This window comes from Hippocampus zosterae, chromosome 17 (genome assembly GCF_025434085.1).
Source record: "Hippocampus zosterae strain Florida chromosome 17, ASM2543408v3, whole genome shotgun sequence".
Lineage (NCBI taxonomy): Eukaryota > Metazoa > Chordata > Actinopteri > Syngnathiformes > Syngnathidae > Hippocampus > Hippocampus zosterae.
Genome location: NC_067467.1, coordinates 5,278,595 through 5,336,675, shown reverse-complemented (window position 1 = coordinate 5,336,675; position 58,081 = coordinate 5,278,595). Strand labels below are relative to the sequence as shown.

At 45.5% G+C, this 58,081-nt stretch overlaps 4 protein-coding genes across 7 annotated transcripts; all 4 read right to left on the bottom strand.

Annotated features, from left to right (window-relative positions):
- Positions 1-9,334: 9,334 nt before the first annotated feature.
- On the bottom strand, positions 9,335-30,657 carry mrc2 (mannose receptor, C type 2). 2 transcript variants are annotated; one of them, XM_052048599.1, is made up of 28 exons: positions 29,929-30,657; positions 25,455-25,886; positions 24,272-24,445; positions 23,771-23,935; positions 23,330-23,443; positions 22,918-23,061; positions 22,650-22,841; positions 22,023-22,177; positions 21,779-21,883; positions 19,356-19,471; positions 19,133-19,281; positions 18,840-19,063; positions 18,014-18,156; positions 17,852-17,948; positions 17,641-17,770; positions 16,716-16,748; positions 16,458-16,624; positions 16,188-16,356; positions 15,814-15,956; positions 15,118-15,235; positions 14,870-15,036; positions 14,675-14,783; positions 14,238-14,476; positions 13,557-13,719; positions 13,289-13,438; positions 13,089-13,202; positions 11,975-12,154; positions 9,335-11,895 (listed from the first exon to the last, which is right to left on the bottom strand). In XM_052048599.1, exons 1-28 carry the CDS (start codon positions 30,074-30,076, stop codon positions 11,648-11,650), a joined length of 4,488 nt encoding a protein of 1,495 aa, XP_051904559.1. In that variant the 5' UTR covers positions 30,077-30,657; the 3' UTR covers positions 9,335-11,647. The 2 variants fall into 2 exon arrangements, with proteins under 2 accessions (XP_051904559.1, XP_051904560.1); XM_052048600.1 differs by having other exon boundaries at positions 15,814-15,953.
- An 895-nt stretch (positions 30,658-31,552) lies between these two features.
- Positions 31,553-42,182, bottom strand: tlk2 (tousled-like kinase 2). 2 transcript variants are annotated; one of them, XM_052048636.1, is made up of 21 exons: positions 41,504-42,182; positions 40,420-40,502; positions 39,293-39,370; positions 39,127-39,196; positions 38,554-38,597; positions 38,351-38,449; positions 37,958-38,059; positions 37,755-37,847; positions 37,541-37,651; positions 37,311-37,447; positions 36,528-36,680; positions 36,367-36,433; positions 36,184-36,281; positions 36,022-36,103; positions 34,276-34,367; positions 34,108-34,197; positions 33,833-34,002; positions 33,313-33,451; positions 33,115-33,226; positions 32,739-32,846; positions 31,553-32,647 (listed from the first exon to the last, which is right to left on the bottom strand). In XM_052048636.1, the coding sequence occupies exons 2-21, from the start codon at positions 40,498-40,500 to the stop codon at positions 32,474-32,476; spliced, it is 2,100 nt and encodes a 699-aa protein (XP_051904596.1). In that variant the 5' UTR covers positions 40,501-40,502; positions 41,504-42,182; the 3' UTR covers positions 31,553-32,473. The 2 variants fall into 2 exon arrangements, with proteins under 2 accessions (XP_051904596.1, XP_051904597.1); XM_052048637.1 differs by lacking the exon at positions 38,351-38,449 and having other exon boundaries at positions 41,504-42,180.
- Positions 42,183-42,334: 152 nt separating this feature from the next.
- On the bottom strand, positions 42,335-45,396 carry mettl2a (methyltransferase 2A, methylcytidine). 2 transcript variants are annotated; one of them, XM_052048654.1, is made up of 9 exons: positions 45,243-45,396; positions 44,976-45,064; positions 44,305-44,561; positions 44,022-44,071; positions 43,824-43,884; positions 43,619-43,758; positions 43,220-43,326; positions 42,784-42,849; positions 42,335-42,666 (listed from the first exon to the last, which is right to left on the bottom strand). In XM_052048654.1, the coding sequence occupies exons 1-9, from the start codon at positions 45,383-45,385 to the stop codon at positions 42,506-42,508; spliced, it is 1,074 nt and encodes a 357-aa protein (XP_051904614.1). In that variant the 5' UTR covers positions 45,386-45,396; the 3' UTR covers positions 42,335-42,505. The 2 variants fall into 2 exon arrangements, with proteins under 2 accessions (XP_051904614.1, XP_051904615.1); XM_052048655.1 differs by having other exon boundaries at positions 45,170-45,323.
- Positions 45,397-46,062: 666 nt separating this feature from the next.
- itgb3a (integrin beta 3a) lies at positions 46,063-54,876 on the bottom strand. Its single transcript, XM_052048634.1, has 15 exons — positions 54,555-54,876; positions 53,575-53,661; positions 53,138-53,342; positions 52,394-52,646; positions 52,148-52,310; positions 51,922-52,083; positions 51,676-51,771; positions 51,511-51,600; positions 51,310-51,444; positions 50,810-51,239; positions 47,479-47,701; positions 47,252-47,352; positions 47,055-47,174; positions 46,792-46,958; positions 46,063-46,591 (listed from the first exon to the last, which is right to left on the bottom strand). Exons 1-15 carry the CDS (start codon positions 54,606-54,608, stop codon positions 46,517-46,519), a joined length of 2,361 nt encoding a protein of 786 aa, XP_051904594.1. The 5' UTR covers positions 54,609-54,876; the 3' UTR covers positions 46,063-46,516.
- Positions 54,877-58,081: the final 3,205 nt, after the last annotated feature.

Sequence of the window (58,081 nt, the reverse complement as noted above, 5' to 3'; positions counted from 1 at the left end):
CAATTTTAAAAACACAGTGAAAGATTGCATGCAAATGTCCTGAAGTTAAACCAAGTCAACTTTTACCTTTAAGACGGAAAGACCTAGATGGAGGATGCATGTTTTTTTTTTAGTTCTCATGTAAGAAGGAACACAAGCATCAACATTGACACAACTAAACCACACTCATGCGCAGGTGTTGCCTTTAGCGGTGCGTTAAATCTAACGACCTTTCCCTCATTGACACTTCTCAGCGTTTATTGCGTTTGACTGCTTTGCCTGGCCCCATTGTATGGATTAATCAACCCACGCACTTTTGCTTAAGTGCTTCTAATTTGAATATGACAGACCGTTGATATTGCTTTTAAGTGTTTTATTTTTGTGTGGTGATGGGGGAGGGGCCTGATATTTCCGATGCTGACACTCAAACACGCAAATGCGCTTTCTCCGAAGGGGATGTCAGGTCGTGTGAAAAAGAGGGAAAATCGACGGCACGTTTTGCCAGTTCTGGCGACGCTCCGCGTTTCCAAAGTGGGGTCGTGAGAGTGACTGACAACCTGGAAGGGATTGAAACAGCTGTTTGCACGCTGGCGCGTCAAGGTTAAACTGATGCAGAACATTGCTGAGAGACACTTGCTGCGAGAAAGAGCAAACAAACCCAAAAAATGTGAATGCTCTCTAATATTATGAAAGTGCTCGTATTCACTTTTGGGGTGGTTGAGCACCAAAAAAAACCATCTATGTACATATTGGACGTCAGGCTTCACCTTTTGTGTAGTTGATGGGTAATGATCGGGTAGTCAAATTTGACGACTTGATGATGTCATAGTAGTGCGGTATTATTTTTATTGAGTAACTTTGGAGCAGACAAAGTGTGCCTGTTGACCAATTTAAATGAATGTGACTACGACGGTACAGCTAGCCTTGTTAGCCTGCTAGCAGCATGGACAGCAGCCTCACATTATTAGCATAATATTAGCATTTTTACCTTACAACAGCATTGCCTTATTTTACATTTCAATAGCTTTATGCAGAGCTTGCCCATATCTGGGTCATAGCTCGTTTTAGCTTGCTAGGGGCGTGGATATTAGCTTTGCGCTATCGTACAATGTCAACATTTTGAGCAAACAACAGCATGGGATTTTTTTACAGTTGATCTAAGCATCTATACTTGTTGACCGATTTGCGGATGGCCGTACTACTTTATTAATTTTTTTTTTTAGATGTGGTTTAACCATGACTACCTTTCAAAAGAGTGACGGCTAACTACTTGACATAACATTAGGCGTGGTAGCCCATAACAACAGTGCATAATTGCCGTAATTGGTACTTGTGTAGCCGACTAAGCCAATTATGTTGCTTTGCCACTCATCTTGATAGTGAGTGGCGCTCTATTATTGTGTATCGTGCCATTTCATGATTACGGCCTTGTTCTCCAGTCGGATGGCGGTCTCTGCGGAGGAGGAGATCATAAAAGCGTAATAAAAGTGCGCTCCGCTCTCTCTTGTGCTTTGTCAGCTTGACTAATGGGATGCAGGATTTCCCACTTGGTCTTCCTACACTCCAAGCTAACAATGCATGCCTGTTGTCTGCTCAGCGGACAAAGAAATCCAAGGAACGTATGCGGACTGTGAATGAACGCTCGCATGACGGGATGCGATTTCTCACCCCCACTTCCCATCTCAAGTCCTGAATTAGTCACTGACGTCATGGCAACAGTGGTGGCAAGGCTGTGCTTCAGAATGCTAACGAGCTCCCGGTGGTCGCTGAGACATGCTTCCACTTACCTGCCGCCACAATGAAAGAGGAGCGAGAGAGACTGAAAAAGAATTTAACTTTCGTAAGTACACAATGCAGCACAGTGGAATAGAACTTGGCACATTTATCACAGAGTTCAGAAGCGGGTGATTTGAATCTCAGCTCTGGACTTCCTGTGTGGAGGTTTGTATGTCTTCCCCCATGCTTGTTTTTCCTCCTCTCGTCTAAAATCCTGCATGCTAGCTTCATGGTTCTGCTTTAAAATGTGAGTGTGATTGGTTGTGGAATTGATTGGCTTGTTTTTTTTTTTAGATTGTTCAACTAAAAGATTCACCCAAACTAGCGGGATAATGTGCACTTATATGGGATAGAAACAAAGCAATTCATATTCTCAGAACATACCGGTTGCAGCTGGTGTCTTCTCTGCATCCAGCGCTGTCGTGTCATCCAAATAAATCCAAGCTGGCCTCGAGGCAAGCCCATGGCCATGCTCAGGCTCTGGCACCCCAAGAGAGAATCGTCTCGGTTTAGCGATGGCTCATCACAGAACTGAACACCGCAGCCAAAACAATACATGTGAAGTTGTTTTGGCTCCAAAATGGCTTCCATGTGGACAAACGGGACAACATTTCAGATTAAGAGACTGATAAACCGAGACTTAACACTTCTTCTCAGCTTATCAGTACGGCACTAACATTAGACCCGAGTATTTGTGTTTCACTGCAGGTGGCCAAAACACACACTGCTACACACTCAAAAATCAATTCGTTGGTGTTTTATCTGCAAGCTGTAAAAAAAAATGAATCATTTTACCAAAATGGGCCTTTTTGCATCCTCTGAGGCTACACATAATCACAGTGTTTCTTCTCTGATGGCTGCAGACAAGGAAGGAAATAATGGGCTGGCGCAATCATCGCAGACAAGGGCTTTAGTCTGTCCTCTGTGTAATTTCGTTGTCTTGGCCTGTGGCCCTCTGGAGCTTGGAAACAAAGTGGAACTTATCATCGCTAGAAATCTGCTAGCAAAGTTTGAGCTGTCACAAGATGAAAGGGGGGGGGGGGAATCATAGCATTTAATATACATCACTGTCCACCCACCAAGGTTATTGTAGTTAATGAAATTTAACAAAATCACTAAAAGATGAAAAAAAATCATTCACAAAACAATGAGTGCCTTTTAAAAAAAACGGTAAAAAACGCCTTACTATACATGGTTGTTTTTTTTTTCGGTAAAAAATGCCTTACTATACATTGTCATTTTATTCAGTTAAAAACGCCTTACTATACATGGTCGTTTTTTTTCGGTACAAAACGCCTTACTATACGTGGGCGGTTTTTTTCGGTAAAAACGCCTTACTATATATGGTAATTTTATTCGGTTAAAAACGCCTTACTATACATGGTCGTTTTTTTTCCGGTAAAAACGCCTTACTATACATGGTCGGGTTTTTTTCGGTTGAAAACGCTTTACTATACATGGTCGTTTTTTCGGTTAAAAACGGCTTACTATACATGGTCATTTTATTTGGTTAAAAACGCCTTACAATACATGGCCGTTTTTTTTCGGTTAAAAACGCCTTACAATAGATGGTCGTTTTTTCGGTAAAAAACGCCTTCCTATACATGGTCGTTTTTTTCGGCTAAAAACGTCCCCCCGCACCCTGACCATCGAGAGTAAGGCGTTTTGTGAATTGTTTCTTGGTGTGAAGGGGAGCGTGTATAGTTGTGCGGAGACGAGGATTCGAAAATGCATGGCCGTGCGCATTTTTAAAACCGCACAGGAAGGCTGGAATCAAACCCTGCACCTCTGCAGCCCGGGACCAACGAACTTACCATTCGACTACCACTCACGGAATGAAACCTCTCTGTTGTCCTGTCGGTGTGAATGAGAGAGCAAATAGGACCAGAAAATGGATCGCCATGCATCTTCTTAAGAACACACAGGAAGGCTGGAGCTGGAATCGAACGCTGCACCTCTGCAGTGCAACACCGACCATTCGAGGACTAGTCAGGTAACAATTCACATTGTCCGTAGATGTGAGTGTGAGCACAAATAGTTGTTGTGCGGAGTACAAGATCAGAAAATGAACGGCCACACACCTTTTTGAGAACATACAGGAAGGCCAAAGCCTGACTCGAACCCTGCACCTCTGCAGCGCAACGCAGGCGCACTAACCATTCAACTGCCAGGCAGGTCATGAACACACTTAAACTTCATAAAAATCCATCAGAAAGCGGTGAAATTATGTTCTTAATTGTGCTTCCTAGTTCCCGCTCTGCTTTTAATTAATTGTATCACACAATACTTAGTGAGCCTTTTTTTTTATTTTGCACTGCCAAGCCGTCGAAAAGCCAACACGTCGATCGGGAGTCGCGCCGCCTGGCTGCGGTCGTCGTGGCGACACGAGCCAGAAGACTTCAGAGCCTCACAGCATCCATCTGTCCGTCTGTGGCGTCCTTATGTCTGTCTGTGCTGTCATATGACTCTGTGCCAGGTACGCCTTAAGAGGATCTTGTGAGGTCCTGAGGCCAATCAGGGGCCAAGACAAATAAATTTGCATTTTTTGTAAAGGGATTGATTTCTTTTAGCTCATTCCATGACCACCCCATCAAAACAAATGCTATTTTTCAAGAGGGGATAAAAAGCACCCTGTGTTCTTCTGACTACTCATGAAAACATACAGACACCATTTACATCATGAAATAGAATGTAAACAAATAAATAAAAATAAAAAAGGTTTTTGCAAAAAAAATTTTCTGACCACCTTGGCCGCGTGACATTCCCCAACATTTAAGACGTTTCTTTGCAGAGGATCAAGAAAATGTGAGCCTTGTTACATTACACGTCTACATGTGTTGCGCCACCTTTTGTGTTCAAATATCCATTCCTGGCTAACAAACACAGATGCTGTTTGTTAGCCTGTAGAGTTTTCCATTGTGTGGTAAAAATTAACTAGCTAACATGAAGACCGTTTTACGTGGTTGCTTTGAATGTACCACGGACTTGTTTTGGGTTTTAAATTGACAGTAAAACTCAACTCCAAGTGGCCATAAACAGCTTGAGGCATCTTTTTTTCCGGAGAAATGTTCACTACCTGCCAAAGCGCTGCTGGTTCTGAAGTGAGTTAAGTTCACTGTCACCATACAGCGCTCATATCTGATGATTTTCCAATATCTAGTATTGTGCCCATCCGCTTCCTGAGGAGCCACAACAGGGCTCTCATTCATTCACACACACACACACACACTGCCTTAATCTCCGCATGCCAGGTGGGTTCAAACACATGCCCGCTGTCTTGCAAAGCGCTAGGAAGTGGCAGCGTTGCCCAGAGAGCTGCTAGGGCGATGAATGGATGCGATCAAAACAAAGGGAGAAAAAGACCACAGTGAGGAAGCAGCTGGCAAGCAGGCACACCAAAGGCATCAAGGAAAGACTTCAATGGCGGTTTTATTAGACGGCGGGGCATTCGCCACGACGACGTCCCAGGAACACTCGTCGTACTGCCAAGTGCACATCTTTAATATCGGTTTGTTTGTTTACCAATGTCGCTTACAGGCAACAAATTTACTCATAGTGATGAACTTGTTATGTTCAGAATTTAAGGGTTGTACTCAACTGGCGCTCTACCAAGCATGGAAGTAAGAACTAAAGAAAATCTGACAACATTGCTGCCGGTAGTGATTGGGACAGTGGGGGCAGTAACTCCCAAACTGGATTATTGGCTCCAGCAGATGCCAGGAACAACGTCCAACACCGCCGTATAGAAACGGCCTTTTCCCAATGCTTGCTATTGCTAAAAATAATGAGGTCATTTCATCAGGAAGTTCCACCTGCACAATCCAGTGAGAAACACTGGCGGCCTTCTATTAAGACTAAAAACAGGCACGCATTTGCAAAGAGAGTTGTTTGTTTTCAAGGCTAATCCATTAGCACCTCATTAGAATCGCTGGGGATTTGATTTTTAATTTCTTTTTGCTTTGGCTCAGGCCTACAATGCTCATTCACATGAAAGGCGCCAAAAGGACAGCGAGCTTGAATATGAGGCTGATGACGTGTTTGATGAGTACTTTGGGGGTGGAGGTGGGGGGGGGGGGTTTCACCTGCCCTGATAAGAGCACCCGATCTATGTGCCTGTGGCTCATTTTGGGAAACCGTCACTTGTGTGTGGACGTAGGCTTGCTATTGGAACCGGGCCAAAAAGAGTCTTGTTGACTGGGAGCAGACACTGTTTGCACTTTGTCTTTCACACACACACACACACACAAACACACACACACTTACACATACACATACACACAAGCTCAATTGGTGGAACGTCTGACATTGCCAATTTCCACCGCCTGGTTCCATCTATCCTTCCACTCTCTTGAGAGATCTAAGAAAGGGGGAAAGAGAGACAGGTGAAGTATTGGATGAGGAGAAATATAATAGAAGAAATCTACTTCTTTTTTATGACTTTTTTTTTAGATAGTGTCTTTAAAATACTCATTTATTCAAATACACTTTCAATGGCATCAGCTAGACAGTGGGACCCCCCGACCCCCGCCTTTGCACAGACATATTTAAACACTTAACGCCTCCGAAGGAAACATTCCCTCCATTTTGAATGACTTTGTTTCATATTTATGATATACGGCCTCTCATTGGCTAGTAACTAAATAGACTATTTATTCCGATTTAGCCTGCACTGTCCGTGTTCCAGAAAGAAAATACAAGCGCGTGTCCCTTTGCGGAAAAGCAGACGTATATGAGTACACCGGCTCAAATTGCCGCCTATGATTTGATTCATTTCTGATGCAAGCGCTTGTCCATTTCTATGTAAATGTTCTGCTCTGAGCAGGCGAGGATGCTTTCATCCTGCTGAATATAAATCATGACTTGGCTGAGAAAAGAGAAGCAATTAAGACCGATTATTTGTTTTTTTTTTTTTTACACAGCAGGTTTGCATTCTACTATTAAAACACAACAATTGCACTTTCTCGCCTGTAGGTGGCAGTTCAAATATGATTCGATTAATTTGGAAAAATACAATTGCAATCAATCCACTCCAGTTGATTTTGATGGGATGCCATCGACAAAAAAAAAATGGGGTTGAGTTTCACACTCTACATTTCACCAGCTTTCAAATGACACCAATTACGAACAATTCAATTGTCAAAAAATGTGAATGAATTTGGTTTGAATGTAAAATGGCATTGAGTTTCTCAGCTGTTTCATACTCTACACTTCACCGGTTTTCCAATGAGAGTGATTGTGAACATTCTGATTGGCAACAATTGAATTTTGTGGGAGATGTCCAGGATAGCGACTTTTAATGCAGAGGTGACCCTCACTTTGGGTGAGGTTGGTGAATTAAGGTCCTGCGCATTATACGGGTGCTCGGAAGGGCCTTTTTGTCCCCCCCGCGACGCTCGGGATCTCCGGAGCTTATGGTTCGAGGTGCGCCCTTGGGGTAGCCGGGCGCGGCGGGTCGAAGGCCGCCGCCGGTGGCTTGTCCTTGGCACAAAATTAAAATGGCGTTGAGTACTTCACGTGTTTCACAGTCTACACTACCCCAGCTTTCAAATGAAAAACCAGATTGTCAGAAATTTTTAATAAAATGACTTTGCTACATAGGCCATTCTGACTGCGGAGGCTAAACGTTATACACTTTGAACTTTAGTTATTCCTTATTCTGTATCATTTGAATCCTAGCGGATTAGCTGAGTGTGAAACAGGTTTGAAACTCAACGCCATTTTCTTTTTGTAGAAATTAGAGAACGTTCAAATCAGCTTTTTTTTCGACTGCAGTCGACGCGAAATCCCACGTCTTTACTCATTATGGAAAACACTGCCGCCTATCGGCGAAGAACCGCAATTGCGGTCTTTGAGAGCGGAACGCAAAGCCAAATGAACGCGAGCGCGCCCGAGGAGCCAACTTCGGCGTTGTCACTCGTTTCCAGAGAGAAACTCATTACGGGCGAGGATTAGATCGATCGCTTTGAGACGAAGATGCCCAGTGGAGAGTGTGCATGCTTGCCTGGCCCAGGCAATTTGTGCCAACAATGGAGCTCGTCTGTGTGTGCGTGGCAGTGCATGTGCGCGCGCGTGCGGGTACATTTGTGCGTCACGCAAGAACTTCCCTCTCTCACACACACACACACACACACATCGCGGACGCTAAAGTGGGCTTTGCTTCCTGCCGTCGCCATGGAAACCGTCGAGTAAACACACTGACACACACGCACACGCACGCACGTACACACTTCAGGGCTATCTTTATTTCCCAGCTGGGTTTATGTTGTTGAAGAGTGATGATCGTCAGCTCTTCAAGGTGTATCTGCAAGTTTGGGTTTGATGCTCGAAGCGGCGGAGGGTGGGGGTTGTTAATAAAGGATTAAGCATCAAAGCAGAGAACGCAGCAGCAGCAGTAGTCAAGCTTTCCATAAATTAACTTTTTTTTTGGTCTGCATGGCACCTCCGTATTGTTGTGTTTAAACGTGGTCAGTCCCCGCGTGTCAAATTGAGCCCCTGCTAATGACTCCTTTTATGATTTGTGATGGGATTATCTTTAGGAGCATTTGTCATTGGATGGGGTCATATTTCAGGATTAGTATTGATTTGAATTTTTTTTTGCACTTCAAAAAGTAAAAATCCATTGTTTTGCGTGCGCAGATAGCTAAAAGTCGTCATAAAATGCGTCTTGATTGACACCAACTTTTACTCGTCCAGGGTAAAAAATAGCTCAATGTCCCAATATTTTTGGCCAGAGTGATCACAACAATCGACTTTCCTCCCGTGGCGGCAGCCAACCTGTTTTGCCTCCTCTGGCCCGCATCCACTTGGATGACTGATGAGGATGAATAGCTTTTTAATTTCACTGGTTTAGCGCCACGCTTCCGCCGCCGCCGCCGCCCGCCAGACGACGACAACAAGGAGAGGACATGAATTAGATGAGGAAGCATTTGAAAGCATGAAAGTAAGGGTTTAATCCTTGGGTACGGTTTCAACTGTAAAGTGTAGGATTTGAAATAAGATTTAGGGATTCAAATTCAGGTCTCAAGCCTGAGATTTGGGTTCCAATGTGCATTATAGAGTCTGGTTTGTGTTTCACAATGCGTTTAAAGTCAGGATGAGGAGTTAAAGACAGTCTTCGGGTTTCAAACAAGGGTTGGGGGTTCAAAAGTGAGGTTTGAAACAGTCTGCTGTTTTCAATGCGGCTATTTAAGTTATTTCAACTCAAGATTTGGGTTTCGGTGTCGGTTTGTGAGTCGAGGTTTTGGGAGTTTCAAACCTTGACAGGGTCTCGAAACATGGTTCTAAACCTGAATTAGGGTTTCAATTCAGAAGGTTTGAGTTTCAAAGACAAGTGGAAGCCTGCAGTAGGGTTTCAAACAGGTTTTCAAGGTGTTTGTTTTTTTTTGTCGGGGGGCAGTGTTGGAGTTTCAAAATCGACAAGCCATAGGACAAGTGAGCTACTCCCTCTAGTGGAAATTTACAAACATTACACACTATTTCACCCAAACACAAAACAGTCATCAAAGTGACTGTTAACTGTTTCGTTTGTGGTCAATAAAGAGTCACCGAATTCCAAAAGTTATCAACAATTTAAATACAATTTCAGAATATATATATACTTTTATTCATCATTTCATTAAAAAAAGGTCCAACAAGTTGCACAAATTGGGACTTCCGGTCATATTCACAGGGCTAACACGTGGCCTGATTACAGACTAAATGGCAGGAAAAGGGACTGTCACACGCTCTCCCACGTCACACACGTCATTATTTCGTAAGACTGTGATTGACGGCTCACAAACTGTGGTACAGCGAATGGCCACCAGAGGGCAGGCGACGTCTTCCAAGTCCACCCTGGACCCCCACGTCACCTCTATTCTCTCTATCCCTTCGTCTTGATCCCTTTTTTCACATCCACTGCTTTTTTTCCCGACTTTTTTCACCCCCTCACGTCCCTGAGCCCCAGGCGCCCCCACCGTACGCCCCGAAACCACCCACTTCACTGCTTTCTCTTCTCTGATTGGTTCCAGACGTGCCACTGAGCTCTTCTTACGGACTCAACATTCCACAGCTGGAGACACACACACACGCACACACACACACACATACACACACCTTTTTCTTCCTTCCCCTTCCATCTCAGCCCCCCACAAAAAAAAAAGAATTCCTGGAGGCGGGGGGAGAAGATGGGGAAATGATCCTAAATCTGCTTTTTGGGGGGTAAAAACAACACTCTGGTATTTACATTGGTGTCGTGAGGGGGGATCTTGGTTGTTGGCAGATGTCCCAAAACAAAAACACACACACGCAAACAAAGAGAAGCTGTAAAGTCTGCAGATATTTTGAAGAAAAAAGAAAAAAGAAAACCACAAAGACAGAGAAGCAAAATCATGAGAAAGAGTCATTCGGTTTCAAAGTCGGGTTTAAATGCGGGCTTGAAGACTGAGCTAGGTTTGCAAATAAGGTTTTAAGTGTGGGTTGAAAGTAGGGGTTCTAGGTTTCAAGATAGTGTCAGGGCGGGCAAGGGTTTCTAATTCAGTTTACAGCCTAACATGGAGGTTTAGGCTGTCAAAGTCGGGTTTCAAGTATATGTTCGGGTTTCAAAGTAGGGGAGAACACAATGCATTTGGATTGTGAATTGGCGTTTGAAATTGGGATTTTCACCCCTGCCCCAGTGTGTATAAACTTTTTTTTTTGTGTGTGTGGATTTTAGGCCTTAAGATTGGGATCGACTTTCAAAGTAGAGCCTCGAGTCCAGGTTTCAAAATTGGGTATCAAACAAAGAGTTTGACTTTCAAATGAGGGTTTGATGACTGGGTTGGGCTTTCAGGCCAGTTTTAAGAATTTTAAGGAAGGAAGAAGATGAGGCAAAAACAACAACATTGGTGTCGAAGGTGGGTATCTTGGTGGGGTGGGGTTGTTCGGGGATGTGGGAGGGGGTCAGGGGGGGCGTTAGCAAATGTTACAAAAGTAATCACAAAAGAAGCAAGAGAGTCTTGAAATCTGTTGGTCTGAGCCAACAGAAAGAGAGGAGAAAAAAAAGCCGTAAAGAAGCGTGGATCTAGGGCGCTGTGCAAAAGTGTGGAAAAAACTGCTGACTCAGCTCCAGGTGGAGCCACAGGGGTGGGTGTGGGGGGGGCAAAACATACAACGCAGCAACACTTGGAAGCCAAAAAAAAAAAAAAAAAGTGCAAGAACAGAGCACGAGGTCACGTCACTCGAAATTTGGACACCTCCTCCTCTTTTGGATGCTGACGTGTCCGAAAAAGGAAGGAGGCGGGATCGGGATGATGACATCGGGATTGTGGTCGGTTTGAATTGTCTCAAAGTTTTAAATGAGCAGAAAATTTGGCAGCAGGGGCGGGGGGTATGGGGCAAGTTGCTTCTCCGCTTCTGACTGGCGACCAGTTGAGGGTGTAGTCAGTCTGCCTTACCCGCAGTAGGAAAAGGGGGCGGGGTTAGCAGTGGCTCATTTGCATGACAAAACAGTCTGGTTTCATTTGTTCTGTTAAAAAGTGTGCTGTAATTGTTAATCCTTGGTGTGTTTTGAGGAAAGCATGTCACAGACACACTTAGGAACAGTTTAAAAAAAAAAAGCATCATGCACTACTCACAAAAAGTCGCCGTGTTGTGGCTGTAATTGATGTTCAAGGGGACACGCCGAGTTTTTGAGACTTTTTTTTGTTGTTGTTGTGGTGAACTTTTGACATTTTCCATAAATTTCACCCAAAAGCCAAATATCCCAAACTTTTTTTTTTTGTGAGTCGTGTATGTCGCCTTTAAAATTGTGATGCTGCTGCGCTCTACACAGCCTTTCGCTTTTAGGGGGATTCTTTTTCTCAAGTTTATTTTTGGCTTCACAAAAAAATCACGGTTTCCGTTGCAGTCTGGCCCAGTCTGAAGTGTGGCGGGACTACTCGGGCTGCTCGTTGAGCTCCATGTCCGATACCAGGATGTTTTTCTCCACCTGCTCGCCCTGCCCCGAATGCGTGCGACTGTAGCGGGCGCCGTCGTAGGACCCCCGCACGCCCACCCCGCCGCGCCGCCGGTACAGGTAGATGACGCCCACGATTAGCGCCACAAGCACCACGCTCGTCACCAGCACCACAATTAGCGTGGGCAGATGGTCGCCACTCAGCAACTCGTTGGAGGACTCGATGACTGCCGGAAAAAAAAAGGATGTTGAATTGTGGATTGCTTGTTTATGGGGAAAAAAAGTGAATGAAACATCCGTGCTTACTTCTCGGCCGCTTGCAGATGACTCCGTGCGTTCGGTTCCGGCACGATCCGGGTTTCCACAGGCCGCTGTTGCTCTGGATCCAGAAACAGGAGTTGGGGGAGAGCACGGCGAAGGCCACCTCGTGAGACTCCCAGTTGGTGTACGACATCTGCGTTTCCTCGCCCCACACCAGACCTCGGCCTAGGTTGCAATACGCCCAACGGTATTTAAATACGCATTCGAAACGATTGGTTCCAGAAGATTACATGGAAATACATTTTTGTACCGTACTTGAAAGTTAGATTGAGATGAACAGTACTGAAAAAAAATCTACTATTGTCGCTTTGAAAAAAAAAAAAGTACTAGGGCCCAATTGATCAGGATTTTTAAAAATTTTTTGGCTGATGCCGATTCCAAAGTTTGTTTGCTTTTACAACAGAGAGAAAATTTGAAAAAAAAAAAAGAGGGGCGGAGATGTGAAAGTCTTTATTTTTGTCTCATGTTGTAATTTGCTAAAATAAAATAAAAATCTGTATGGATCGGCAAATGATCCACCGATGTAAGCTGATTTTAAATGAATTAAGATTTGCTGATTTAATCGATCGGCCGATTTATTGGTTGGGCCCTACAATATACGCATAGCTATCGGCTTTTATTGTAATATGACTCACTTGTGTTGAATGTTTGAAATGCTGTACCCACATACTTGCTTTTAATTCAGTGCTTCTTTCCCGTACCACTAGAGGGCGCCCACGTACCACTAGTGCTACCCGTACTACACTTTTGCGAATTACCGAACGAGAGTGGCTAACATCGGAGGGCAGCTCCGTTCGTGTCCTAAACTTAATACAGCCTCATGGAGTCCGCCCGGTGATGTTTAAAAAGACAACTTTCTTAGTTAGTCCCAACCAATCCTAAACGTGAAAAAAAAAATCATACTAAAATAAATCAAATCAAATATTTCTCTCCAGTAACACGTCCAAAATCGCCCCGGGTTGGAAGTCATCATTTCTTAAATTAACTCCACAGACATCTGCTTTCAGGTTATGTAATACGACTGTAACGAAAGCAGAGTGACATTGATTCTGGCGCCAGCTCGAGGAAGAAAAGAAGGGGGGAAAAAGTGATTTGTGACCTTTGACGCTGACTCCCAGCCAAGCTCCGTGGGCCTGCTCGGCCGAGCTCTGAATGTGCTCCCACACAAAGGCGTTCTCCGTCTCGTCCAAAATGGAGAGAAGCTCGGCTCCGACTAAAAAAAAAATAAAAATAAGGCAATACTTTAGGGCAAGCAAGCCTTCACACCGTACCAAAACAAAAACAAAAAGGCATCCCGACCTTTCTGGCAGGACAAGCGTGCGTCCTGCTGCAGTTTGAGTCTTTGCAGGTTAAAAGCGTAGCAGTGGTTCCTGAAGGACAGCCAGGCCCAGTCGCCCACCGAGCGGGGGCAACTTCCCGGGTAGAGCCACTGGTGAGTGTCTGGCGCATCTGTTCGATACGCGGCAGAAGTTTAGGGAGCGAGTAATTCCCCGTTACGTCATCGACTGAACTAAGCTCCTCAAGAAAGTAGGAAAGAAAGAAAGGATGTGTCCATCTTGTTACCCACCACTGATTTGACAGATGGCAGCATCCAATTTGGCGTGGCAGGGGGTCATGGTCCACAGGCCGGAGGTGGTCATGTGACCGCAGCCTGACAGCTGATTGGGCTGCCCGTCCACCCAGTTGGAATAGGGCAAGTCTTCCTCGCCCAGCCAGGTGTAGCTTCGGTCCTGACGATGTACAAATCAAGATTTCTACTCGCGGCATTTACGAGAATGTCATCAAGACTTTCCCAAAATAAAGGCCGCAATACATATACATATATATAAATATATATATATATAAATATAAATAATTGTTTTGGTTCCTTTAAGGCCACTGTACTTTTCCGTGTCATTTTCATATTTATTATTATTTTTTAAAAACGTTATTTAATTCATTCAGTGCCATTGAGGGCTGTACTTTTTAAAGAGGAGGGCTGGCGGTAGAATGTAAAAAAAAAACTATTTTAAAATTTGTTTTCATTTTAAGGGACAAAATATTTTGGTGCATCATCTAATTATGGTGTATTTGTTTTGTAAGAAATTGTCAAAAATTCCAAAGATACCAGAACAATTTTTTTTAATTTAAAAAATATTTTTTTCAGTATGTATTTTCAACTGTATAATATTACAAATAACTCACAAATGGGTGCCGGTGGTAATTTAACACGACGTTACGGCTTGCGATGGAAAGCCGGTGGACTCACCCCAAAGTTGTAAAGAGCGATCCACGCCGGCAGCCGCAAGCTGTTGATGAGCAAGGTCAGGTACGCCTGCTGGACGGCATCTTTGGGCGCCGCCAAGGTCCCGTTCAAGGAGTTGCACAGGTGCAGGGCACCGGTCCAGTCCAGTCGCTTCTGCACCACCTGGTACGTGATGCCACCCAGCTCCAAGCGCTTGGACAGGGTAGCGGGAATCAGAGTCGGCGCCGCGGGCATACCTGGATCTGAACCAAAGGCCGATGTCGCGTCATTAGAATCGAGTCGCACACATGTTGCGTGTCGTGGCACCGAGACTCATTTGGAAATTGTATTCAACCCTTTCATGCACCCTGTAACCTGATAACAGGAGAAGCTGTCCACTGCAGTAACCGCTGTTCACATTTGTGTTCGTTAAGCTAGCACGCCATTTTGGAAACGCCCACCTTGTTGCCTCTGACAGAGGTAGCCGAGGCTTTCCGTCTCGCAGGCCCGTGAGGCCCACATGCCCTTGTGCTTCTGCGGGTTGCCGTGAATCGCGGAGACACAGTTTCCCTAGTAGGACACATCAAGACCATTGAAATCGGAGCCCGGGGGGGGTGAACGAGGGGGAGAACAAGTCTATCCAGTGTCACCCATACCGGGTTCTTGTCGTGATGCGGCCCGTTGTTGTCGACCGGCTGTCCTGGAGCCCAGTTGGTGTAGCTGAGTAGACCCGGCTGCGCCCACTGGAAGTGACCTTTGGCGTCAGAGCTGAGGCCGAGCCACAGGTCGACGGTGACGTTAGACAGCAAGGTGGTGACGAAGGCTGCGAGCAAGGGGGAGCGGATGACGGGATTTCATGTTTTGCACGCTGTCAAAAGAAAAGAAGAGCCCAAAACTGTCTCACCTTGCTCCAAATGATTGGACACCACGGCCAGGACGCCTCCTTGCAGCTCACATTTGATTTTGGCTGCAGACCAAGTGGCCCTCTGGGACGGCAGCTCCCTTTGAAACACTTTGAAACACTAACAAGGACGCACAAACGACATTTATTTGTATGTTATCACTAATTAAGTGCAGGATTATATTTTGTTAATTCCAGCAAAATTTTAAGAAAAAGAAATTTCAATTTGATTTAATTTGATTCAATTCAAATGCAGGCATGTATTCAACTAATTACAGTGTAGGAATTGATTCAAAGGGAAAAACAGGACCATTAAATTAAACCAACCCTGCAAGCCTCACAAGAACTTCCTTAATTTTATTTTAGGGGAAGATCTTTCAATATCCCCCCCCCAAATATTTATGAATTCTAAAAAAAAAATACAAAGTGCACGAGAGTCGCGAGAAGGCGACTGGCCTGTAAATCAAGAAAATTTGTGAAGAACTGCACACCATGATAATTGAAAAAAAAAATATATATATATATATATATATATTTTTTTTTTTTTAAACCCAAGAATTATTGAGTAAGCAGAGATGGTGTGTTTTCCACAATTCTTTTTTTTTTTTTTTTTTTTAAAATGGGGGTTGGCTCCTCCCGCCCACAAAAACATTAAAATAAATCCGTGAATGCTGGTAAATAAGTGCAAACTCATCTTACCTTGCGCCGATACGAGGACCAACCTTCGGGGCAGCCCGATGGCAGGTGCGGGGACGATGGCGTCGGAGGGGCGGTGCCGGTGACGTTGACCCTCTTGCAGATGTACGGGAGGTCAGAGTGGCACTTCTGCTCAGCCCACTCTGCTGTTGAGCAACCACAAAGACAACTTTATTAAACCCACGCCAATTTGCAAATCATCATCATCACGCTAACTTGAATTTAGCCAAGGAAATTTCAAGCCCTAAAACCGGCAACATGTGTCCGACTCAAGTAAAGTCATGCGGTTCGAGTCCCACACCTCTGGGCTTCGCCGTACACAACAACACAAGCCCTCGACAGCCCTCGACAGCCCTCGACAGCGCGGCTCGTCTCACCTTTGCTAGCAATCAAGTGCACGCATCTGCGGTCGCGACTGAGGGGGCGGGGCCTGTTGGCAGCCCAGGACACGTAATTGAGCACAGAGTGATCGGACCAGCGGAAGCGTCCGTCGTTGTCGAAAGTATGAAGTCCCAACCACCAGTTATCGCCCTCCACCTTGACCATCTAGAATACGTACAAAAAAAAAAAAACAAAAGCAAGAAGGAAAACATCATTTTGTGATGTTATGACACTCTCCATGAAAATGTTGGGCGTGTTTTCTTTGCCTGGTTGACTGTGCTGGACAGGAATTTCTCTTCCTGCGCCGAATGAACAGAGGCCAGCGATGAATCGAACCATGAGCAAATTCTCTGGGCCTGGTCCCACGTGGTGCGGTGGTCAAAAAATTTGTATTCGGCTTCCTGAAAGCCGATCCATTCGGGCGAAGTGGTGCCTATCAAGAAAATAAGCCCGCGTTATAAGATTGGACTGGATGACTTTCACATGCTGCGAGGTCACATAAAAGCTAATATCAAAACACCGACCTTCAGCGGCCTCTGGTTCCTTCTCAACACTGCCTAAAAGCATTGAAAAAACAAAAGGTTTGAATTTGCCACCAAGCAGTGCACATCAGTTCAGCTTGGTCTGCTATGACCATTTGCTCTATAATCTAGAACTAAAAAGTCCTAAAAATTAGCTAAAAAAAATCCGAGAAATGATGACAGGATGAGATGTGCAGTTCTACACCAGCCCTGTAGGTGGAGGTAATGCAAAATTGAAAACAGGCGCCACACACTTGGTCCCAATGCAAGTGGACTGTCATTATATTCTTTGATTTGTGTAAAAAAAAAAAAAATACCACAAACTCATGATGTGATCGTCCTGTCAGTAGCAATAACACAGACAACAAATGTGGAGGCCACACAATGAGATTTTTTTTCACAAAAGCTCAGCCATGTGCTGGATCTGCTGAGTTCTTGCACACATTGGCCCACGTTGGCAGTATCATAACTACGGAACATGAAAATTAACTCCTTGATCTCAGCCAAAATCGACAAGAAATGCTGCTGTTCACCTCCAGTCCTGTAGGTGGAGGTAATAAGCATGAACTTGAATAAGAGAAGATAACGGTATGAATTAAGCGACTTTGTCCTGTCGCTTTTGTTTCACGGAACATCAGGGAGAATAGTTAGCTAATTTTTTTTGCTTTTTTTTTTTGGGTGGGGAGGGTTGTATGGCTTTGTCTTATGTTGTAATGTGAATCAGAAAAGAAAAATAAAGTCCCAAAAATTTTTACAAAGCTAATATCGGCTGATTATTATCGGTTGTGCCCGAATTTAAAGCATTTTAATTAATTTCAATGGACAACATTGATTTGAAGTTAAATCGATTACCCCCCCCCCCACCCCCCCCACACTTAATCTTGTCAGTCAAGATACCACAGTACGAAAACATGCAATGTCGTTTTACCTCGAGGGATTTTGCAAATCCAGTCCAGTTGAGAGTCACAATGCATGGCCAGCCAGGTCATGGAGCCTAAGTCTGCAGCGGCGCACTGCCGGACGTTGTAGTAGTAGCGCCCGAAGTTTTGGTACGTGAACTATTCAGCAGGTTTCGGCGTGATCAACTCATCCTTATAATGCTTCTTCTTTTAAAATTTTTTATAAGTGTCAGCACTCACAGCCAGCCCGTCACTCCACTTCCAGCTGCCGTTATCCATCGGGTTCCTGCGGTTCAGACCGATCCAAAACCAGTGCTGGTCGTGGTCCTCAGATTCCCTGCGGGCCAGATCCCAACGTCATCGACATCACCGCCATCATCATCATCATGAAGTTTCACGAACCCAAAGGTCTCATGCAGGACTTGGAGAACAAAGTGCTCCTCGTCGGGGCTTCCGATGCTCAACAGGTCGGCGCCATGTTTGCGGCAGAACAAGTGAGCCTGCAGCCAGCTCAGTTTCTGATCCATTTGCGACCAGTGAAACACCTGCACACACGACAGCATCATTTATTACAGAGTGGAGAGTGGGCTGTCCTGTTGTGGGGGGGGGGGGGGGGGGGTGGGGGGGGTGGTCATTGATCCACGTTGAGAGGCTGATATTGAATATTTTGAGGGCGCTGGTCGTTTTGAGGCATGGACTGGGTTGGGGAGTTGATGGGGTTTGGGTGTTGTGCAAATGCAGATGAAAAACAAAAACGGGCTTTGGTAGCAGTAAATCACAGATGTCAATCAATCACTTAAAGCAGGGGTGTCAAGTTCATTTTTGTCGCGAGCCACATTGAAGTGACCGTTTTCCTTGGAGGGCCGTTATGGTCCTCCATTTCCTTGGAGTGCCGCCATTTCAAGAAGTCAAGAATAATGGTTGTGTCAACGATTGTTTAAATTCATTCAGTACCCGCCAATTCTAGACCAAGTCTGAAAAGACATTTAAAAACGTCTTTGGGAATGAATGAGTAATTACTGTAATGACGGATTTGGTAACAAGAAAATGCTTCCAATATCTCTCTTATTTATTCCATATGAGGAGTTGAAATTTTGGTTCAGATATTAGCAATCATGGTAGAAGTTGACATGTCTGATATGCTTTGCGGGCCACATAAAATGATGCGGTGGGCCAGATGTGGCCCCCGGGCCTTGAGTTTGACACCTGTGACTTAAAGGGCCGTCACCTTGTAGCAGTGGCGCAGGTTGCTTTTGCTCTTCCAGCCGTTGGGACAGGAACCACTGAGGCTGGGTGTGGGCGGAGGGGCGGGCAAGGAGGGCTCGGGGCTCAGGGTGGCATCCTGGTTCTGCCGGCAGATGTATTTGGCCTTCCACGACGCGCACTCTCTCACCTCCCACAGGCCGGTTGCCAAGCCGGTCGCCATGGAAACACAGCCTCCTTGCACGCTGACTGGAAGGATGGGAAGTCAACTGTGAGAGGGTGTTTTTCCGAGGCCTCCGTCACCCACGCGTGACCCACCTGGCTGGTCTCGGTTCCAGTATGTGTAGGATACTGGGTCCCCGCTCTGCCAGTGGAATGAGCCGGGGCTGCCCTGGTCGTGGAGGCCGATCCAGAAGGAATCATCGAAGCGACCAAACACCAGACTGTTGGCGAAGGCCTGCTCAAACCTTGCGAGGGGGATTTCAAAACACGTTAGGGGGGACATCCAAGCGGAATTGCCCGATGATTTTGCGGCCGCTACCTGTTGGTGATTGTGAGGAGCGAGGCTTTATTCTCCTCGCACGACTTCCTGGCCTCATTGAACGTCAACAGATCCTCCGACACCCAGTAGCAGGATGGACTGTGCCACTTCCAGCCCTTGGAGGGCAAACACAAACAAACCCAAAAAAAAAAGATAAGGGGGTGGGGAGGAACAAAGAATGCATATTCATGTAAATCAACTGTGCCTTAAAACAAACAGTACAAGAAGAGCACATGTGGATGTGCAGCAATGACGAGTGTTGCTGGCGTGGATGCAGACAGGAGGTCATCGGGGGTGAGACAGACGAGTCTTCATCGGGTTAGTGTGAAAAAGCCGAAACGCAAAAACCACTCTCTCATTTTAGCATCTGCATGCAACCCTCCCCCGCCCCCTAAATAAGTATGCTTCTTTTTTTTTTAAGTATGCTTCACTTTTTGCTTCAGTTCTAAGGACACCGGGCTGCTCCTTGATTACCTGGGGGCCGTTGAATAATGACATTGAGGTACACAAAGTTTTCCAAATTTGCTTCAAATTCCAAATGCAACTTGCAGATGACACAGATCACGTTCACGCCGCATGAGGGATGCGTCTTGAAAAGTCGTCAACTCTTTCACTTCTCCTCATACACCCAAAATAAAAAAATCTCCCATTTCCATGTGATACTTTTCTTTTTTTTTTACATGAGGAAGTGTTGTCAAGGAAATGTAATCACAGCGCCACCTTCTGGCAACTAAATGCATTGTGAGGAAAAAAAAACCCCTCCAGAATTCAATCCAGCCGATTGGGGAATTAAATGACAACATTTAAAAAGTAAATTTCTGGGGGGGGGGGGGGGGGGGGGATTATAAAGTAATTTCAAGTCATTTTTACTTGATATTTATCAAATTGGAAGCATTTCTATACTCCATTTGTGTCGTGTTTCTTCAGCGGGCTGTGCCGACCAGCGACAAACATCGAAGTCAGCTTTGTTAGCTTAACCACCACGTGGCGTTTTCGCTTGTTGTTTCACATGTTGAGCTCAGCTAGAGGCAAACGAGGCCGCGAAGTGAACTCCTGTCACATGATCACCCGTGACGGCCACCCCGCCTCCATCAAACAAATGCTTCAAACGCATCCTTGGAAATTGAAATGTTTGAATCGCTCAAGAGATATGGAAGGAGGAGGTCGCAAACTTGCAAATCACACCGTAACACGTTAGACTATTTCGGGCCCGTCGAGTCACCGACGGGAGCGTTATGTTTGGGGCCCCGCATGCGGACGTGATTAGGGGGATGAGAAATCAAAGGCAGATGTCCCTGTGAATTCCTCGCACGTGGGATTTGATACACACACGCTGTATTCATGCTGTCCTCAATGACTGCATATAAGGTTCACGAGTATAAGTTAGACGGGTAGGTAGGGGGGCGGGGGTCAAAGCTGCACAAACAGCTGGAAGACATACTGTATAACAATAATCAGGCTCCCAACAGGCCTGCAGACTGTCAGTAGCTGCAGACGGCAATAAACGACTCAATTTGGAATTTATAGACCGAGTGTGTATATACATTGAAAACATTGTACCAAGAAGGCATTTTCCCCCAAAAGTGGCGCTTCATTGTCACTCCCAGTTGAAGTTTACCGTCAAACTAAACATCATCCGATCATCCAGCAGCGAAAACAACCGCATAATTTCGCCTTCCACGCGATGCAACATGCCTTAAAAAGATGAACAAATAGCATCAATAGTCGTGGCATTATCAGCCTTGAAATGATGCATAGTTGAACACAAATGGTGGAGTAACACATGTAGACAAACACGATGACATCTGTCACAGGCATGTTTCCCCCCCCCCAGAAAAGACAACAACAAACAATATGTCGGCGAACCGTGCGACTCACTTGTTGAATCTATTTTTTGTTTGTGTGTGTATTATACTGCCCCTTGTGGCCCAGTCACGCACACTGCAAGAAGCCACTTTATTGGGCATTAATTTAAAAATGAACATTTAATCTCTCAAAAAAAATGTCATGAAAAAGAAATGAATTTATAGGAAAAAAATGTTTCCATTTTTTTAAGGACCATACCCAATGGGAAAAAACAACAAATTAGAAAACCATAGAAAATGTTTATCAGTTCAACACAAAACATGAAACGCTGATTTCTGAAACACAGGAAGGCCAATTCTTACGCATTTTTGTAAAGCATTGTATGTAATAATATAATTTCTCCAAAAGTTTAATTTAGCGTTTTGCATTAGCTAAGCTATGTTTTCATTAGCAGGAAGCATCAAAATTATACAACAACCTTTTTTCACTTATCTGTGACTTTTACAATTGAAATGAAATGACTGATTCTAATTGATCAAGATGCGCCTCTGCTACTTGTCCAAGATTCCAAATATGTTTTTTTTTTTTTAAAGAGGAAATTGAAAAGCGTGTCATACCTGTTTGCACTCTTGATGTTGAGGTTTGCCTTCGCTCTTGGTTGCGGCCTTTTTGCAGATGGCGGGCAGAGTCATGTTACACGGGCTGTCATCCCAGCGGCCCTCCTACGTATGGAAGACATACACACACATACACACGCACACACACATAGCTGCTGAGTGTACACAAACATACACCCACGTGAGGACCGGAAGAAGCCGGGGATGATGCTAGTGGCGGCGGTTCAGTCAGAGGGTCACTCACGGCTCCCCACATGGACACGCAGTCTTCCTGAGTGTTGCGAAAGTTGTTGGGCTCGTAGGGGTGCCAGTAGGTGAAGGTGACGGGTGTGTGGTCGCTCCAGTGGAAATCCATCTGCATGGCGATGTCGTGGAGGCCGAGCCACAGCTGCACCGTGTCTGAAGACGCACACGCACACGCACACACACACACACACACACACACACACACACATCATCTTTTAGGGACACACACACACGCACATACGGAACCGGCTAGGTGGTGCTTGGCGGGAATGTTCATGAAACGCAGAGAGTTTGGACGGACGGCTACGTTTCGGGTTCAAGAGAAAGGAAACAAGGGATGCGTGGTTGCCGTGGCAACAAGAGAGAGGAATGACCAACGATCCCAAGTGACATTTAAACAATAACAGTAATGTCCCTGCTGAGTGGTAATGTATCAATTTGAGCAAAATGATTTTGCGGGCTGAGATCAATTAAAAATTTAAAACTATTTCACAGCTGTTCTGATATGTCACTCTCTCTTTAACTGTGGTACAGTTTGAACAAGAAAATAAGTTGGGCAATCTGGACTTCTGGGAAATTTCTGTGTCGAAATATGTTTTGGAAAAGTCAAGTAAAAGTGACTGACCTTTCTTGATGTTGCGCAGGATGAACTCCATCTCAGGCAGCGTGTGAATGCTGACCAGGTTGGCCTCCATCTTCTGGCACGTCTTCAGCCCCGCGTTCCAGTCGCCTTTTTCCGGCACCAGCTTGTAGCAGCCCGCCTGGAAGGCCTGCCAGCCCACTTCGCACTCGTACTTCTCATCGTCCGCCCACGAGTCTGCTGGGACAGCGGAGACGCGATGCCATTTGGGTTCCGGGGAGCTGGTTATCGTGAACCTTTCTTATGGTCTGACCGGTGGTAAAAGGATCCAGAGTGGCATTGGGCCTTTTCTTGCAAACGTAAGGAAGAGCTTCGGAACAAGCGCGGTTTTGCCAACGACCCGACGACTCGGTCCTGATCACGACGCAGTTTTCCTCGTCTTCGTGATTGGGTTGCTCTGCAGAAAGAGAGGACCGCACTTAAAGAAGGGTGGCTCGGCAGTCAGGCAATCTTCAATTATGATCCACATTTACTTGATTTATCTTTAACATGCATTTTTGTGAGGTCAGTGAAGGGAAAAAAAAAAAAAAAAGTTTTTGAGGACTTCCTCCAAACTCAAATTTTTCTCATTTTCAGTTCAGGTCACTTTTGTTACGCCACGCAGAAGCACCGCGGTACCTGTTTAGCAGTATGTTGAAAAGGTCTATGTTGGTCGAAAAGCTAACCTTGCTCCCAGTTGAGGTAATTAAGTGGCGATGAGTCGGCCCACTGCCAGCCGCCGTTGATGTCCAGGTCGTTGAGGCCGATCCACAAGGTGGCGCTGTAGCCGCTCAACAGGCCTTAAAAAAACAAACAAACAAAAAAAAACAGCAGCAAGAGGTTTAAGACCAAGGACCAGTCAGAGCCTGTCAGAAAAATCAAAATAAAATAAAATTTCAATCGTGAAGAAATTTAGAGTAAAATGACGCGCACGAAGACTGTGAGCTGCTGGAATTTCACTAGCGGTCATAAAATGTGTCATAAATGGGTGGAGGACTGGAGAGAGAGCATCATCTGAGCGGCCTCAGTGGGAGTTGGCGGGGGCAGGCGGGGGAGGCGGTTTGTCTCCCACTGGACATTTCCTTCGTGTCATTTGGACGTAAAAGAGTCAAACGTTGTCAACAAACCGTTGATGTAGGTCTGCTCGTGCAGCTTGGTGACGCTGAGCAGGTCGGCTCCTTGCATTTGGCAACTGTCGCGGGCCTCGCTCCACGTCAGCGAGGCCTGGAAGTTGAACTGGTAGCAACTGTCCGTGAGCGGGTCCGTTTCCCAGAAGGTCTCACAGCCGCCACCTAACCGGTCAATACATGCCAGTTAAGTGAAAGAAGGATACAAATGGAAGCAAAGACGGACGGTAATAGGACGGGGGAAGGCAAAAGTCGATGCTCCGGGGGCCATGATATGAATCTTAACAATTCACAGATGGGCCAGGCCATTTTTAGATAAGTGTAAAAGCCAAAAAGTATTTTATAATATATATGACTTTTCATATAAAAGGAATTTCATGATCATCAATCCAGGTTTTGGCCTGTTTTGCTGCCACTTCTCCTCTCTCCTATTGGCTGGGCTCGGCACTGATGACGATCAAAAGGGATGATGAAAGGGGTTTTTCTCTGTGCTCAACTCACTGTTGACGGGACAGAAGCCCCAGCGCTCGTCTTGGGTGTAGTTGTAGGTGGTGGCGCACCACAGGTGGCCGTCCTCGCGCCCGATGCTGGTGCAGTTGTGAAACCACTGGTCGTCGTAATAGAAAGGCAGGTAGCATGGGCGCCCGTTGGAGTTGCCCTGGATCGTGTAGATGTCTGAGGAGCACACAGTCAAAGGGGAGGCCTGTTTCAAGCTGCTAGCACGATTGGGATGATTATAAAAAAAAAAAAAGATAACAATAATTCAGAGGGTTACATTTTTATGAATGAAATAAGTCACATTTGACCAGCTTGTTGCCATGACATTAATGAATACAGTAAAACATTTTGACAGACTTTTACCGTGGACACACATTTTTCTGCGCAGTGTGAGAAAAAGGGCAGGGGAGGGAGAGTGGGGGGGGGGGCTCACTTGGAAGACCGAAAAGTAGGGCAGACACATTTAAGCGAGAGCGAGCGAGCAAGAGAGCAAAGGCTTCCCCTTGGCTCCGACACTGACTCGCATTCTCCCTCGTCTGACCTTGCTCAAGTCTGACACGTCAAAGTGCAGACGAAAACACGGACAAAAGCAGAATACGCATGATTTCTGGTTTGGTCACGCAACATCTGACAGAGAATTGGGAAAAAAATGGTGATCATTGAAGTAAAAGTAGACGCTTGTAAATATCTTATTTTTGAGGGGGAAAAATAAATACAAACTGTTTACTGTTGAGAAGGTGAAATTCCAAGACCTCAGACAATTTCATGGGCGAGTACCAATAGGCGTCATCCCGATACAGGCCTTATTTTAAGGTATCGGGCTATTGTCGAGGGTACCGATACCAGGCACCGAGACTTAAGGCAATTAAAAAAAAAAAATCTGAGTTTGAGGCAGCAGTTGGCGTTATTGCGGCATAATGAAAGCGCTAAGAATGAATGCTAACTTTTTTGTCACTTTGTTAAATGAAATGTAATATATCAAAAGTATCGGAGGTATCGGAACTTGGTATCAGTGAACACTCAGAGTGAATAAAGGCATCAGAATCGATCTGGAAAAAAACAAACCCGTCCTTAATGAAGATAACCCTGGAAGAGATTATTTCATCTGCAAAAATGTGTTTCAAAATGTGAGCCAACTAGAAGAAAGCGGTTTCCTGTTACGCCTTGGAGTTTATAGCATACGTACCGCGATACGTTTTGTCGCACAGGTCTTGTTTTTCACCATGCACGCTCCATTTGGAACTGGATGCGGAGGGCCCGGAGGGCGCGGAGGGCGCGGACGCGTTGGAGAATGAGGGCCAGGGCAGGTAATTTCGGAGGTCCTCCAGCACTTGGCCGCAGCTCCACGTCCAGCGCACCATAGGGGGTAGGCGGTCGCACGTGTACACGCTCAGGGGGCTGCGTCCCGGTCCGGAGCTGGTGGAGGCGGTGTCGTTGCCGGCGGTCACGCCCAGGCACAGCGAGGAGCCCAGGTTGAAGAGGCGACCGCCGGTCACCCACTTCCAACGCTGGCCGGCCTCCCGGCAGGACGTGGACAGCACCAGGGAGAGCTCCCGCACCCCCAGGCACCCTCGGGTGCCCTCGTGGAAGAAGGCAAAGTCATTGGCGTCCAGCGGCGCTGTGGAGGGAAGCGACGAGTCAATAGAGTGGATGAGAACATTCCATGGGAGCTGCCAGAAGGATCAATTCATCCGATAATGGACACGGGACAATCAAGTGGAGACTAGCATCCACTGAAAGATAGATTAAATTAAACGCTGATACACAGTGGTAGGAAGTAACAAAGTACAAATACCTGTCACTTCTTTCCACCACACACACACACAAAACACAGGTTCCCTTAATATAAATATACACATCCTAATGTCTCCTCCTACAGGCCGTTAGACAGAATGCACCTATTGAACTGAATGACCTTTGTTTTCTGCTGGCTCTAAAAAAAAAATAATAAAAAAAAATTAAACCCTCATGTACTTTTTTAAAGCTTTTTTTTTCTCTCTTTACAATTTTGGTTTTGGCATAGCTGAGGCCACCATGACTACACAACTGTGTGTTTGTGTGGGCAGCACAGACAAGACAGAAGGAAAAAAAAGTTTATAAAATGTTAAAATATCATCCACATATTCCAAAATATGCAGTGTGAAGGAGCCGGAGCTAAAAAAGATGACCAAAGTGTGACCCTCAGCATTCCGACCCAGCAGGCTCCTGCGAGAGGCCAGGAAATGAGGAAGCAAGGAACCGTCACCGCTGCCTTAGACGGTTACTTTGTTGCAACACATTCGCTTCTGAAGCACATCTGAAGCCCCCCCCCCCACCCACCCATTAGCCTCCTCTTGAGATAATAAAGTTGCACCGTAAAGGCAGCCTGCAATCTCTGTGGGAAACGAGCAACACACATGTTGTCATTGGCCCACTTTCCTTTCATCTTTTCTAGTTCATTTGACTTTGGTCTCGCATGGTAAATGATTTCAGGAAGTGGTCTAAACGGGATACCCGCCATTAGGTCCCGACTTGGCTTCTTTCTGGTTTTGCCGTTTTTGGGGCAGATGTGTTCATCTGTTGCGTTAAGTAGGCTGAAAATTCACATGCTTGGCAATTTCACATCATTCATGTGGCTAGTCTGGCAACGAACTTCGGATGGATTTTGCGGGGAACGAAATCTGGTTTACTTTCATATTGTCTACTATTGGGGGGGGAGGGGGGTACACATTTTATCTTACAAAATTAGCATTTTTTGTCATCAGATGAAGTTTACTCGTCGAATTAACATCAAACAAAGAGAATTATGCGTTGTGTATTTAAAACAACCCCCTCAACTTTGCCGGGACGTCCACTCGCTGTAAATGGCAAAGACATAATGTGAAACTCCACAGATGTCCTCATGAATCCAACCTTACCCTACCCGCATGAGCATAATGGTGTTAGAATGCTTTAAGAAACAAATATTTGAACACAAACAGCGAATCAGCACATTTAGCGCAAATATTTTCCAAGGTATGCTTGAAGCGTACCTGTGTTGCATTCAATGAATCCAGACATGAATGGGACAAGCAAGCGCTTGTCAAACGCTGACAAAGCAATTGGGAGTAAAAACCTCAAGAGAAAGCAACGTGGCAAGATTACGAGAAAGAAAAGAATACATAATTGCAAAACATTTCATGCTCCCGAATGCACTGCGTGTACGCTTTTCAAATTCTTTAGTGGCAGAAGTTTGGGACGCCTTCGCCGAGAGCTGGCCGACAAGCGGGGATGAGAGCAGGAAAAAAAATAAAATAAAAAAAATCGAAGGGATGATGAAATACAGAGCAACAAAAAAAAAAGAACTACACAAAGCCTTATTTTTAAAAAAAACTATTTTAAAAAGTCCAATCGCTGTTTGTGATGTTTTTTTTTAAATGAGAATTGCAATAATAACACCACCACCAATAATAAATAATAATAACAACAACAATAATGATAATAATAATGACATTTTTCAATCAATAATGAAGAGCCGACATCTCTCCAAAAAAACCCTCGTATAGATTCACAAGTTCATCATTTCAATCTGGCTCTTTCTCCGAAGTAGAACACAGACCGCATGCAAAGTATTCTTTTTGTCTTTTGTTCAGCTTTTATTGCGCTTTGAGTGCACAACAAAGCCGTGTTGTCATATTTTACAGAATGGTGTGCAGCTGGAAAAAAAAATAAACTTAGTTAGTTATTGGAGAATTACAGAAAGCAGCTGTGATGAGTCACGCCGCACATCCCGTTCATCTCGCAACATCTAAACTGTTGACATCAAAAAATTCAAAACCTCTCCAAAATCTTCCGGGAAAGTAAAGGAATGGTGACGGGGGCGAATGTTTGGCTCAAAAGTTGTCTGGGTTCGGTCCTCCCTACTTCCAGGGTGGGGATGACGGCGCCCCCCCACGGTTTCCAACATCAGCCTCACATCGCCCCGTAAGTCTAACGTGATTGTACAGCGGCCCGAAAACGTTCCCGCAGGAGCCCGAAAAGGACACGAGTCAACATTGTGAAACTAAGCATGCGATTGAGTGCGGCGCCTGGCCGCTGTGGTTTTAGCTCTCAGTGACAATTAGCATTCTGAGCCAAAGCCACAAAACACGTCGCTTCTCTTCCTGACACCGCACATTTTGTTTCACCATTGTCAAAAGTTTAGTCACTCTCTTTGGAATGACCTCCTGCTGAACGTTCGGCAAGCCCCCTGGCTAGCGATCTCTAAAACTCATCTCAGTTTTATTCTTTGGTTTATGACTCAGCATGGGATTTGATTTTTAGTTTGATTGTACCGTGGTACCCGTACTTACGAAATTAATTGGTTCTGGAAGAAATTTATGAACTAGAAAATAATTTTTGCACCATGTACAGGACTTTGTATAGAGCGGTGGTTGTTTTTAAGCGCTCTATAAATCCAGTTGAATCGAGTTGAGATCACATTGGCACATAAAGACAATTTTGGAATTTGGGGTCTATAACGTGTTAATGAAATCATTGATTTCGTGCACCAATAAAGCCGTTAATCACACATGAGCGGCCTGTTAACGTAACCAGAAGTGCAGGTCACGGCTGCCTGCCGGGGTGTGTGGGAGGGGGAGTGAGGGTTGGGAAAATGACAAGTCCCTCCACCCTGTCACACACAAATCATGCCAGAAAAACCAATAGAGCACACAATCATAGAAACGATAAAAAAAATTTCAGGTCAGTAGAAGGAACTAAGACATCAATTTGCTAGACAGAATTAGTAAATATTCTTCCAACAGGAAGCTTCAAGCTGTTTATGACAACTCCCAGTTGATGCTTACTGTCAAATTAAACATTCAACTAACAAAGAGTCGATGTGAATGTATTCTTCTTTGTTTGTGTCTGCAGCACTGTACTGTACTGTACTGCCACCCGGTGGCCAAGTTGTCACACCAGAAGAAGCCATATTGAAATGTTTTCGTTTTGATTTATTTAAAGCTAACCATTAGTGATCAGAATGAATACTAAATGCATAGAATCATTAAATAAAATACTATTTAAATAACCAAGTTTGTGGGCAACGGGGTCAATTAATGCCATCAATGTTACAAACTTAATGTACATTTCCGGATCTCATAGGTTTCATAAGATAAGATATTTGTGTAATGTAGGCAATTTTATTTTGACTGGAATCCAAATGAAACTATAAGACATTTCAGTATACAGTTTTATAATGGGCGTTAATTACGCACGGATTATCTCTATTCGCGGTCTCTATTGCCTGTAACACAATTATTAAATGTAATATAGTAATGTAAACAAAAGAGGGCTCCGTCATGCTTTATCCGCAAAATTGTCGGCATTTCATACATTTTGTCAGGGTATGAAAACTTCAGCACTGTATGAAATGCTCGGCGGATTCAAGAATGGCCGTACTTTGCACACCATCGAGCTAAAACTCTCCAACAACACACGCACACCTCCTCCTCCTTTCTTTTCTCCTCCCCCCTCTCCTTCTTTCATGCACATCTGGTTCCACTCACTCTCGGGCTTTTTGGTTCGTGGCAAATCAAAAGCAGCAAATCCACAATGAAATACCCCTAGAAAAACACCTTTTCACACAATAAGATAACTTCAACGTGCACTTATTTAAAATCGAATGACACGTGGAGCAAAATAAGAAGTAAAACGCTCACCCGTGGCGCTCCACGTCACGTCCACGCCGAGCAAAAGCAGCAGCAGCAGCAGTGAAGACAAAGTGCATCGTTGGGGTAATCGGTGCCGACCGGTCCATTTTGTTGCCGTCGTTGTTGAATCTCGGTGCCGCTCGTCGTCGACGTGCATGCTCTCAGCTGTAGTCCTCACGCACGCGCACGCACGCTCACGCACGCACGCACAAAGAAATGGTGTGAGAATGCAAACGCACACAAAAGAGTGGAAAAGTGACACAAATGTTACACTCAAATAAATTTGAACCGTCTGCTGCCCTTTCTCGAGCAGATGAATGGAGCTGCGTCAACACTGCGTATGTGTGTGTGCGTGTGTGTGTGTTTGCGCGTTTCCCAAAATAAAGCCTGGGGACCCCCAGTGGCCACTCAGAGAAGCCGCAGCTCGCACTATTTGCTGACACCCGATCATTGAACTACTCTGCTCCGTGAAAATATGAATACTCATTTTTGATATGAGATCGTTATATTCAGCAGGGTTGTCACATCGTACATCAGTATGAGAGTTGTTTTCTAATAATTTGACGTACTTGCCTCGTCCAAGATGGAAACTGGTCTCATTGTTGACGTGAACATATTACTCTGTGGATGTGATTATACCGCTTCCGGGAGGGGCAGTATAATACAGTCATAAAGATGAAGATTTTCACTACATTACATGATAAAGTAAACGACAAGTTATTTTTCATGGAGGATAAAGAATACATCCCTGTGAGTATTTAAATATCAGCCTTCCAACTGCATTCCAACATCCATTGTTTTGTGTTTTAACACCGCATAGGTAATATTCACAGCACTTTTCTCATCGCTGCCATCAAGCTAGCCAACTTAATACAGTCATGTTTTGAATATAGCGGTTCTGACAAATTGCCGCTTGTTTAGTTGTTTTGACTGTTACATACACTGATGGTATCAATTTTTTTGACTTAAGAAAAAAAACTGTTTCATGTATCAAAAACATCACTGTGATCTATCCGCATTTGTTATTACGCATCTTTCTTGAATAAATATAACTTTATTTTCTACTGTTTTCACCCAAAATACAGAATTCCTGCACAATTATTTTCTTAAAAAGGGGACTTCATTCTTAAACTCACCATCTGACTATTTTGAGCCCTCCCCATATCCCCCCAAAATGGCCACTAATTTCAAGTAAAATAAATGCCCCCGCCCCCCCCCAAAAAATATAACTACTCTTGTTAGACTATGACTGACTACTTTTGAAATGTATGACATGTGGAGCAGATTTAAAAAAAAATCTAAGAACATTTGAAACAATATCTTTGTATTGTGAGGAGCGCTCTGATTTCAGGCTGTCCTTGAAGGCAACATCAAGATCGATCAAAACAGAGGTGTGCAAAATACAGTACCGGTACTTACCTACAAACCCCATCCCCCACACCCCTCCGCCGTCACAGCTCTTGGTGGTCCTCTTGGAAAGGTGACATGCCACTTCGATGCTAACCTACTCCAATCTCTTGATGAATCTTGACATACTAGATTTAATCGAATCTTTTCTTAATAGGAGTATACTGGTAAATACTATTCGGTTTTTGGAGTCAGACTAAGAAACTAATAAAGTCAACAGCACATGTTTGAAACAATAGTTGTTGTTGTTTTTTTTTTAATGGTTGATGCAACGTCCTGCTAAGGCCCAAACTCTTCCCCCCCGAAAAAGTACTAGAAGGTCAATCAGTCCTTTGCATTTTTAAATGGCTGAAAATTGAATTCAAACATACCTAAATAAATATGTGTGTTTGTTGTAGGAAGTCAGGGGAGGAGAGAAGGGGTAGAAGGCTTGCGGGGGTCAACAAAAACAAGAGTTCTAATTAAAGGCAACTTGAGAGAGAGAGAAAAAAGGAGGGTGGGGGGTAAAAAAAAAAAAAAAAAGGTCTTCTCCATAAAAATGGTTTTGCTCTTCCCGAAAAAAATGTAAAGAGAAGAATATGGGGGTGGCAACAAGGTGGTGGGGGTAGCTTTCTTTTGGGGGAGGTGCGGGGGAGGGGACGTTCCTCAGTACTTTCACTCCATGTCAAGCATTTGAGAACTGAGGAGGCGAACGGCGCCACCATCTGGTTAAAAGCTTTGGTCACAGGGCTGACGGGGTGATGGCGGTGAAGGGCCTCTTGTGTGATGGCCTCCTATCAGAGCCCGTGCATGTCCACACAAACTCTGGGAATTCTATGCTGTTTGGGTTAGGGTGGGGGCGCGCGGGGCGGGGGGGGGGGGGGGGGGGGTACTTGTAACGCAAAATATGTCCACCAGAGGGGCTTCAAGCATGGATTTGCGAGCAAGGGAGGGGGACAATACAGTCTCGTCCTTATGGCCAAGCTGAAGCATTTCTGGACTTTTTTTATTTTGTTTTTCTTTTCTTAAAGCAGAAAACCCCAAATGCCGCAGGCCACCTTCACTCCTGGGCTTTGACACCAACCACCAGCAGTGGAAAGGAGAGGATACCTCTTCTCCTCAAGATGGATGCTATGAGTAGGAGGGTGTAGGATGCGCGGACGGGGTCTCAGTTGGAGGCGCTGCTGTTTGAGGAGCTGGACGTGGAGGCCACCGCCATGGCCGAGTTGCCCGAAGAGGCCACTGACTTGCGGATGTGAGGCATGAGGAAGGGGTCGTTGGACAGCTGGTGCACGTCAATGCGGTCCTCCTTCCGGTACACTAAACAGCGTCGGATGAACGCCTGCGGGAGCGCCGAGGCCAAAACGTGAAGATAAAAACAAATGTGTGTAAAAAAAAAAAAAAAAAAAAGCCGGGAAGGATATGTTCCTTACCTTGGCTTCTGGTGTGACGACTGGTTTGGGCGGGAACTGCACGTCTGTGGCCTTCAGAATGGTGTTCTCCTGCAGGATGTCCTGCTGAGACTGGTTGTGGCCAAAAGGCTTCACGGGGAAGTAAAGGAAAATTCACTTCTTAATCGCTGAACCGATCAAGACACCAAAACTGAATAAATAAATAAAGCCAACCAAACAACCGAAATTAAGCAGTACCCCACCCCCCCTACCATACTCCAGCCAAATTGCAGCCTTTGCGATTTGAAAATGGCATTACAATGTCGATTTCAAATTGACCAATTGTTCAGCCGTGCATGCAACAGATTCGCGATGTTATCGTGACTATTTCAAAACGTGTGTAAACTGTGTTCCTTACCTTACGGCCATACAAGCACTGGTAGAAAATGACCCCTACAGACCACACATCCACCTTGTTGGAGATTTTGGGGGGCTCTTTTCCGACTACGAAACACTCAGGGGGCAGGTACCTGAAGGTTGAAGATGGCATGAGAACGGAATTTTAAAAACTAAATCAATAAAAGCCCACGTCCATGTCCGTAAGCTTTGGTCTCACCAGTACGTGCCGGCCCCCTGCGACGTGAGCTCCATGCCGTCTACAGAGTTGTAACTGTCGTCATCCATGATCTTGGATAGGCCAAAGTCTGTGATCTTGATCTCGCCACACGCCGTGCCGTTCACAAGCAGGATGTTACCTGAATGATTTGACATTTTAACACCAACAATAACAACAACAACTTTGCTTATCGTGCTTTCGGGGGAACAAACGGTGCTTAACTCATTCAGTACCAGCCAATTCTGGAACAAGTCTGAAAAGACGTTTAAAAACGTCTTTGGGAGTGAATGAGGGGTGAACGGCACTTTGCATATCACCCTCTATGTTGGCAAAAATCAAGCTCTTTAAAAATTTTTTTAAAAAGGCTCCAAGCGGTGTTTGCAAGACTCTCCCAAACTAACCAGGATGGACATAACTTAGCCCTAACTCTAATCCTAAAAAAGACGAGCTCCACCAATACCCCTGCGCTGACGGTCGGTATTGATGGGAATGCGAGTTAAGAGGCCCAAGTAACCCTCACCTGGTTTAAGGTCGTAGTGGATGATGGGCGGCCGGATCTCGTTGAGGTACTTGAGGGCGTTGACAATCTGCATGATGATGGAGCGGCCTTCCTTCTCGGACATCAGCTTGTGCTGTTTCAAGTAGAAGTCCAGGTCGTTGCCCTCACAGTACTCCAGGACTGTGCAAAACCTGACAGCAAAAAAAAACATTAACAAAAAAAAGCAGGGGCCGGATGAAGGGAAAGTTGCTCAAAATGAACAATTGCATCTTCCGAGACAAGATGAGTGACTTTACGAGTCTGTGTCGAGCGAGAAGTAGTCGTAGAGTTTCACTATTCGCGGGTGGTCCAGCTCCTTGTGGATTCTGTATTCTCTGCATGCGTGTCTGAAACAAACAAACACAAACGCGGGTTACGCGACACGTGGGGAAGGCCCGTTTGTTGGCGGTGGGCGTGTCACTCACTTGTGGTAGTTTTCCTTTTTCTCATCCCTCCAGTTTTTGTTGAGCTGGTGGATTTTGACCGCCACGTACCGTTGCTCTGTTAAATCAAAGGCCTGAAAGAGAAAGTTGAGGGAGGAGACGTTTAAGTTGAGAGAGGTACTCATTTAGACTTCAAATCAACAAGGGATTTTGCTTAGAGTGGAACTTTTAAGGTCAGGAAAAAAAAAATCTGCAGAATTATTTTAGCCATCCATCCATCCATCCATCCATCATCTACCGCTTATCCGGGGCCGGGTCGCGGGGGCAACAGCTTTAGCAGGGAAGCCCAGACTTCCCTCTCCCTAGCTACTTCTTCCAGCTCTCCCCGGGGGATCCCGAGTCGTTCCCAGGCAAGCTGGGTGACATAGTCTCTCCAGCGTGTCCTGGGTCTTCCTCGGGGTCTCCTCCCGGTGGGACATGACCGGAACACCTCACCGGGGAGGCGCTCAGGAGGCATCCGAATCAGATGCCCAAGCCACCTCATCTGGCTCCTCTCGATGTGGAGGAGAAGCGGCTCAACTCTGAGCCCCTCCCGGATGACTGAGCTTCTCACCTTATCTCTAAGGGAGAGCCCGGACACCCTGCGGAGAAAACTCATTTCAGCCGCTTGTATCCGGGATCTCGTTCTTTCGGTCACGACCCATAGCTCGTGACCATAGGTGAGGGTTGGGACGTAGATCGACCGGTAAATTGAGAGCTTCGCCCTTTGGCTCAGCTCCTTCTTCACCACGACAGACCGATACAACGTCCGCATCACAGCAGACGCTGCACCGATCCGCCTGTCGATCTCCCGCTCCCTCCTACCCCCACTCGTGAACAAGACCCCAAGATACTTGAACTCCTCCACTTGGGGTAAGATCTCCTCCCCGACCCGGAGGGGGCACTCCACCCTTTTCCGACTGAGGACCATGGTTTCAGATTTGGAGGTGCTGATTTTCATCCCAACCGCTTCACACTCGGCTGCGAAACGCTCCAGTGAGAGTTGGAGAGCCCCGTTTGAAGGAGCTAACAGCACCACATCATCTGCAAAAAGCAGGGATGTAATACTGAGGCCCCCAAAACGGACCCCCTCAACGCTTCGGCTGCGCCTAGAAATTCTGTCCATAAAGGTTAGGAACAGAATCGGCGACAAAGGGCAGCCTTGGCGGAGTCCTACCCTCACTGGAAACGATTCCGACTTACTGCCGGCAATGCGAACCAAACTCTGACATCGGTGGTATAGTGACCGAACAGCCCGTATCAGGGGGTTCGGTACCCCATACCCACGAAGCACCCCCCACAGAACTCCCCGAGGGACACGGTCAAACGCCTTCTCCAAGTCCACGAAACACATGTAGACTGGTTGGGCGAATTCCCACATACCCTCAAGGACCCTGCTAAGGGTGTAGAGCTGGTCCACTGTTCCACGGCCGGGACGAAAACCACACTGCTCCTCCTCAATCTGAGGCTCGACTTCCTGACGGACCCTCCTCTCCAGCACCCCTGAATAGACCTTACCAGGGAGGCTGAGGAGTGTGATCCCTCTGTAGTTGGAACACACCCTCCGGTCCCCCTTTTTATTTTTAAAAAGGGGGACCGGGGGGGGAAATTATTTTAGCCTCAGAGTTTAAATGAGATATCAGCGGTCAGTACGAGACCACCGTTGAATTCAGTTCAATTCGTTCGTTGAAGAATGAACTGTTTACAGTGTTTGTGCTTTTGCGATCTTCTAATGAATCTCTCTCTCACTTTGTAGACTTCGCTGAACCCCCCGCGTCCGAGTAAATGAAGAAGCAGGTATCGGTCGTTTAGCGTCGGGTGGTCTTTGAATCTGCAAGCAGGAGAGGAAGGTGAGTATCCAAGCAACACGCAAGGCCTTTGAGGGTGGGTGTCAGAGGGAGGAAATCCTACTGGGAGTTATCCTCGTTGTGGATTCTTTTGAGCTCGCGAATGTGCAAGTTGCGGACTCGCTCCAACCTCTCCAGCTCCGCCTGGATCTCGGCCTCCTCCTGTAAAAGATGACGAAGACGTGTCGGCGTGCCCTTGCCCGTAACGGCTCCGTTACCCTCGAATGTCACGCGAGCGAAGCCTTACCTTCTTTAGATGGCCCAATCTTAACTTGAAGATTTCCTCTTGCTCGTGGTACTCGGCCTGCGATAACCTGCAACGAGAAAACAAGTCAGGAAAAAAAGTTACAAAAACTAAAAAGAAGGAAGATCGTCCATTTAAAAGCAAACCGAGCTGCATTTGCATACGCTTCGCTCTCCGTGCCGTTGGCTTTGCTCTTGCGTTTGTTCTGTTCCAGGTTGGGCGGCGGCGTCTGGGCCATGGAGGGCGGCTTGCGCTTGGCCAGCAGCTTACGTTGCCGCTCGATATCTTCTCGCTGCGAGTTGATGCGCTCCTGTTGCCTGTGGAGGGGCGCGCGACACACCAATAAAAGGGGGGGGGACATGTCGTGGAAAAATGTCCGACATCTGTGCACCTTCCATTCAGTAATGTACAGCAAATTAACTCATTCAATCCCAGCCATTTTCACTGGAGCAACCCCCTCAATCCCAGCGTTTTACTGGATTTTGACTTATCTTGCAAGGCCCACAGAATATTTGGTTTTATGCTATATAAACATGGAGCCTACCCAAATAAAGTTTGGACTCTCTTCTTCTTCGACTTTTTCCATTCTTCAGCAATCGGCATTACAAAATGGCTAAGTTTCATGAAAATGACGATTCTTGGGCAAAAAAAAAACTGAGAAGAGCTTTTTGTACAACATGCATTTCAATCACGTGAGGCACCACTGCCACCTACTGGTCATTTTTTACAGGATTTACAATGCAAACGACTTATTCTCATTCACAGATTGTATCAGAACCTCCTCCTTTCTATGACGCAAAAAAAAAAAAGACTTAGACGTACAACTACGTCCTTGGTAGGCGAGGCCTAAGTACGTCTTGTGGAAGAGTTCAAAAGCCGGCTGTCCAGTGATCACGCTCTCCTCGCACGCAAGCCGAGCATGGTTGTAATCGCGCGTTGCCACTCACTTGATGAGGTTCTGGAAGGCGTAGCCGTCCGTCCACTGCTCGGTGAAAGATGCTCCGTGTCGGACTGTGGTGAAGTGGCCCAGCCGTAGGCGGTCCTGCATGCTTTTGTCTCGGCACGCCATCTTCTCCTGCTTGGACTGCGGCGCAAGACAAACACCAATCAATCAATCAATCAATCAATCAATCAATCAATCACAAGGTGGAGCAAGGTGGGGTGGAGCGGCATTTACTTTTTCAATCAGGAGCTTCTTGGACATGGTCACGCACTTATTTAAGCGCTCTTTATATCGCTCAAGCATCCTCTGCTGTTCGTCGATTTGTCTCCGCAGGTCACAGTTAGCCTGCAGCACACAAGCAAGGGGAAGATGAAAAAGGAATCTCCGAGGAGTCTTCTGAGAGGCAGGGCAGGGGCGGTAGGGGGGGGGTTGATGATATTAGTTGTACCCGCAGCAAATCGTCGATACGTCCCTCTTTCTTCTCCAGGTCGGAATTCTTGTTGTTTTCCATTGCGATTAGCCTCTCTATGGTAAGGTCGGACTATCGGGTGAAGTGCAAAAGGGGAGGGGGGGAGAAAAAGGGGGTGCTTTGGTGAATAGAGGAGAATCAATTAGAAGCAAGTCAATTCAAGTGAGGGTCTTCAGAAGTACCTGTGTGGCTTTGTGGAGCAGGTAAAGGGTGACTGGTTTCAAAGAGCACGACGAGTGCTCTGTGTTGGCTGAGCCCACTGACGACGGGCTTCCCTGTTGCACCTGCCAAATAGAAGGGGGGGGGGACACTCTGTTAGGATTTTTTGCAGCACTTTTTCCAGCTTTAAGGCTCCAGGATCAACATTCACACTGTCACTTTAAGACTGAGGACGACTATGATTTTACAGGTGAGTATTTGGAAATGTTACTTTAAAACTAACTATAACACGAAATCAGAAGTCAGAAAAATGTCAAAGGAACTCCGTGTGAGCCCTCCTGGTTTCCCAACAAGCGTGGAAGAATAGAAAGGGCAGGTGAGAAAGAGAAGCGTTCACCGGTTGCACAGACGCTCACCGTGACGGGCGGGTTGGAGAGGGAGTGCTGCGGGGAAGAGCGGATCACCGGTGGGATCCCCCTGGCGGGGCTGGCACCGGGACCGCTGCCTCCCGCAAACTAGACAGCGAAATGGAAAAAAAGAGAAGACGAGGGACGGGAAAGCGGTTGAGCGGGAAAAGGATGAAACGTGGCGCAAACGAGAGAGAGTTTTTGACACTCACCTCAAAATAATCGCTAATTTTATGCCCCCTTGTTCCTGCTTTGCCTGACGAAGAAGATGCACGGAGTTAGTGGACGGATAGATTCAAATTCAGACATTTGAAGACAAAACAACGTCCCTTTCCCCGCATGTGCATTTCTTTAATTGCTGCAAGACTGTATCAGCATTTGTGTTCAACTAAACAGGCCAACTTTTCACAATGAGTCAGTAAATTTGTGAATAATTTTGAGATGAGGTTATGCTTAATGTGCTCGACAGTGGCACCTTGACGAACAGTTGCACTCATGACGGGATTTCAGAGGTATGCGCCAATGCTTGATAGGCCTGTCATGAGAATTTTTTTTTCTTAAGGATGATACATTTTCACCGAAACTATCATGATAAATGACAATATTGATGTTTTTACGCCACTATAATGAAAATGGAGCAGAGTGTAATTCAAGTACATTCTATTCAAATCACTCTTCATTATCAAGAATGTAGAAGTTTGGCATTGAAATGTTTGTAGTGCCCATGCAAAAGTATTTCCAGTCGGGTGTGTTCAATTTCAATGTGATGCAAGGTGGAGTCTCACCTTGGCTGCCATCAAAGTGGTCCGCTTTCCGTTTTCGGACTCTCTGGTCATTTGCCTTTTTCTCCGGAGTCTGCGGGGGGTGAAGTGAGTTCATTTATGACAGTCATGTATTCAACGGATACTGTACGTGCCCAGAGTAAGCAAGCAGAAGGAACGACTTACGAACCTCAAGCTCTTTGTCACTGAGCGAGCCGACGCTGCACAAACTCTGGTTGGACGACTCGTTCTGACTCTGACCCGAGCCCTGGTAAGAAAAGGCATTTTATCACTCGGGCTTACGGTCATTTAACATTTTGGACTGGATGCTGTGAGCATAAACTGGTGGAAAGTAAAAAGCTGAGGCTGCCTTGTTGCTATGGGCGACCGTGTGATGCCTCAGCTCTTCCCCGGCTTGTCACTCAAACAAATCACATCAGAATTCCGCAGGCACTGCCCGATGTGGGGGGGAGAGCGACTTTGTCATTCAGAGCACACAAGCGCTCTCTCGCTGAACCCTCCCTAAAATGGCTCCCTCAACATTAGAAATGCTGCCAAGGATGTATTTCATTGTCAGCTTTTACCAAAAAAAAAAAAAAAAGTGTCAGCTTTTTGCTGGGAATTACCAGGCATTTCATCAGATTTTTGTCAACAGAAAAACTGCTCAGGATTTTACTGATTATATTTTTTAATCACGCAGAACTTCAAATACATCTTTTATAACCCAATATGAAGATGACGGTCAAGAATAAAACTTGTTTGTGACATCTGAATTTTCGGAAGAAATACCCAAATGCAACTTTCTATGATTAGTAGACGCCTCCTCAACACACAGAGCACCTCTCATCAAACGGGGTGGCAGAAGGCCGCCATTTTCTCTGCGGCGCCAGCAGCCATGCCATGCTGCGGGCTCAAGCTCTGCCGATGGTTGGCACACGGCCCACCGCTGGCACAGTCTCCTTCCTGAAACCGTTCCAGGATCACCTCCCGTAAAGACGAGGCAACAACACTGCCACGCCGCCTCACTCACACCTGGTGAAAAACTATTTCAGCATTCCTCCTCGGCCTTCATCTGTACTCTCCCTCCCCTCCTCCCCTCTTTGCACTCCCATCCCGTCTGTGGCCTTCTTGGCAGGCACCGCCACTTGTATATGCAGGCAGTAGATCATGAGCAAGAGAGGGGGGGAGTTGTCATGTCAGGCCAGCCAAAAACACACATATACAAGGCGTGCCACACAAAGGAAGGCCACTGAGCAAAAGGTATGTCACGGCAAAAGTCCTAAGAGAAGGAAGAAGCAAGAGGAGACCTCCACTGACCTTAGCCACGCCAACCCCAGTGAAGCGAGCCTCCAGCAGCTCCTGTCGCCGAGGGTCCAGGCTGTGCAGTTCTTCCATCATGGCTGCGTACACAAGAGAGCACAGATGAAGAAGCGGTGGCCGCCGTCGCCGGGGTCCCGCACGATCAAGCGGCAAGCTACGGATCATTGTTTTTCAAAACACATAGGATGCGATGAGTCACAGCACAGCTGTGAATACCAAATAATTCTTCATTTGACTCATCCCAATATATTCCATGTCTTCTGAACAAAAACTAGAAGATAAAGGTGATATGCATCCACAATGGAGGCCTGATCTGGGGAATCACTGCCTTTGGTATAAAAAAAATTGTATCATCATGTGATAACTGCCTGACATTAAATTACAGGCCCAAGTTACATGCAGCTGGAGCTACCTATCAAAGGTCACACAGCTGGAGGACAGCTTGCAGGCTAATGTACAGAAACTGATGGACATGCATGTGAATATTTTAGTTATTTATAAAAGGTAACAGTGACACGACGATACGTGTATCAGTTTACCTGATGAACGTTATTTGACATAAGCTCACCTATGGCTTGCATATATTAAACCACCAACATTCAGCACACAGATCAATTCTTGAAATACTTTTTTATTTTTAGGGCGAGGGGATGAACAACTCATAAAGTGACTGTGAAAAAGTAATTGTTTACGATTGGCATTATTAACAAGATAGTTAGCCGGCTTCATAAACGAGCTAACTAGCGCCCCCCGCACCTCCTCTCACAACACACGTTAGCATAGCAACCCCCAGACGCTAACACAAATTATAAATAACATTCAAACTTGAGGTTTTACTGAGTTACATATCCACAGGCGTGACAAACATGGGTGATGGAGAGAGAACGTGTGAATATACCCGTTCGAATGTTTAATGGAGACGCGTGAGACGAGATGAAGACAGCCGGCTAGCGTTAGCTTGCCTGTCCTATAAGAAGCATCTTCCGAGTGGTGTCAGGATGTTGGTGCCACGACGCTCGAATCAACGTAGCATCTCCCCACCTCAATTCTTTCACTCGACAACCTCGGGCGAGATACTCACTGCACTCGAGCGTTTCCTCGCTCTTCGGGGTCTGTTTTAATCCCCGGGTGGCGTCCCCGTTGTTTCCCCCCGGTGCTCGTCAGTCCCTCCCGTTGTAGGCCGCATCCACAGCCTCGGGCCTCGCGTGACGCTTGTGTGAGAGGATCGTACGGTAAACTCGGGTAAGGACGACGGCCGGATTCCGACAGAGGATTCCGACGGAGGATTCCCCCACCCTCCGCTCGGAAGGCCTCGGCAGCTGAGGGTATCCCGGACCCGCCTTTTAGCACTTCTTAGGCGGGGATCCCCTTCACGTCCCCTTCGCCGAGCACCATAACTGTTGTGATATCGCGTCTCCCCGTCCACACAATGGCGACCCTGGAGTTATTTGCCCCCCACCTCTCTCCAGCAGGTATAAATGATGTCTTTAAAGCTGCCGTCAGTTAACCCCTACTTTTTTCCTCCCCCTGTGGTGGGGATGCTTTTATGGTCCAGGGCGACCTTAACAAAGTTGGGCGATGCACGTCTCCTTCCTTCCTTCCTCGTATAGAATTCAATATTGCCCTTTAGAAAAGTTGGCGTTTCAGTTAAATCCGGATCGATTCGGTTCGGTTCTCCAGGCGTTTTTTTTTTTTTTTGAAATGTAAACAATAATCACCCAAATCTCATAATGTCTCGTGAGATTGTGTCAAGTAGTAAGCGGCTGTTCCTGCAAATCTCGTGCGGACCAATAGCTGATCTGCACACAATTCAATCAAAGCACGCAGTCAGTGCATGTAGTGATGCTAAAGTCGCCTTGGCTCTCAAAACACGTTTTTTTCCGATGCAATTAGTCCCCTGCCCCTCAAAACAAAACATTTACCGACATTTTTATTAATCTTGCATGTACAAAAGGTTCAAATTAGGCCATGATATTCCAAAATATTACTAAAAAAACAGAATCACAGTGAATAGAAACACTTTCTGAAGTTCGTAGAACAGAGAACAACACATGATGGCAGTTAATGCAGCAATGGGTTGGTATCAAGTTATGGTGGTTTCCTCCTCTGGTTTCCGGCAGTACTTGCACTGGATCCACACCCTATACATGGTGAGCTGCTTGCCGCGGTTCACCTGGAGCCTCCGATCCACCATGTTCTGCACTTTCTCCAGCCCAGCCTCAGTGAATATGTCATGCAACTCGTCTAGAACCAAGAAGCACAGTGATATAATCATCTACGATATGAAGAGTAATTCATAATTTTACTATTTTGCAGCGGCAACCCCTGAATGGAAAAGCCCAAAGTTGCAACGAAAGTTACCTTGAGTAAAGAAGTACACCCTGGTTCCATCGCCACGGACGTAAAAGTTCTCTGACAGACACCGTCCTTTAAAAAAAAAAAATCATAAAACATACATGATCTATTAAATATCAAATTCTTTAGCACTCAATATTTTTGAATATCCTCTAAAGGGATCATAATCACAAACCACAAATTGTGGTTTGAGTCATTTCATGATGTTGTTTTGTCTACTTGCCTTACAAAAAAAAAAATTCTAAAATCTCATAAATTTTGCAGAGACTATCAATGCTTTTTTTAATTAGAGTGTGACAACATATCTCATGAGTGCATTTCTTTGGTCGTGATAATGTCAGGGTACGTCGATTTGCTTGACGTTATATTGCGCCTTTCCCAATTGCCCGTCTAAAGTTTCACATTTCCCAGTTTCCTGCAATGCGACATCATGCCAACTCACCTTTCTTAAAGCGCAGTTGTGCCATATCGTAGCGTCCGTAGTCCCTCAGCAGCATCACCCCGCCGGGCTTAAGCAGCCGTGCCAATCTGCCCACAGATGCCCGCATTCTAAAATGAAAAAGAAGCGACATGTTGTGCTTTAATTTCCCAACAAATGACGACAAAGTGGTTAACTTCCACACTCAAGGACCACATTTAATTTTTAAATGGATACATGGGGTTAGTCACTTGCAGTTTGGAGTCTGCCAAGGCAATTTTCAATGACATAAACGAATAAAAGTAAATTCATTTTTACTAGTTGATATTAAGGGGGAAAAAATGATTAAATGATTACAACAAATGTAAATGCATGGTGAGCCGGCCATACTTTGCTTAGGCGGGAAAAAGAAGGCGTACATACTTGTCGGGATGCAACGCCGACAGCACGAAAATGAGCACCACAACATCAAGGCTTCCATCCGGGATGGGATAGGCAGCGCTGTCATCGCTGAGGTCGCGCACGAAGGCGAAGCAGCGTCCGGCGTCGTACTCCGGGTTGGTCTTGAAGGCGAGTGAGAGAGAGATGTTATTGACTTAACTATGAAATTTTATTGACGCGTTCTCACCTTGACAAGCTCCACAGCTGTACTGGAGAAATCGCAACAGTACACAAAAAGTCCTGGGTCGCTGTCGGGAAAAAAAAAGTTCATTTCAGTGGCAAAAATAGATATTTGAAATACTTGCAGTAAATTGAGGTATGGACTTGGTCATGGAAGGAATTAAACGTGCAAGTTAAGGTAACATCGTATGTAGTCCGCTCTCACTTATTGGTCTTCAAGATGGGAAAAACCGTGTTGCCAACACCACAACCGACCTGTCAAAACAAACAAAAAAAACAACAACACTGCTGCATTCTGTTCAAGATTCTGTTATGAAGTTAGAATATAAATTAAGCAGCAAAATCCACCCTTTTTGAAACATCTCAGGAGGCAGCCATTTTGACATTTACTGTCAAGTGAAAATATCCTCTTATGCACGCATTTTAATTACAGGGGATAGTGAGACATTTCAATGTTTACACTGTCAAAGCCAAGACAAGCAGCTCACCTCGAGAATTCGATACGTTGCGGAAGAACCCGGGAAGTCAGTCAGATTTAAGCGGGCGACATGCCCACTTGGATCCAAACTGGACTGAGGACTGTGATGTATTCCCGCGCTATCAGGATTGGCACGTTGGTCGTGGAGGTATGATGGCGCCAACTCAGGGAACTCAGTGAAGAGCCAGTGGCGATCTTTGAAGAAGCGGTTCTCATGGATTGTGTAGAAATCATTCCAGTACTCGTTAGCCCGGCTGTCAAAGTCCTCTGGGGGGAATAGACAATGCAAGGGGTGAGGTTATGTTGATGACACTTCATTGGGGACACCTGCAAACACACACACATACACAAAAATAATTTTTCAAAATGTACTCCACTGAAAAAATGCGATCATCAGCGACTGGTCAACATCGAATATTTTAATCACACTAAACAAAAACCTTTACGTTGTGCAACCGCTACTGACTACTATCAATGCTAATCTTCTTCCCAATGTAAATATTATTTAATAATTGCTATAACATCATACCAAGGGGTGGACCTAATATTGCATCCAGTGAAAACAAACAACAACAAAAAAAAAACACCCAAACCATTTTTTAAGCCATTTGTTGAGCAGGTGTCCCTTATGTCATCACCAAAACGTCAACTAAACATGATTGTCACATTTCAAAGTTAAACCTTGTTTCTCCAAAGGCAGGGGTTGACTATTCTCTTGTACTTTGCTCTTTGCAGCTGCTTCTTGCTCCTCAGTCCACTCCACATTGTCCCTGTTGACACATTAGAGATATTTTAAAAGTGTTTTATGACTTTTACGTTCGTTAATAAAAGTAGTTGGTGGTATAGTAGCATCTAAGGCCAAAAGGACTGCTTGCCTCTCCCAAAACATGAACGTTTGGCGGCCAAAAAGCCGGCGATTTAAACCGTTTCCGGGTGCAATTCACCCACCACGCGTTGTGCTGGAAAACCTGCCGGGGGTCCGTAAGAAAACGAGTCCCGAACTGAGGTCGCTTCTCTTCGGTAGCGGACGACTGTGATAGAATGTGGTTGGATCCGCGGCCACCGTCGGCGGCCGTGCGGGGCGCCGCCATGTTGAAAAAGGACCAATTGAGACATTTAAGGGCTAACGGAAATTTTAAAACTACTATTATTTCGGAAATTTCCTACAAATTATTTAGAAAAAAACCTAACACAAACCTTTCAAATAATAGATACTTCCTTCAAGATTATTTTATAATAAGGAGATATTATGCTACGTATCGTTTGAGCCGAGGCTTTGCCTGATTTACTGAAACGCCTCAAATAAAAGTTGGCAATGTATCCACTAGAGGGAGACGTTTCCCACAAGTGGATAACAGACGACTCGAGGATTGCTGTTTCAAAAAATGAATTAATAGTGATGGTGGTGATATACCTCTTGGAAAATTATTTCTGAAAACATGCAAAGACTGATGTTTATGTAGAGATGAAATGAGGAGCTACAGTATAGCGTTTAAATGTTTTACAGCATTTCAGTTTTCATGATTTATGTTGGGGCGTGGCTAAAGTGAAGCAATTAGGGATCTGGCATCAAATTTGCCCAAGGTTGTTAACAACACTCTTTTCTGTGTTGTATCAAATTTATAAAGCATTTCTTTTCACTTAGTGGGACTCTTTGTATGTGATTATGCTTATAGCTTAAAATGTGAAATGCTTATAGCTTAAAATGTATGGCCAATTTTACAAATCAGATTTCCAGAGAAGTCATGAGAAAACTGGAAAACAACAATTCACATTGTCAAGCATTTATTGGCATTTACACCCACATTCTTAAAAAAACATCATACAATGCTCCATTTACGGCTAACCAAAAAATCTTGAGCAAATTAGGGATGGCAGTTTTCATTTTAAAATAACTTACAGTAAATGTATTTATTCAAACCATTAACCAGTTCAGACAGGTCTTAAACAAAGAGCTGATGCAGCACAAAGAACATTGTGACACATTTGTAAACAAACAAGTGCAAACTTTATACATGCTGTATCCATACAGCAGACGTGATGAGATTTATTTTTAATTGCCTTTCGCTTTAAAAACAGAGTTGCTTTTTTTAACTGTACAAGCTATCAGTCCTTGTAGACAGCAATAAATATGGTTGGGCTTCAGTGGCTGGCTGCGTGTCGTAACTGGTTTGCTGCAGGGCGCGTACATTTGGCGTGTGGTTGAATCCCGAGCGCTGCAATCAGCTGGAGGAGGCGCCTCTGTACGCCACATTGGTGAAGGTGGACGTCGCTCCTTTGTACAGTGGATTGTTGGCCTGAGAAATAAAAAGCAGTTTCATGTGAAGAGGAGAACTCATGAGTGCTGAACTGCCAATAAGCAACATGTGCAACAGCGGGTTGAAGAACGTTTCGCAAATGAAGCTGTTCACTTAAGTCAGTCGCTGCCAAGGACGTTTATATTCGTCAGCCGGAATACAAGCATATAATGCCACTCACTGATTATTATTTTTCTCACCGTGTTCCACCTGGCTTTGGCTCGTTCCTTCTCAAACCTGTCGTACTCCCTCCGGTCATGGATGGTGATCAGCAGCTTCCAGATGAGGAGCGCCACCAGTCCCAGGAGGAGGATGGCGCCTGCCACGGCCGCCAGCACCACCAGGGTGTCAGGACCCTGCGGACATTCTGAGCAAGAGAAAAGGATATGCGGGTGAAAGTTCTCTTCGGTTCAACCTTTGCAACTAAAAATTGTTCGGGCACAGAAAAAAAAATGACAATAACCTGGCTCTTCAATCACAAACAAGATGGATTTGCCACTTTCGTCTTCGTAATACTGAAAGTGCTCCACGCAGTCGTTCTCATCCTTGTACGAGCAGTTCACAGCATTCTTTGAGAGGAACTCTGAACAGATCGAGGTGGATCATGTCAGACATGCGTTGATTAAAGAAAAAAAAAATTCAAGATGCAGGCGTTCTCACCGAGTTGGGTCACGACTCTGATTTCATCTTTGCAGATGCGACTGCAGCTTTTGTCTTTGGTGTACTGGCCTCTCACAAAGTGCTGACACTCAACACACTCCCTGCATATACATGTATATGCTGATGAAATATGTAGTAAAAATTACAAAAGCTTGAAACACTATAATTTATACACAAAAAATATATATTTTATTTATTCGTAACTAAGTCAGACTTCACATATTTACTTTTTGATGGTGCACGAGTCCGGGCAGGTGGGACACTTTTCGCAGGTGGCGCCATAGGCCCCCGGCTGCGTGCATTGGCACGCACCACATTCGCAGCTGCCGCGGCCGCTGCAAAGCAGGCCGATGCTGGACATGCAAGTGTCGATGCGCGTGGTGCAGTTGCAGTTGTCACCCACCCAGCCGGCGTCGCACTGGCAGAAACCGCAGCTGCACTTGCCGTGGCCTGCGAGAGATAGAACACTTCCCTTTAGCCGTTTGCATCCGCCGACACCATCAAACCTTTGATTTGTGTCATAAATAATGTAAATAAAGAATCAGGATTACATTAAAGGTGATGTTAGTTTTTCAGAACACGGGATTGTTTATACATTCATATGTTTAACAGGGGCGGCCCGGTAGTCCAGTGGTTAGCACGTCGGCTTCACAGTGCAGAGGTACCGGGTTCGATTCCAGCTCCGGCCTGCCTGTGTGGAGTTTGCATGTTCTCCCCGGGCCTGCGTGGGTTTTCTCCGGGTGCTCCGGTTTCCTCCCACATTCCAAAAATATGCATGGCAGGCTGATTGAACACTCTAAATTGTCCCTAGGTGTGAGTGTGAGAGCAAATGGTTGTTCGTTTCTGTGTGCCCTGCGATTGGCTGGCGACCGATTCAGGGTGTCCCCCGGCTACTGCCCGAAGACAGCTGGGATAGGCTCCAGCATCCCCCGCGACCCTAGCGAGGATCAAGCGGCTCGGAAGATGAATGAATGAATGAATGAATGTTTAACAGGCACAACAGTCCTCTAATGGAAATGATAAGTATGATGTTGAGGCCACAGTTTTAAAGCAACAATGGTCCCATAATGTGGGATTTCAAGCAGATGTGCTAATGTTGCTAACTCAGTCGTGGGCTAGCACAATAGAGTCATTTATAGTTGAGAAACCGTTCTTACAAAACTTTTATGAGCACCTTGAAGGTCATTCATCTGCTCACAGAGGATCGCTTGAACACTGAATGTGGTCCATTTAGTCACATGATTGAATGTGTTGTCATTCTTTTGGAAAGGATGTTAGCATTAGCGCTCAGGGAGTACAGCTGTAAGAAAATAAACATGGTGTTCACTCGCTATCTTGCGGTTCACCCTTTGTAGCCTCGCTGTTTCATGGATTCTATTTTGTCATGCTTTTTTTTTTTAACAGTAAAATACAGTTTTGTAAATTGAAAAAAACAACAGTATAATGAAAAAACATAATTGATGAACGAAACATTAATGATGAACAAAATCCTTCCGTAGACAAAAAGAAACAATGAAAAAAAACATACATAATAATTTTTAAAAATTAACCACAATAAATTTATTGTGGGTATATTTTGGAACGCCCCCCCCCACCCCCGATAAACGAGGGAACACTGTAGAGCAAAGGTGTCAAGGAGATGTGCGATTATTGTGATTTAAACTAAAAGAAACAGTCTGGGAACATTGAGAAGAGCAAAAAGTGGCGTCAATTTCCGCCGGATTCATGGCAGACTCGTTATCTGCGTGTGTGTGCTTGTGTGCGTGCACATATCTGCATGTCAGATGTGTGTGTGTGTGGGCGTGTAGAGAAAGACTGTTTCTTTTTTATTCATGCTGTTGGTATTGGCTCACCATGCCACTTAAATGTTTTGACACATCATTTGTGGTCCATTGTGAGGACATTCCTATTTAATCTGATACCATATGAGCAGCTCAAGAATCTCAAGCCACACCTGCTCTTGTTTTAAGGTTGGCGGTCTTCCTTTGTTCGTGAAATAAAGCTGTGTATGTTCTTTGAAACAGTGAAGCATGTTCAGGCTACTAGACGTGGGCCTTTTCTTATCACTGTATGGAGTAGTCAGTCATTAACTCATTATCATTCGGCAATTGTGCTGGTCTTTAAAGTCCCTGTAAAGGGAAAAATAAATGCCGAATATGACACACAACCATGAAGAGTGTTGTTAAGAACTGCTTGAATGATTAAAAAAAAATAAATCAACAGTATATAAAACGAGTCTTCAAAAATGTGAAAAATCAAGCTCTTCTCTCCCCTCTCAAACCAGGCAGCCAGAGGCTGCTCAAATGTCAACAGTCAATCAAATACCGTGAGTAAGACGGAAAACGGATGCTACAAGTTTGAGCTCCAAAATATATCCATTTAAAGCTTCAGCTGGCCAGAATATCATTATTTTTAAATATGTACAGGATACAGTATTTGGAAACGCATCTGAGGCTTCACTTAACGGGGTCTGGCTCAGCAAAGAGCGGCTACGTACATATCGACGGGCTTCCCGAAAAAGACAGGAAGTGTCCAATTGTTAAAGTGATAACTGTATGCATGAGGACACTTCCCGAGATGCCAGTTAAGTGAGGCAAAAGGAAGAAGGTATCATTCCAAATCCGGCTCATAAAACGGGCGAGCGTGTTCGAGAGAAGGTCGGTAAAAGGTGATAGAGGGACATTAAGAACACAATGTGTGAGGAGGGAGTGAAAGGAGGGGTTGTACTCTTTTCCTGAGGAGGAATGCAAAGTGTTTCACTCACTCGCTTTCACATTTATGGGCCCTGAGGCTTGCTTGCTGGCTCTTGCAACTCATACAGACTTTAGACCCACTTTAGAGAAGGAAAATGCCTTGGCTGCGTTCACGCCAAGCGTTGCACAAAACAAGCCCTTTTATGATCCTACCGGGTAATAAAGCTGTATATCTTTTTTTATGAAAAAGGAATATGATGACGTGAAGTTTTTTAATGTATCAAAAGGCCCGGAGTGCGTCATCGAGACAACCGAGTGAGTTCCCAGTGGGCCAGGCCGCTATGCAATATGTGCAGCTGGGTCCCGCTATTCTGGCCTGTAGACAAATTTCCGCCTACGCACGGATCCATTTTGGAATCAGCAAATAAAGTGCGCATGGTTTGCGATATTTGAATCACTATTTTATAGCAAAATTGTATATCTTCATGAAATCATTGTGAACCGAAGTGGGCCAGTTTGAGCCTGCATGGGCTGAAACTAAAAATCCCACTCTGGCCCCGTGTATCGTCACAGTGCGACAGGTGGCGAAAGTTTCATCGTCGGGAAGAGGAAGAGCTTATTTTCCTAATGGCTTTGGCACGAGTGTGTGTACTGGGATCAGGAAATCTGCGGCAAGCACGCCGCATTGAATGCAACACGTTAGCAAGCAAAAACGGAGGGCAATGAGGCAACACGGTGGCTGTTGGTAAGGATAGGTGATTCGAGATCGCTGCAGCCAAGTGGAGACTGTGGAGTATAACACTACAACGTCCAGAGCTACAGCAAATACCCGCATTACTTCTGACTCTCCGGCACACGCACTCACCCGAGCACAGCGCCCCCTTGAAGCGCAGGCAGTTGAAGTCGTCACACTCGCAGTGTTTGCCCCACACTTGGCCAAAGTCGCTGTTGTGACACGAGCACTGTCCGCACAGGCAGTCGCCGCGCCCATTGCAGACGGGGCTCCCGGGCTTGGGCACGCACTTGGCATCGTCAGATGGGCTGTAGTCCTCTAAGGAGCACTCGCAGTGAGGGCCCAGCCGCCCGGCGTGGCACTGGCACACTCCGCACTCATAAGTGCCGTTGCCGTTGCTGCAGGACGGGCTGTCGGCCTCGGCGTTGGCCTCGCAGGCGCACGCGCACGCAAAATCCACTGTGACCTCCAGGGAGTCCTTGAATCCTAAAGGTTTGATGGTGAACGTCTGGGTCTTCTCCTTTGGGCAGCCTCGCAGTTGAGCCTCCACATTGAAAGACACCTGAGGAGGAGAGTTGTTTTGGGATCGACACCAAGATCAACATTGGATTGAAATCAGCATTTCAACATACCGTGTCGCCGATCTTGAGGCCCGAGCAAGACTTGAGACCGGGGATGACTTCACCGTTCAGGCAAGTGGCGTTGAAAGACAGATTCAACTCCTCCGGAACCCCCAGAAGCTCCAGCTCCACTTTAGAGCGGATTTTCTGCACCCAGATGATCGTTAATCACAATTTGGAGAATTTTAAGGAAACGCTCCGGGAAGTACATACCGCGTACGCTGCCTCAATGAGCTCAATAACATTCCCCGAGTCACCAGATAGCTTTCCCACGGTGGTGCCTGGAATGAGCTGACTGTATTCCTGGTGGGGGGAAAAAAAACAGGGCATGGGTAAAGTGACGGTTCCCGTGTTTTCAAAGACAAACAGTGTTTCCACCTTGTAGAGCGGCACCACGTAGTCTGTCACGGCAAAAATCAAGTTGATGTTGTTTTCTGACATTTTCTCCGTCAGAAGCGCCAAGGAGGGATAGTCCTGGAAAACAGGCGCCCGTCAAAAAAAAACTGTCGGAATCTACTGGCTGATACAGCATGGATATGGAGAGAAGTAGTAAGTTGGTGATCTCGTCAACCGTGCCTATTGATGTAGCAAAGTTCGGCCTTTTATTTTGAAAGGATTCTTTACCAGCAGGGTGGATTTGTTGTAGACATTGTCACTACCCAGGTGACACTGCCCATCATTGGGCTGCACGATGCCGGCGAAGCGTCCATCCAGGGCGATGTGCGTTTTGGCGTCGGTGGTGAACACCAGAAGATGCGAGGCATCCGGACGCCAACCGATTTTGTCCTGGATGACGACCAGAGAGAGGTAAGGCAGGGAACGGTGGAAACGCTTTCATTTCTCATCCTACCTTGCACACGACTGCCTGCATGATGGCATCAAATCCGCCCTCTGGGGCGTCTCTGTTTCGCGACACCTGCTGCTTCTTGACTTCCTCTGTGAAACGGGCCACCGTACCCGTGAGGGACAGCACGTGTTTGAAGCCAAACTGGGCCTGACAGTCGTCGTGAATCCTTTGGGATTTTGTCGAGAAGACTTCATATAACAGAAAAAGCCTCCGTTTCTCTCAGATCAACAGACTTTGGGCATCACTCACCCATGGCAAGGGTTATCGATAGCCTCGGGGGGAGCCAGGTACATGTAGGGCGACACAGTCTTGTCCACGAAGGCTCCGAAACCCATGCGGAGGTTACTGGTGGTCTTGCCCATAGTCTCGGCCAGCTCGTTGCCCAAAGTACGCAGGCGAGCCAAGTCATCCTTCATGGAGAAAGAAAGATCCATCAGGTAGTAGAGGTCCACTGGGTAGTCCTCCACTTGTTTCACGCTGACGGTGAACCTCATGGAATCGCCTGCAAAGAAGCGAGATTGTAGCATGGTAGGGACTGCGGTTCGAGGCTCTAGACTAGGGGTGTCAAACATACGGCCAGCGGGCCGGAACGGCTCCCCGAGGATGTTCAATCTGGCCCGCAGGATAATTTAAAAGTAAGAAATTGCATTAAAGACGCAAAATGAATATTTTAATAAAATGTCATTCATGGATTGTCCGCTAGGGGAAACACGTTTTGATCAGGGTAGAAGACAACATTGTTTTGATCAGAGAAGAAAACACCAGTCTGTCCAATCTGTCACCGAGACAGATCCAACACAGCAGATGGTATCAACGCGCCAATGCTTCTTTATACCAAAACAAAGGAAAGACATTATATTTTGGTTATTTATAGCAGAGTATAGTATAATGCTAATGGTCTGGCCTACTTGACATCTACCGAGTCCGTATATGGCCGACAATGTGAAATGAATTTGACACCCCTGCTCTAAACTGAGGTTGCGTTTGCTCCACCTGGCCTGAGCACCATGCGAATTTTCTGAGGCTGTATCTGGGTAATGGTTTCCCCCGCGCCTGAGGCTTTGTCGCTTAGTGCCTTGTCCTCCAGCACTGCCAACGTGCTGGCGGGTGACTCCAGGGATTCCTCGGAGCAGCCGCCATCCAGCAGGTTTTGCTTCAGATCGCAGCGGAAAACACCGGAGCCTCCCATCCCAAAGGTCTGGAACACAAGACAATTTCTTTGTCGTTGAAAGACACCCAGGAAATGGCCACATTGAGCCTCATGTGGCAAATGGCATAAAATTGGCAGATTTCCAGAGATTGTTGGAGCTTGGCTTTGTGAGACTATGTCTACCAAAGTTGAGGTTGCTAAAAGAAACTTTCTCTGACCTTGTGGAATAGAGTTTTGTGTTTTATGGCGCAGTGGTTTGTGAATCCCTGTTTTACTGTACCTCTTGAGAGCACCACGCACAGCTGGGGTCAACTGTCAAACATTGCTGACACGTCGTGACTCCTCGCGACGTGCACACGTTGGACCCTGTTGGGACAATCGCAAATACACAAAAAAAAATGACACCAGTTGCGGCGCATTTCCCGCTGCAGAGTGGCATTTGCATTTCCTCAATGATTCAGTTCCTTAGAACATGTGTGAGCAAGATATCCCTCGTCACGCACAAGCTGCCTTTCAGGAGACTGCTGAACAAACATGCCCATGAAGGGATGACTAATGGATCCTTACAGACTAGAACTTCGTGCATGACGGAAGAGTGGACTTTTTGGTCTTGCAAGAAGTCACATTGTGGTTTTTATAAAAAACATTGAACATTCCTAACTGTTATGTAAATTGACCAATATTGTTATTGTGATTATGGCAGGGGATATGTTCCACGTGCAATCAGTGAAAATCTGCAATACAGAGACGCAATCTAATAATTTTCCTTCTAGTTTAACCCCCTTCCACATGTTTCAAATACATTTGAAAGACACTTTTCAAACGCGACAATAGGTTGCGAGCGTAAAATGTATCGAAAATACTGCATGTGCTTTAGTTTGGTGTGCACATGCTTGTGCATTTAAGAGGCGGAGCCTGGTAGGGTGGCGCATGATGTTGGCGAGTCAGTGTGAGCGTCTGGCCGTGAGCTGTGGCTGACAGCGGCTCTCCAAATTATGTGAAAACCATGGCTCCCCTTTCCTACACACAAGGGCATTACCGTCAGTTAGCTTTAAGTATAAGTACACAGTTAAAAAAAAAAAACGACAAACTTAAAGTGTTATTTGCAATCACATGCAAATGGTGGTTGCTTTCCTTTTGATAACTTGACAGCCCCAGTCTGGAATGTATTCCCGGTGACGAACAGGATTTCACTTAAATTAAACTGGACATGACTTTTCAAAAAACAGGAGGAAAAAAAAGTCATAAAAACTCACCATCAAGTGAAGAAGTGGATGAGAGAAGGAGGCACAAGACAGGCAGCAACGTCCTCATGGTGAGTGCGGTTCACTCACTGGGACAACTTTTCCTCATTCTTCCGGAACTGCTGCACAGTACGCACGCACACACACACACACACACACACACACACACACACATACACACACTCCTTCCACAGCACATTCACCGTCACCTTCGGTCCTCCCCTACTCATCAAACCGTCTACGCCCTCTTTTCAACTTACCTTATTAGTACGTAAATACATCAAGTAAATCTGGTTCACAACGACGAGACATTGACACAAGTGGCCAGTGAATCACTCACAGGGTAGTAAATACCATTGGGGGGGCATCGAGTAAACATAACCATATAAGGACATACTGTTGGGGTGTTTTTTTTTCCCCCCTCCCAGACGATTTGCAGTGTGCAGCATTCAAGTTATGTAATGAGACAATCCTACATTATGAGGTATGCTCACACATTACTATATGATGACTTCAATATTAAGGAGTTCATCTTGATTCAACTGGAAAGACAAAAACTGAATTTCCCAATGGCTTTTTATCTGAAAGTAAAATAAAATGATATTGAAAATATCTGATCTTACGTAAAAAAAAAATTATAAATAAGCAAAGGCCAAATAAAAGCAATATACTGTAATATAAAATAAGGAATTAAAATATACAAATAGGAATATAATGTAAGAAAATGTCTTAGATGCATCATTTAGGCAGTTTAAGATGAGTGAATTGATATAAAATAAATAAATTGATTAATTACATTTAAAAAGCAAATAAAATGCATCAAAGTGAACCTATCGTCTGGTAAAAGCTTTAAAATGATTGAACTATGAACAAAATAGTATAAATAGTACAAATATAATAATGAAGATAATTTATTCTACTCATAGATTAGGAATTGGAAAGAACTGCACAGATACCAGAAATAAAATGTAAAATGTTCAGCTGATTCATCTTTTAGTGACTGTAATGTCAATTGATAATTTATATTGGGTATGGCGTATTTGGAACCGTGAGTCGCCGCTTGGAATTGAAATTAATTTCCATGGGACAGGAGAAGTGAACCAATCTCTTTTTTCGTCAATGGATGCTACAGCTTCTTGTTGACTTTGAAACTTAGCTTGTAGCTGACGTGTGCACATTTTGAGCATGACGTCTCTGATCCACTGGTTAAAGGAAACTTTGATTCTCTCCTCTTTCATCTCAAACTGCTTCAAACTACAAAGCGTGTGATGGAAAAGTGGTTAGAACTGCATGACTGTCCGTGTTTTATTTTACGTGTTGTGTTTATTATTTTACTTTGTTAACTGATTTGTTAAGCGCGTTGTTACAGCTGCCGCTGTTGTGAAAGCGCGATATAAATCAGCATGTATTGTATTGATTGTTTTAAGTACACAATGTGTGATTCTCTTGTTTTATGTTTAGTTTGACAGTAACCTTCAAGTGGGCGAAGCGTAGAACAAACTGTCATCTCTCTTTTTTGAAGAATTGTTCACTATTGCGTTCACTCCTGAGTTGACCAACATCAGAGTGCTGGCATCTCAAGTCGTTTTATTACAGTTTATACTTTTTGTGACAATTTTATTAAGTTGCGTCGCTTTTTCTGATGTCAAATATTTTCTTTGGCTCAAAGAAGGTTGGAGAGCACCGCTCCACGCTGCTCCTTTACTGCTATTGAACGTTCTAATATCTCCACACTGTTTGCATTTGGAAGTTGTGGTAGAGCCCCCCCTACTGGTGAAATCGTTTAACACAAGCGACATCTTCAACGAGACAGGATCGGGAATCTATCACTTAAGAATGGAAACAAATACCCGTACTTTTTTGTTGTTGTATGTCTCACACTCATTCGCTTTACCATTAGCTTTCAAAGAGACACAAACGGTCTTCCGGTTGGCATTTAATAAACATGCCATCCAAACACGCAGATGCTTCTTGTCTGTCCATATCTTAAATCATTCATGCCGCCCACTCCCCATAGGCAACCCCCCCCCCCCGCCCCCTTCCTCATGCTTTCCGGACGGTTGCTAAGCTACCGCCGGCAAGGAAAAGGAAAAGACGACAGAAATAGCGGGAGTAAGTCGAGCAATAATACTTGTGATGGCCTTCACTCAGTGTGTGTGTGTGTGTGTGTTTGTGTGTGTGTGTGTGTGTGTGTGTTGATGGGCCGGGATGTATCGGCACCCTTTTGTTGGGTATCTCACCCACAGATGAGTGGCCTTTCCGGCAGAGCGCAGCACTGAATGAAGGAGCTAGACAGGGTCAGATGGCAGCCAATTAAGACTGAACAAGACAAGTGGAAGGAAAAGGGTGCTGGGGGAGCATGGGGGTCTCGCTCTGTGGGGTTATGGATCTCCGCTGAAGCCATTAAGCGTTTCGCTCACAGCCAATCACTGCCATAACAGCGACGCTTTGATCAGAAAAGCAGGTGGGGGGGAGTAAAGGGGTGGGTAAAGGAGACGACGTGGTACAAATGAAATGCGCATCCCGAGAGCTGACCCACAGTGATGGAACCGAGAAAAAAATATTTTAAAAAATATATATTAAAACTTCGGTGTGGACTGGGGGATTTACAGGGGCCCCCAGCCCCAGGATGCTTGGGGCCCTAAAGAAAGACCCCCGCCGCCCCCACCACCACCGTTTCCAATTCTACCATCCTAATGAATTGTCGCCTATCTTGCTGAGCATGCCCCCTCCCATCCCCGCAGACCACCTGTAGCACCCAAAGTGTCATGACGAGCTCTTCGATCAGGGAAGCCGTCACTTAATTTGCGTTGCTAGGCTGCCAAGTCTGTCCCGTTCAGCGCAAACAGTCTCCCGCATACCCGTCTAGTCGGCCTGAGCACCTCTGTTGGCCTCCAAAGTCCCCCTCCCTCGCAACGCCCCCCCCAACCCCCTCCACTAAGTCTCAAAATAACTTCACCAACCATCTGTCACCGAGCTCCCGGGTCTGCTGTTGCTTGGAAACAAGTCTCACATCCGCCCAAAGGGGATGCATCCACAATACGTCTTTATGAAGTTTTGGACTTGCGGTGGAAAGTTTGAGCAAGCGGTTCAAGAGCGCTTCTGTGTTCCGGATCATTTTCATTAAAGAGGATTACATGAATAACATGTGGCTTAATTTGAAGCTCAAAAGGAGGATTTACATGAAGTACACACTGTGAGACACCGAGACTTTGTTGATTTGCATGTGGCAAATTAATTAGCTGCAGATTAATCTACCAACTAATGAGATGATTTCATTGTGCAGTGCACCCACAAACCGCATTGTGCCACCAAATAGAATATTCCACCACCAAAATACTCCATTGTACAACTGCAAGGGTGGGTTGTGCCACAAAAACACACAATCTTACGGCGCCAAATTTTGTGTTTACATAAACAAGGTTTTTGCAGGAAAATACTGTTGTGCCATGAAAACATAATATGACAATATTGTACCAGAAAATGTGATATTCTGCACCAGAAAGGCCATATTGCTCAAGTACACTACTCCATCGCGCCACA

What these genes read in the sequence shown, in the direction of transcription:
- mrc2 (XM_052048599.1), bottom strand. Translation starts at nt 30,076, where the DNA reads ATGCACGTCGACGACGAGCGGCACCGAGATTCAACAACGACGGCAACA. An exon ending in TTACCTCAACTGGGAGCAAG is followed by an intron (nt 23,062 to 23,329) that starts GTTAGCTTTTCG and finishes CTCTTTCTGCAG; the next exon opens with AGCAACCCAATCACGAAGAC. An exon ending in TGCCATCTGTCAAATCAGTG is followed by an intron (nt 13,439 to 13,556) that starts GTGGGTAACAAG and finishes CGTATCGAACAG; the next exon opens with ATGCGCCAGACACTCACCAG.
- tlk2 (XM_052048636.1), bottom strand. Translation starts at nt 40,500, where the DNA reads ATGATGGAAGAACTGCACAGCCTGGACCCTCGGCGACAGGAGCTGCTG. An exon ending in AAATTAGCGATTATTTTGAG is followed by an intron (nt 38,450 to 38,553) that starts GTGAGTGTCAAA and finishes TTCGCTGTCTAG; the next exon opens with TTTGCGGGAGGCAGCGGTCC. An exon ending in TGCTCCACAAAGCCACACAG is followed by an intron (nt 37,848 to 37,957) that starts GTACTTCTGAAG and finishes TTCACCCGATAG; the next exon opens with TCCGACCTTACCATAGAGAG.
- mettl2a (XM_052048654.1), bottom strand. Translation starts at nt 45,385, where the DNA reads ATGGCGGCGCCCCGCACGGCCGCCGACGGTGGCCGCGGATCCAACCAC. An exon ending in CAGCTGTGGAGCTTGTCAAG is followed by an intron (nt 43,759 to 43,823) that starts GTGAGAACGCGT and finishes CTCGCCTTCAAG; the next exon opens with ACCAACCCGGAGTACGACGC. An exon ending in TCGGCGTTGCATCCCGACAA is followed by an intron (nt 43,327 to 43,618) that starts GTATGTACGCCT and finishes TTTTCATTTTAG; the next exon opens with AATGCGGGCATCTGTGGGCA.
- itgb3a (XM_052048634.1), bottom strand. Translation starts at nt 54,608, where the DNA reads ATGAGGACGTTGCTGCCTGTCTTGTGCCTCCTTCTCTCATCCACTTCT. An exon ending in ATCGATAACCCTTGCCATGG is followed by an intron (nt 52,311 to 52,393) that starts GTGAGTGATGCC and finishes AAAATCCCAAAG; the next exon opens with GATTCACGACGACTGTCAGG. An exon ending in CCAAAGCCAGGTGGAACACG is followed by an intron (nt 46,592 to 46,791) that starts GTGAGAAAAATA and finishes TTTATTTCTCAG; the next exon opens with GCCAACAATCCACTGTACAA.